At 43.8% G+C, this 72089-nt stretch overlaps 2 protein-coding genes across 4 annotated transcripts; one reads left to right on the forward strand and one right to left on the reverse strand.

The window, feature by feature from the left end:
• The first annotated feature begins 4783 nt into the window (after positions 1 to 4783).
• Positions 4784 to 49748, forward strand: LOC134338482 (basic phospholipase A2-like). Of its 3 annotated transcripts, none has more exons than XM_063034325.1 (5): positions 4784 to 4832; positions 43176 to 43334; positions 43431 to 43584; positions 45863 to 45987; positions 48858 to 49748. In XM_063034325.1, exons 2-5 carry the CDS (start codon positions 43301 to 43303, stop codon positions 48974 to 48976), a joined length of 432 nt encoding a protein of 143 aa, XP_062890395.1. In that variant the 5' UTR covers positions 4784 to 4832; positions 43176 to 43300; the 3' UTR covers positions 48977 to 49748. The 3 variants fall into 3 exon arrangements, with proteins under 3 accessions (XP_062890395.1, XP_062890393.1, XP_062890394.1); XM_063034323.1 differs by lacking the exon at positions 4784 to 4832 and adding an exon at positions 6462 to 6532; XM_063034324.1 differs by lacking the exon at positions 4784 to 4832 and adding an exon at positions 11317 to 11348.
• Positions 49749 to 61027: 11279 nt separating this feature from the next.
• Positions 61028 to 69322, reverse strand: LOC134338365 (phospholipase A2-like). The gene is made up of 4 exons (XM_063034157.1): positions 69289 to 69322; positions 69033 to 69192; positions 62316 to 62443; positions 61028 to 61146 (listed from the first exon to the last, which is right to left on the reverse strand). Exons 1-4 carry the CDS (start codon positions 69320 to 69322, stop codon positions 61028 to 61030), a joined length of 441 nt encoding a protein of 146 aa, XP_062890227.1.
• Positions 69323 to 72089: the final 2767 nt, after the last annotated feature.

The raw sequence follows: 72089 nt of genomic DNA on the forward strand, positions 1-72089 counted from the left end.
TATTCTTGACCAACCTCTCATGCGAGACCTTGTCAAATGCTTTGATAAAGTCCATGTAGGCAACATCCGCTTTCTTGGTAACTTCCTCAAAAATCTCTATAAGATTGGTTAGACATGACCCAGCACAACAAAACCATGCTGACTCTCCTTAATCAGTCCATGTCCATCCAAATATTTATATATCTGGTCCTTAGAATACTTTCCAATAACTTTCCCACAACAGATGTCAGGCTCACTGGCCTATAATTTCCTAGTTTATGTTTAGACCCTTTCTTCAGCAGTGGAACAACATTAGCTATTCTCTAATCCTCTGGTACTTCTCCTGTTGCTAAGGATGATTTAAATATCTCTGCTAGGGCCCCAGCAATTTCTGCATTTGCCTCACATAGGGTCTGAGGGAACAGCTTGTCAGACCCTGGGGATTTATCCACCCTGATTTGCCTCAGGACAGCAAACACCCCACCCTCTGTAATCTGCATCGGGTCCATGTAGTTGATGCCACTTTGCCTCGACAGACTCGGTGTTGTCTCCTGAGTAAATATGGATGCAACTAATTTATTTAAGATCTCCCCCATCTGTTTTGCCTCCACACATGGATTACTGTTCAGATCTTACAGAAGACCAATTTTGTCCCTTACAATCCTTTTACTCTTAACATATGTGGAGAATCCCTTAGCAATCTGCTTCACCTTGTCTGCCAGGGCAATTTCATGCCGTCTTTTAGTCCTCTTGATTGATTTTTTAAGTTTTCTCTTGCATTTCTTATACTCCATAAGCACCTCATTTGTTCCTATCTGCCTACACCTGCTCAGCACCTCCTTTTTTTCTCCTAACTAGGGCCTCAATATCTTTTGAAAACGAAGGTTCCCAACACATGATCCTTATCTTTTATTTTTATAATTGCAGACAAGCTTTGTACTCTCAAAATTTCACGTTTGAAGGCCTCCCACTTGCCAAGTACATCTATGCCAGAAATCAGCCCGTCCCAATCCACACTTGCCAAATCATTTCTGACACTCTCAAAATTGGCCTTTCTCCGATTTATAATCTCAACCCATGGACCAGACCCATCTCTTTGGATACTTACTTTGAAACTAATGGCATTGTGTTTACTAGATGCAAAGTGTTCCCCTACACAAACTTCTGTCACCTGCTCTGTCTCATTCCCTAACAGTAGATCAAGTATCTCTCACTGGGACTTAAACGTACCAATTAACGAAACATTCCTGGACTCATTTGACAAACTTGATCCCATCTAGTGCTTTTACAGTATGGGAAAAAGCCAGGAGGGGCATGAAAAGGCCTTGGCAAGTAGAATTAAAGAGAATCCAAAGGCATTTTATACATACATCAAAAGCACAAGGATAACTGGGGAGAGGGTAGGACCATTCAACAATAAATGCTTAGATGTGGAGGATGTGGGTGAGGTCATTAATGAGTACTTTATATCAATATTTACCAAGGAGAAGGACGTGGAGGATGGGGTGATCAATGCTGAGTGTATTGATATGCTAGGGCACTTTGACGTAAAGGAAGAGGTAGTGCTAGGGCTCTTAAAGAGTATTAAGGTGGATAAGTCCTCAGGACCTGATGGGATGTACCCCAGGTTATTGAGAAAGGCAAGTGAAGAGATTGCTGGGGCTTGACCAATATCTTCATTTCCTCTCTCGCCTGAGGCAAAGGTCACGGAAGGCTGGCAAGTAGCTATTATTGTTCCATTTTTCAAGAAGCAATCCAGGGATGATCCTGGAAACTGTAACAAGTGAGTCTCACATCAGTGGTAGGGAAGTTATGAGAGAGAATTATTAGGGATAGAATTTATGAGCATTTGGAGAACCATGGCCCAATGAGGGAGAGCCAGCAAGGCTTTATGTAGGAAAGATGTGTCTTCCTAACTTGATTGAGTTCTTTGACACGGGTGATTGATGAAGGTAGAGCTGTGGATGTCTATATGGATTTTAGTAAGGCATTTAATAAAGCTATTCATGGGAGGCTCATCCAGAAGATTAAGATGCATGGGATCCATGGTGAATTTGCCATTTGGACTTGGAATTTGTTTACCCAAAGAAGACAGAGGGTAGTGGTTGAAGGAACCTATTCTAGCTGGAGGACTGTGAAACTGGCTGATTAGTGATAGCCAGCATGGTTTCATTTATGGGAGATCATGTCTCAAAAATTTAATATAATTTCTTGAGGAGATATGATGAGAACAGGGCAGTGAATATAGGACTTCAGTAAGGCTTTAGACAGGGTCGTGCTTGGTAGGCTGATCCATATGTGATTTGGGGTGAGGTAGAAAATTGGAAACAATTAGCTTTAGTTGACTAAAGTCTGTAACAGATTGTAAACTGCAGGGATTGGTGGTGGGTCTCCTGTTGTTCACCATGAGGTGGAAGAGAATGAAGGCAGCATGATGAGTTAGTTTGCAGGTGATACCAAGACTGGTGATGTAGTGAACGGCGAAGGAGGTAGTCAGAGTTTGTAGTTGGATTTAGATTGACTGGGAAGGTGAACAAGGAAATGAATTTCAGACTTTATCTCAAGCAGGATGCATTTTGGATGGATGAATCACCTCAGGTTATTAGGGAGCAGCAAGGCTCTGGGGAGAGTTAATGAATAACGAAACTATAAAGTACAAAGTCTACATCACGGGTTCCAATCACACGCAGCTTCGTAGCAGAATCATATTTGAAAGAAGTAAAGAAGTAGAGTTGTGAACAGTCTGAAGGACATCGTCTTTGATCGCGTTGGTTGCTGACGCCATCTTCTTCTCTAGATTAATGTGACAGAGCAAGTAATACCATGATGGAACCAGGACCAGTAAAATGAGCTGGGATTACCAAGCCACCTTAGTTAGCTCCATCGCTGATTTAGTTATCACTCCCAAAATAATGGATCATTTTAATGAAACAGTTTGGGAAATGTTTGATACAACATTCAGTGTGACTGCATGGAGATTTGTGAAACACTTCACCGTGCAGTTTTTTTCTTTGCTCTTCACAGTGACTGTATGATCATTTATTTGAGTAGAGGAGCATCTAAAACCCTCAAAATGAGTTATATATGAGAGTATGGCCCCTGAGAGCTGTGAAACCAAAGTACCTGGCCAAGAAAATTTGGACGAAGGGAGTTGCCAGTGTTCCTGAAATTGACCTTTCAATGGCCCACCCCCAAGAGTTAGGAGACCACGTCCCTTCCTGTGATGAATATTTTTGTGTTGAGAATGGAAGCTGTAATAGGCTCCTGACTGCGGTGTGTGAATGAGACCCAAAATGTCTGCCCAGTAGGGATCAGCATGGTTGCATTGTGGTTAGTACAACACTTTGCAGTACAGGTGTCACAGGTTCAATTCCTGCCACTGACTGTAAGGAGTTTGTACGTTCTCCCTGTGGCCGTGTGGGTTTCCTCAGGGTGCTCTGGTTTCCTCCCACAGTCTAAAGGCATACCAGTTGGTAGGTTAATTGGTCATTTGGGCTAATATTTGTATTCAGCCCTGTCCTCTCTAATCCCACCACCAGAATACCACTTTATATTCAGTCCCATCCTCTCTAATCCCTCCACTGGAATACCACTTTATATTCGGCCCCATTGTCTCTAATCCCACCACCGGAATTCCACTTTATATTCAGTCCAGTCCTCTCTATTCCCTCCACTGGAATACCACTTTGTATTCTGCATGGTCGTCTCTAATCGCTCCACTGGAATACCATGTTGTATTCAGTCCCATCCTCTCTAATCCCACCACCGGAATTCCACTTTGTATTCAGCCCCGTCCTCTCTATTTTCACCACCGGAATACCACTTTCTATGGTTGTATCTATTTAAAGCATTTCTACTTCTGCTTAACAGTTTTAGTAGACGGAGTTAGTTGGGTGACTTCCAATGTTATCATGGAAACCATTGCTTTTTCCATATCTACACAAAATAAAAACAAAGTAATTTCCAGTGGAAAGCCTATTTTTGTCCTGTCTGTAATGATGAGAATAGGTGGGAAGGATGGAGCACGTGGAAGTGGCAGACCTTTGATCTATTTGTTCATGAGTTGTGAACATCTCTGGCAGTATTGGCATCTAATGTCCTGGAAGGGTAAATTGAATTAAAATAGCTGCCAAGTTTTTGACTAAACTTTTAATTTCTAAAGAGGACGGATGACTATTTCCCGTATGACGGAGCTTCTGATGTGATAGATAAAGTGGGGCTGGAGCTTCTGATGTGATAGGTAAAGTGGGACTGGAGCTTCTGATGTGAGAGATAAAGTGGGGCTGGAACTTCCGGTTGTAACAAGAGCAGCACCGAGATGACTCAGGTTCACGTTCACGTTCACATTTATTTATCACACGCACTTGGAAACGTATGGCAAAATCTGTCACTTACGTTAACAATCGATGCACCCAAGGGTGTGCAGGGGTGTTGCCACACATTCTAGCTCGAATCTATTTTCTGATGCAAATATCTCAGTTCATTCCTGCTTAATACAAGAATACTGGCTTGTCCCATTAAGCAAGGATTTGTGGCACCAAGTTTTCGTTTTCTGTTGTTGTTTGTCATCTGCTGTCTACCAGCCAGTCTGGATGGTAATGTGGTAAACTGGATGAGCACATTAGCAAATGACACTACGTTTGGGGGCATAGTGGACAGCGAGGAAGGCTAGCAAAGCTTGCAGTGGGATGTGGACCAGCTGTAAAAATGGTGGGTGGAATTTAATGCAGACAAGTGTGCGATGTAACAACTTTGGGAGGAAGGACAAACCTGGGTAGGACTTACACAGTGAGTGGCAGGACATCCTTCACCAGCTTGAAAGGTTGCAGCAGCATCTCTGGGTCCAAAAAATGGTGCGTATGTTTGTCTTAAATGTTTTTCTTGTTGGACATTAGTAATACAAAATACTGCAAGTCTGATTCATTAGTTCATTTGCAACAGATGGTGGGGTAGCTGCCTGGCCTCGGTTGTTATGTAGACCAGGCCCTGATGCCGCGGAGTTGCCTGTTACAGTCACCCAGGGGAGGAAACACCAGTTATATGGGTTATCATATGAGGAGCAGCTGATGGCTCTGGCCCATACCCACTGGAATTCAGAAGAATGGTGGGGAATCTCATTGGAACCCATTGAATGTTGAAAGGCCTAGACAGAGGGGATGTGAATGTTTCCTATGGCAGGGAGCCTTGGACCAGAGGGCACTGCCTCAGAGTAGAGGAATATCGCTCTAGAACAGAGATGAGGAGGAATTTCTTTAGCCAGAGGGCGGTGAATCTGTGGAATTTATTGCCACAGGCGGCTGTGGAGGCCAGGTCATTGGGTGTATTTAAGGCAGAGATTGATAGGTTTTTGATTAGACAGGGCATGAAATGTGACGGGGGGAAGGTGGGAGAATGTGGTTGAGAAGGAAACTGGATCAGATGTGATAAATAGCGGAATCAGAAACGAGAGAATCTGCAGATGCTGGAAATCCGAGCAACCCACACAAAATGCTGAAGGAACTCAGCAGGCCAGACAGCATCTATGGAAAAGAGTACGGTCGACGTTTCAGGCCAAGACCCTTTTCCATCGATGCTCCATGGCCTGCTGAGTTCCTCCAGCATTCAGTGTGCGTCGCATGAAATAGCAGAGCAGACCTGATGGGCCGAATCTGCTCCTATCTCTTATGATCTTAAGAGATAAATGATAATTCGGCAGGGTCTAGATGGGCCAAAAGGCCTATTGCTGTGCTGTAATGGTCTATAACTTTGTAACAATTTGAATTTTGATATCAGCCTTAATTTCATAATTTCTTCCTTTTAATGGCATCTGTGGTCCTTCTGCCCAGTTGTAATCCTGACCCCCCGAGGGCAGTCAGAATGCTCTGGTTCTAATAGTTAGAAACAGTGAGAGCACCAGCTCCCAGAGAGTTTGCACTGTGGAGCAGCTTGTCCAAGGCATCAGGAACATGCTTTTCCTCCCACTGGTGCATCTTCCGTCAGTGCAAGGAGGCAGAATGCTCTTCACTAGGGAGAGGTGGAGTACTGAGTATGAATCACATGACATATGTATGGTGATAGTCAGAGGACTTTTCTTTGTCAATGTTATGTTTCTGCTTTGCCAAGACATCATTTTGATGTGAGAATAACTAGTCCAACCTTTTCAGTACTTGGCCATGAAGTCAGAGTTGATGCCGACTACGAAATGAAGGCTATCTTTTCTCTTTGCGTGGTTTCTATTTTAAACAACTTCGAGACAGTGTCACAATTCAGCTTGAAAACAGTTATGAGGCCTGGCTGAGTCATGTATACTTTCTAAAAAAAGAATCTCAGATTGCTGCAAGCAAGTTGGAAGCTATTTGCCCGGCCCTGGAGTGCTACTATTGATTTAAAAATAAAGCCATTTAAACAGGATTAGCATGTTTCTATTTGTAGGAGAGCAGGAGATCTTATAACTACCTAGAGTTATGACACATAAAAAGGTCATTTGACTCAAATGGTCAGAGCCGGGATCAGAGGGCACAGCCGCAGAATAAAGGAGCCTAAATGAGGAGGGATTTCTTCAGCCCAGAGGATAGTGAGTCAATGGAACTCTTTTCCATGGATGGCAGTGGAGTGTCATTGATGGCGATTGATAGGTTCTTGATTGGTAAGGGGGTTATGTGTTAGAGAGTGAAGGCAGGAGAATGTTGAGAAAATAAACAAACCGTGAGTGAATGATGGATTAGGCTCGATGGGCTGAATGGCCTAATTTGCTCCTATACCTTGTGGTCTTACGATCACAGTGTTACTACAGGTCATTCAGCCCGACTGATCTAAACCAGAGTGTGGGCTCCCTATGGATCTCCCACGTTCCAAAAGCGTGCCATTAGGATTAGTGATTAGTGAGTTGTGAGCTTGCTATGTTGTTGCTGTAAGCACTGTGGCCCTTGTGGGCTGCCTGTAGCACAATGCTTACTGATTTGATTTGATGCATTCTGCAGTACTTTATACTTTATACTTTATTGTCGCCAAACAATTGATACTAGAGCGTATAATCACCGCAGCAATATATGATCCTGCGCTTCCCACTCCCTGGAGTACAAATCGATAGTAAATATTAAAAATTTAAATTATAAATCATAAATAGAAAATAGAAAAATGGAAAGTAAGGTAGTGCAAAAAAAACCGAGGCAGGTCCGGATATTTGGAGGGTACGGCCCGGATCCAGGTCAGGATCCGTTCAGCAGTCTTATCACAGTTGGAAAGAAGCTGTTCCCAAATCTGGCCGTATAAGTCTTCAAGCTCCTGAGCCTTGTCCCGGAGGGAAGTATGTTTCCATAGACATGTGACAGATAAAATTACTCATCCCAGCACTGCAGGACTTTCTACAGCATTGCAGAAAGTAATTTAACCCCTTGACCTGAGCTGGTTACTTCCTGTGCAATCCTGTCAGTAACATCTCCAGTGCCTAGCGATTGTTCTTCACTTCATACAATTCCTTTCTGAAAGCCAAAATTAAATCTGCTTCCTCAACACAGTGAATTCCAGATCATAATCACTAAGCGTGAGAATACTCGGTTCACACAGTCATAGAAACGTGGAGCAGGGAAACAGGCTGTCGAGAGGGCTGAGTCTACATTGATCATCCTGCTCCCATCCTCACCCATCGCCCACTGTCACTGACACACTCCCATCAGCCCCTCCACGGCTCGTCTGCACACTTGCGGAAATTGGCAGCACACGGTTAACCCACTGACTGGCACACCTTTGGAACTCAGAGCACCCGGAGGAAACCCCGAGGGCGGCAGAGAGAACAGGCTGACTCCACACAGACAGCACTGGAGCTGTGAAACAGCAGAGCTAATACCTGTGCCATTCTACCGCCCAGCTCCAGCATTTCCTAATCTCTCTGAATTTGTTTCTTCCAGTTCTTAACCCCTCAGCTAGTAGGAGCAATTTCTCCTCATGCATCTTACCAAATACCGTCATGAATCTTCATTTCTCAACTCTGTCTGTTCCAGGGAAACTAACCAAAATTTTCTGGTCTAGTTTCATTACTAAAACCCCTGAACCATTCCGATCAATTTCCCCTCTTGTTAATAATAAGTACTTAATTGATCCCGAGTGGGCAGATATTTTGTTACAGCACCAATATTTAAAAACACACTTAGTAATAATAATGAATATAATGATATAAATGTAATAATAATAATATTAACTAATAATAAAGTACGGCTAAGTAATTCTTTATTCTTCTCCGCCTACCACAAACACTTACTGCCTAATTACTTCCTGGCATTGTGGTTGTTTCATTAAAACTGGTTCTGTCTCGTTAAAACTTAACACAGAAATGTATAACGTTAACGCACATTTATCAATTACGTTCTATCCTGCTGCTCATTCTAATTGAAGGAACTGCACTTTTTTTTAGTGCTATAAAAGATACATTTTGAAAGATTGAGATTAGTTTGAATTTTAGACTGCGACGATTGGAAAAATCTAGGCTTCCACCAGGTGTCTTGTCATGAAGCCATTGTCCTCCAGGCAGCTTCTGTGGGTTGTGGGAAACGCTGCCATTTGCTCAGGTTGAGTGGTTCCATGCTACTCCTTAAAGCAGCACAGTGGAGGTAACTTGTGACAGATGCCACGGAAGCTTTTACAACAGCGTGTTCCACGGTCAGCGGACTGTACGGTTCACGCCACAGTATCAAGGCCGCCTCTGTCTTAAAACCTGTGGACTTCAGAAACATCTGAGTGATCTGAAAAGTCATTGTGGTCATCGAACTGAATTGCGAGAAGCAATTTCAGATGATGAGTGCAGGATGTGTTTACAGAAGGCACACAGTGTCCGGCCTTCGAGCTGCCAGGTGTCCAGACATGCCAATGTCCATTTGGCACAGGGAGAACTTATATCTGAAGTGAAGTGATTTTTCAGTGAACCAACAATCTTAAAAACTGCTGAATGATTTTGTATTTTTGCAAAAGCAGTATTACAGATTTAAGTGCCTATGTAACAGGTCTGATAAGCTAAATAAACTCATACTGTAAATTGCAGGATAAATATGTTGTATAAACCCAATATTTATTACTTGCAAAACATATCCATTGTCTGTACAACACAGAGGTAAAGCAGAAGATGCTGGAAATAATTATTTGGCACGTTTGCAAAGCAAGAGGCCTAATCTGTACCTTGCTCTTGTATTTATAAACTGTTTGTTCTTTGGAATATAGAAGTCATGGTAGCAGCTACTGCGATAAAAGAAAGGCTGAAATCAGTCCAGGTTGAATTATGATTCATTACTTCATGAAGTAAATGTCATTGTTTTGCAAACTATGCTCAGGATAATTAAATGACAAAAAGGATCACAGGAAATAAAATAATTTATGGCTCTGATGAATGTTGTTTCCATGGTTGAGCAGGGGCTTTGATTAGGGCATGGGCCTGGAAGTCAACTCAATTGTGTTGTTCAATCTAGACAAAAGGAGTGATAGTTGAGTGGACAGATGGACTGTTAGACAGAATGGTGATTGTATTATAAACACAAGATAGCCTGCAGATGCTGGAAATGGTATGGAAATGGGTTGAAACATCTTCAAAGGAAAGAAAATTACTTAAGAAGACAGCATAAGAAATAGGAGTAGATATAGGCCATCAATCCCCTTAAAGCCTGTTCTGCCAAGCTGACTTTCTACCGCAGCTCGGCTTTCATATTTAATCCCTAAATCCATCAATGTCTTTAACATCTAGAAACTATCAATCTCTGTTTTGAGTAAGCTCAGTGGGCTTCCATAGCCCTTTGTGGCAGAGAGTTACGTGGATTCAGCCCCCTCTGGGTGTGGAAAATCCACCTCATCTCTGTACTAACTAGTCTGCTCCTTATTCAGAGAATATAACCTATAGTTCCAGACTCCTTCACCAGGGAAAACAGCTTCACTGAATCCTCATTGAGTGAACTTTGTAAATTTCAGTGGGTTCTTCTTCCAAACCTGAAAGAACATATGTCTCGTCTTCATCGTGACTTGGTATGGTATCAGCTCTTCCCATGTCCGGAGAGTTGTGGACAGAGTTCAGTACATCACAGAAACCAGCCTCCCCTCCACGGATCCTGTCCACATTTCTCATTGCCTCGGTAAAACAGCCGGCAGATTCTGTCATTGCCTCTTTTCACACTTCCCATCAGGCAGGAGATACAAAAGCATGAAAGCACATACCAGCAGTCTCAAGAGTAGCTTCTGTCCTGCTGTTATACGACTATCAAAGGATTCCCTAGTATGACAAGATGGACTCTTGGTCTCACAAACTACTTTGTTATGACTTTGTACCTTATAAGACCAGAAGACGTAGGAGCAAAAATTAGGCTATTCAGCCCATCGAGTCTACTTTGCCATTCAATCATGGCTGATTTATTATCCCTCTCAACCCCATTCTCCTGCCTTCTTCCTGTAAACCGTGACAACCTTATTAATCAAGAAACTATCGACCTCTACTTTAGATATACCCAATGACTTGGCCTCCATAGCCATCTGCGGCAATGAATTCACACTCTGCCTAAAAATATTCCTTCTCATCTTTGCCCTTGCATTCTGAGGCTGTGTCTTGTGGTCCTGGACTTTGAAACTATTAAAAACATCCTCTCCATGTCCACCCTGTCTAGGCCTTTCAATGAGATCTCCCTCATTCTTCTAAACTCCAGTAATTACAGGCTAAGAGCCATCAAATGCTCCCCATGTGTTAACTCTTTCATTCCCAGGATTATTCTCGTGAATGTCCTCTGGATTCTCTCCAATGCCAGCACATCTTTTGGGGCCCGAAATTACTCACAATACTCTAAGAGCCCTTTAAAGCCTCAACATTACATCCTTGCTTTTATATTCAGCTCCCCTTGAAATAAATGCTAATATTGCATTTGCCTTCCTTGCTACTGACACAACTAGCAGGCAGGTTAACCTTTAGAGAATCCTGCATTAGGACTCCCTAATTAAGACCCGACTACACCAGTATTTCTTCTACCAAAGTGCATGACCACACACTTCCCTACACCGTATTCCATCTGCCACTTCTTCCCCATTCTCCCAATCTGTCTAAGTCCTTCTGCAGACTCCCTGTTCCCTGAACACTGACTGCCCCTCTGCCTAACCTTGTATTGTCCACAACCTTGGCAGCTTTAAAGCTTCACCGTGCTCGGCGCATGAACACATTACACATTTGGACCCAATTGCAGACAACTCTTCTGACAATCACTGACATTCTGACAATGGCAGTGCTGATAATAAAAAGCAGGATAAAGGCTGTAGAGAACAGAACAGGACTCAGAAAATCAAGAAGCAAAGTCGATTTAAGCGGAGCAAAGAAACAATGAGGGTCAGCAAACATCAGGCTCTTTGCTTCTGAGCGGTTTTCGTAACGTAAGGTAGAGAATAAATCTAGACCCTACAGTATACACATTTAATGTCTTGTTATTCTATTACCTACCATAGAATATGATAAAATTAGGTCTTTCATTTACATCTAATCTGGGCAAATCAGATTAACAGTAATAATGTGGAAGATAAATTTATTGAGTACTTTAGAGATGGTTTCCTAAATTAATATATTAAGGAATGAACCAGGGTTATATTAGATCTCGAAACTGTGAGAAAGGGTAATCAGTAATCTTTTTGCTAATTGGCCCTTGGAGGTCAGTAATCATTAAATGCTAGTTTTATTGAAAGTGATTTAGTTTAATCAGAAATCAAAGTTTTACAAGAGGAATAGATAGAGTGGATAGCCAGTGCCTCTTCCCAAGGGCACCACTGCTCAATACAAGAGGACATGGCTTTAAGGTAAGGTGTGGGAAGTTTAAGGGGGATATTAGAGGAAGGTTTTTTACTCAGAGAGTGGTTGGTGCGTGGAATGCACTGCCTGAGTCAGTGGTGGAGGCAGATACACTAGTGAAGTTTAAGAGACTTCTGGACAGGTATATGGAGGAATTTAAGGTGGGGGTTTATATGGGAGGCAGGGTTTGAGGGTCGGCACAACATTGTGGGCTGAAGGGCCTGTACTGTGCTGTACTATTCTATGTTCTATGTACATCTAAGTTCAGGTATCCATGAAGTATGAGTTGTACATGATAGCATAGGAAACCGATTAAAAGCCTTAATAGGAGTTGGTACAGAAAACTCCCAAAGAATTAATATGTAGTTTATCAGAAACACATAAAAAACAGCAGGATATGTGGTCCATCTGTGATGAAGAAGAGAAATCAAAGGAAAAACCTAAAAGGAACCCGTGCATGTAAGGCATAGGAAAATTTCAGTGAAGTTAGACCAAGCAATGGATAAGAAAATGGGAAAGCAGAATGTGAGGGATATCTACTGATTAAAGATAATGCAGTTAGTATGGATATACTGTATGAAAGGGAACTAATGTTTGACAAACTGATTAGAGTTTTATGTAAATAGCGGTAAAGATAATGACAACCAGCGAACATGGTGTATTTGCTTTATCTAAAGGTCTTTAACAAGATATCACACGGGGTTAATAAATACCATTGAAGCAGATAGAATTAGCTGGTGTGGATCTGGGCTTGTTAGTGGATAGAAAACAGAGAGCAGAAATAAGTAAGATAGCTTTGGGTTGGGAGGCTGTGACCAGTGAGGTTCACAAGTGAGATACTGAGATTGTGGATGAAATCGTTAATTGTGATCATTTACAGTGGTGAAACATGCTGCTTCCTTCTGTTTCTTATGCTGATTGTGGTCTCCAGTAGTTTTCCAGTGATACTATGTCAGACATCCCACCCTGCAAAAACTCATTTCAGGGAGGTAGCACCCCAGCCCCCCCCCCACAACCCCATATCCCCCCACCCCACCCTGTCGACCTCCAAAGGTGTATGTAATACTTTGTTTAGTGATTTTGTCTAATCTGTAAACCAAGTTGGGTATATGCAGAAACTGTGACATTAAAATATGTAATTATATTATCATGTTTATTCTATTACAACTTTAAGCAAGTCTACAGGGAGTTTGGCCTCATCAAGCAGGACATCAATAGAGTAGCTCCTTAGCAGCTAGCCAGCTAGTTTAAATAACCTTAGCTACACTAATAAACAAATGACACCTGTTAAACTCACCTCAACCTGTCTCTTACATTTTAACCCACCATGGGCAATAGAAAAGTCACTGTTGCAAACAGTGCAGTGAGCAACCCTGTCATAATGTTTCAGGTCGACTGTAAAGCCCGCCCACAGAGAGAACTGATAGGTCTACTTAGCAGGGGTCCGCAATCGTTTTTGCACCGCAGACCAGTTTAATATTGACAATATTCTTGTGGACCGGCCGACCAGGGGCGGGGGTGTTAATCACAACCGGAATATAGGTGATAAGTCAATCGCATCATAACATTTTAAGTAACATTTGGATGTTAAACACACAGCGCATATTTTCCCCGTATGAACATATAAAATCATTGCAACACACCAATATCGCTGAATCAGTGGGAGCCCTGGGCTTGTTTTCCTGCAACAACACGGTCCTATCGAGGGGTGATGGGAGACAGCGATACTCGAAGGGGGTTCCTTGTGTCCAGTCTATTCCGCAATTTAGTTTTCGTTGCATTCATTACAGAAAACTCCGCTTCACAGAGATATGTTGGAAATGGAAGCAACGTTTTCAGTGCTTTTGTGGCTATGTCAGGATATTCAGCCTTGACTTTGATCCAGAATGCTAGCAGAGATGTTATGTGAAACATACTTTTCAGCCCACCATCATTTGCAAGCTCGAGGAGTTGATCTTTTTCCCGCGCTGACATGGATGATTCACCAGCGACATTCACAAATGGGTCATGGACCCATTCCTTTGCTCGTCTCAGGTCACTGATGACCTCACGTGCGTTAAAATTCAACAGTGCGTGACAGGGAATAAGGAAAGGTGCAGCCGACTCATACCGTTTCATATCGCCGAATCATATCATTTCCTCGTGGCCCGGTGGTTGGGAACCACTCTTAACACGAAGAGAGACCAATCAGGATGCTCTCTCTCCCGCTCAAAAAAATCTATTTCCGGGATATTGTATATAATTTCCGGGCGTCAGGGAGCCACTATCGATATGCGGGAGACTCCCGGAACTTCCGGGAGAGGTGGGATGTCTGTCAAATGATGGTGGGCTGAAAAGTATGTTTGATATAACATCTCTGCTGGCATTCTGGATCAAAGTCAAGGCTGAATATCCTGAGATAGCCATGAAAGCACTGAAAACGTTGCTTCCATTTCCAACATATCTCTGTGAAGCGGAGTTTTCTGCAATAAATGCAACGAAAACTAAATTGCGGAATAGACTGGACATAAGGAACCCCCTTCGAGTATCACTGTCTCCCATCACCCCTCGATAGGACCGTGTTGTTGCAGGAAAACAAGCCCAGGGCTCTCACTGATTCAGCGATATTGGTGTGTTGCAATGATTTTATATGTTCATACGGGGAAAATATGTGCTGTGTGTTTAATATCCAAATGTTACTTAAAATGTTGTGATGCGATTGACTTATCACCTATATTTCGGTTGTGATTAACACCCTCGCCCCTGGTCGGCCGGTCCGCAAGAATATTGTCAATATTAAACCGGTCTGCGGTGCAAAAACGATTGCGGACCCCTGCTAAGTAGACCCATCAGTTCTCTCTGTGGACGGGCTTTACAGTCGACCTCAAAAATGATGACAGTGTTGCTCGCTGCACTGTTTGCAACAGTGACTTTTCTATTGCCCATGGTGGGTTAAAATGTAAGAGACAGGTTGAGGTGAGTTTAACAGGTGTCATTCGATCATTAGCGTAGCTAATGTTATTTAAACTAGCTGGCTGGCTGCCAAGGAGCTACTCTATTGATGTCCTATGTGATGAGGCCAAACCCCCTGTAGACTTGCTTAAAGTTGTAATAGAATAAACATGATAATATAATGTAAGTATATATTTTAATGTCACATTTTCTGCATATACCCAACTTGGTTTACAGATTGTTTAGTGATTTTGTCCAAAGTATTACATACACCCTTGGATGTCAACACCCTTGGAGGTCAACCTTGGGGTTGCGGGGGGCAGGGGCTGCTACCTCCCTGAAATGAGTTTTTGCAGGGTGGGATGGCTGCATTTGCAAGCTCGAGGAGTTGATCTTTTTCCCGCGCTGATATGAATGATTCACCAGAGACATTCACAAATGGGTCATGGACCCATTCCTTTGCTCGTCTCGGGTCACTGATGACCTCACGTGCGTTAAAATTCAACAGTGCGTGACAGGGAATGAGGAAAGGTGCCGCTGACTCTTACTATTTCATATCGCCAAATCATATCATTTCCTCGTGGCCCGGTGGTTGGGAACCACTCTTAGCACAAAGAGAGACCAATCAAGATGCTCGCTCTCCCTCTCAAAAAAAATCTATTTCTGGGATATTGTATATAATTTCCTGGCATCAGGGAGCCACTATCCATATGTGGGAGACATCCGGAACTTCCGGGAGAGGTGGGATGTCTGCTATGTTAACCCAGACTGATGGGCAGCATGCAATATAGTACTACTAGTATAGATATCATCTTGTTTATTTTAATACCCTAACTCTAGGAATTCCAAGGAGGTTAGTTCAGTAGGTGTTTAGTGGAGAAGTGATGCTCGACCTTCACTCAGTTGAACCAGATGCAGATTTTGAATTAGAACACAGAACATGGTACCTAGAAAATCTACCACAAATTACAGGCCCTTCGTCCCACAATGTTGTGCCGACCATGTAACCTACTCTAGAAGCTGTCTAGAATTTCCCTACTGCATAGCTTCTATTTTTCTAAGCTCCATGTACCTATCTAAGAGTTTCTTAAAAGATCCTATTGTATCTGCCTTTACCACCTTCACTGGCAGCACATTCCACACACCCATGACTCGCTGTGTGAAAAACTTACCTCTAACATCCTTCTTGTATCTACTTCCAAGCACCTTAAAACTGTGCCCTCTCGTGTTAGCCATTTCAGCCCCAGGAAAAAGCCTCTGACTATCCACATGATCAATGCCTCTCATCATCTTATACACCTCTATTAGGTCACCTCTCATCCTCTGTCGCTCCAAGGAGAAAAGGCCAAGTTCACTCAACCTACTCTCATAAGGCATGCTCCCCAATCCAGGCAGCGTCCTTGTAAATCTCCTCTGCAATCTCTCTATAGCATCCATAAACACAGTACTCCAAGTGGGGTCTAACTGTCTTCTATAGCGGTAACATAACCTCATGGTTCTTGAACTCAATCCCAAGGTTGATGAAGGCCATCACACCATACGCCTTCTTGACAACACTGAGTTGGAGAAAGCCCAACTTTGATGGTATCAGAAATGATCTGCCAAATATGAACTGGGACAGGCTGTTCTCCAGCAAATGTGTACTTGGAAAGTGGGAGGCCTTCAAAGACAAAATTTGAATACAAACCTTGTATGTGTGTGTCAGAATAAAAGATAAAGATAACCTGCGTTTTCAGGAGGTATTGAGGCCCTGGTTAAGAGGAAAAAAAAGAGGTGCATAGCAGGTATACAAGAGAAATGAGGAAAGCTAAAAGAAGGCATGGAGTTGCTCTAGCAGACAGAGTGATGGAGAATCCTAAGGATATGTTAAGACCAAAAGGTTGGCGAGGGGCAAAATTGGACCTCTGGAAGATCAGAATGGTAACCTATGTGTGGAACCAAAACAGGTGGGGGAGATCTTAAATGCATCTGTATTTACTCAGGAGGTCAATGCGGAGTCTATAGAAGTGGGGCAAAGTGGACCCTGTACAGAATACAGAGGAGCAGGTATTTGCTATCCTGAGGCAAATCAGGGTGGATAAATCCCCAGGGTCTGACAAGGTGTTCACCCGACCCTACGGGAGGCAAGTGCAGAAATTGCAGTAGAGATGTATAGAACATCCTTAGCAACAGGAGAGGTATCGGGATTGGTGGATAGCCAATGTTGTTCTTCTGTTTAAAAGAAGTCTCTAAACAGAATCCAGGAAATTATAGGCCAGTGAGTCTGACATCAGTTATGGGAAAGTTATTGGAAAGTAGTCTAAGGGACCAGATATGTAAGCATTTGGTTAGACATGGACTGATTTAAGGTAGTCAGTATGGCTTCATGCATGGTAGGTCATATCTAACTAATCTTAGAGTTTTTTTGAGGAAGTCACCAGGAAAGTGGATGAAGTCAAGGCTGTGAATGTTATCTGCATGGACTTTAGCAAGACCTTTGATAAGGTCCTGCATAGGAGGCTGGTCAAGAGGGTTCAGTTGCTCGGCATTCAGGATCAGGAAGTAAATTGGATTAGACATTGGTTTTGTGGGAGAAGTCAGAGAGTGGTAGTAGATGGTTGCCTCTCTGACTGGAGACCTGTGGCTAGCGGTCTGCCACAGGGTCGGTGCTGGGTCCATTGTTATTTGTCATCTCTATCAACAACATGGATGATAATATGGTTCACTGGATCAGTAAATTTGCAGATGACACCAAGACTGGGGGTGTAGTGGACAGTGAGGAAGGCTATCATAGTTTGCAGAGGAATATCCATTAGCTGGAAATCTGGGCTGAAAAATGGTGGATGGTATTTAATGCAGACAAGAGCCAGATTTTGGACTTTAGTAGGAGCAACTAGAGTAGCCTTACACAGTGAACGGTAGGGCACTGAGGAGTGTGGTAGAACAAAGGGGTTTGGGGATAATAATTCATTGAAAGTGCCACATTCCCTAGTAACAGATCCAGTATCACACGCTCTCTTGTTGGGACTTCCATGTACTGACGAAGGTAACCTTCCTGAACACATTTGACAAACTCTGTCCCACCTAGTCCTTTTACAGTATGGGATTCCCAGCCAATAGGTGAAAAATTAAAATCAACTACTATAAACAAGAGAAAATCTGCAGATGCTGGATATCCAAGCAAAACATACACAATGCTGGAGGAACTCAGCAGGCCAGGCAGCATCTGTGGAAGAAAATACAGTCGGTGCTTCAAGTCGAGACCCTTCGGCAGAACTGGAGGAAAAAAAGCTGAGGAGTAGATTTAAAAGGTGGGGGAGGGGAGAGAGAAATGCCAGGTGATAGGTGAAACTTGGAGGGGGAGGAATGAAGCAAAGAGCGAGGAAATTGATTGGTGAAAGAGACAGAAGACCATGGAAGAAAGAAGAGGGGTGGGGTGGGGGAAGGAGCACCAGGGGGAGGGGATGGGTGGGCTAGAGGACAACATGAGGGACAAGGGGATGGGAAATGGTGAAGAGGGGCATGTAGGGCATTACCAGAAGGTTGAGAAATTGATGTTCATGCCATCGGGTTGGAGGCTACCCAAACAGAATATAAGGTGTTGTTCCTCCAACCTAAGTGTGACCTTATCCCAACAGTGGAGGAGGCCATGGATGGACATATGGGAATGGGAAGTGGAATTAAAATTGGCGGCCACTAGGAGATCCAGCTTGTTCTGGTGGGCGGGGTGTAGATGCTCAGCGAAATGGTCTCCCAGTCTAGGTCGGGTCTCACCAATATATAAGAGGCCACACCAGAAGCACCGAACATAGTATATGACCCCAGCGGACTCACAGGTGAAGTGTCGGCTCACCTAGGGTCCTGAATGGTAGTGAGGGAGGAGGTGTAGGGGCAGGTATAGCACTTGTCCCGCTTGCAAGGATAAGTGCCAGGAGGGAGATCAGTGGGGAGGAACAAATGGACAAGGGAGTTGTGTAGGGAGCAATCCCTGTGGAAAGCAGAAAGTGGGGGGGAGGGAAAGATGTGTTTGGTGGTGGGATCCAGTTGGAAATAGAGAAAGTTTCAGAGAATTATGTGCTGAACGCAGAGGCTGGTGGGTGAGTAGCAGGGTGGGATGAAGCACAGTCCAGATATTTTTATAAGGACTTGAGGACCAAAGTTACTGGGAAAGGTTAAATGTGTTGTGTCTTTATTCCTTGGGGCATAGGAGATTGAGGGGAGATTAGATCGAGGTATACAAAATTATGAGGGACACTTCCATGGAGGTTGGGTGAGACTCGAACGAGAGCTCATGGGTTAAAGGTTAAAGGTGAAATGTTTATTTAAGGGGGACCTGAATGGGAACTTGCTCACTGAGGGGATGGTGAGAGTGCGGAATGAGCTGCCAGCAGAAATGGTGGATGTGGGTTTGGTTTCAACATTTAAAAGAAGTTTGGGTAACTTTAAAAGGGCTAAAATGAGGGAACACTCACCATTTCTCAGGGGGATCAGAAGTGGAAAGAGTAAGCAATTTTAAGCTCCTGGGTGTCAGAATCTCTGCGGATCTATCCTGAGCCCAACACGTCGATGCAGCTACAAAGAAGGCACGACAGCAGCTATATTTCAATAGAAGGTTGAGGAAATTTGGTATGTCACCAAAGACATGTTTTTGTATTGCAATGTACTGCTGCCACATAACAACAAATCACATGACATATGCCAGTGATATTAACCTGATTCTGATTCTGACGCGTGAATGGGAGATATGTGGATGTCTACGGTCTAAATGCAGGTCAGTGAGACTAGGCAGAATAAGAATAGTTCAGCACAGATTATTTCAGCTGAAAGGGCGGTTTCTGTGCTGTACTGCTCTCTATAACTATCCCTTGATGTAGATTCTTCTGGCCTTTATGAAGACATTCCAAAAACCTTTCTATTCAGATGGAGTATGTGCAAACTAACAAGCTGGCTGATGGAGAATAAATCATGAATGAAAATGGTACAACTTCTTCCATAATTCAGTGTGAGTACATGCAGTGGACCTCATTGGGATGGTTGGGTGCATGGAGATTTGCAGGAGTTTGACAGTGACATTTTGTGTGCTGGCTACTGAGATGTGTAGCAGCCCCACTTTGATGCCTTCCATGGCAGTTCTGTGGGTGCGGATGAGAGGCTTCTGTTTAAATGTTCTGAAGTTGCGTCCCTTGCCCACAGATTGAAGCGTCATGAACAGTCTCTGCCCGAAATGTTGACTGTTCGTATCCCTCTATAAATGCTGCCTGACCTGCTGAGTTCCTTCGGCACTTTGTGTGTGTTGCTCAAGAATTACAGCATCTTCGGAATCTCTCGTGCCTTCATTTATACATGACCGTACTGCATAAGATCACCTGCGACGTTGCAGTACTTTCTGAGCACAATGCTGGATATGGTGATCAAATCTGAACAACTGCCTCTCTCAGACGTGAGGGCATTTTGATCCATAGCGGACACATTTTACGTCCATCTTCCCTCTACTTTACACTCTAAAGCCAAGGCTAGGGACTCATCGTCTGGGGGAATTTAGATCAGTGCGTTGACTTTGTGGCTGTGGATAGGACTTGCTGCAGTGCCGTGTCACTCTGCTGCCTCTGATACCGAGTCCGTGTGTGGGGCCAAAAATGGAACTTGAAGGCACTGGTTGTACTTGTAGAGTACTTGGATCGATTGTGACATCACACTCACCTGCGCAATGGAAGAGTCTGGTTCTTCTAAAGGTTAATGGGTATTCTTATCGCAATATGAAGAAAGTGCAACTTAGGTATTTTTAAGATAATTAACAGAGCATGAAAAGAGATTCTAGAACAATCTGCTCATGCACAGACTATATATAAGACCCATGTTGGAACTTAACGCTGGCCATCCGATCCTTCTTTTTCCCTTTGGTGCTTTCATTTAAACTTGCAGCTTTTGTAACTTTTTCCTTACCTGCAGAAATTGGGAGTGGCTTAGGATCAAAGATCTAATGGAAAATATCCTGAAGGAGCTGGTATGAACCATATTATTTTAATCATGCGTGTGTACAGATTGGGTGTTATTATTGACAATCTGTTTTGTGATTGGATGATGTTGTTTCTTCAGCAATGCTTTGATTCATGAAAATGGAGTTGCAGGGCAAACACTGGGACAATTCACCAAGCAATGCTTCTCCTGGGACTCCAGAGGTCCTCATCCAGGAGCAGGGTCCCCAGGAGGCCTGCTTTGCAAGCAGAGGGGCAACACTTTGGCAGCACAGACTCATGGACTGAATCCTTCAATATGCACTGAAAGATAAAGCTTTCACCTTCTTCTCAACTTCTTGTCGTGTTTGACTTGCTCAGTAAAGTACATGGGTACAGAAAGTCTTGGTCTCCATTGGTAATGGGCACAGACCTTCAAACACCGTCAACCATTTACGCTTAGGGAGAGATTGAAACTGTTTAACAGCAGAAGCACAACCAGGAAACCTTCTTGCTATGATGCTTAAATAGAATTATAGTTAGCTACTTTCCATTTTCTGAATACTATTTTCTTAAATCTGTATTTTTAACACACAAGATTTAGTGGAATAGAAATGGTCTTATTACAAGTTAACAGTGCAGGGAGCTGAAATTAAACTAGCTGTTGACCAGTATATTTCAGTGCAGAGAGTTTGTAATGGAGAAGTTATCAGCATGTGAACTCTAATATTTCAACTTCCTGATTGTAAGCACTTTTCTGACTTCTTTAAGATTTTATATTTTTGGATTTTGTGGTTTATTTTGTTAACTACGTCGGAGGAGATCGGGGAGAATGGAGTTATATTGCACTAGGATGCATGCAGTTCAAGAAATTGCTTACACTGTGTTGGGAAATTCTTTTTGAACAATGCAAGAGAGGAGAATAGAATGAAAGAGAGCATGTAGGATGGAGCTTACAACAAATAACGAGAAGGAGAGTGCAGGGAGAACAGAGGAACGTAGACAAAAGGAAATGCAGGGAGGAAGACAGTTGTTGGAAGTGTAGGAACAGGGACAAAGAACAAGTGAAACAATGGACTATTTGTCAGGCAAGTGGGTATATCTCTCCATTAATGTACAGACATTTTCAAGGGCTGGTTTTCAAAAGGAAAAGTGCATTGAGTAATGAAAATGAAAAAGGAATGTACAAAGACTGAGGAACTTAAAGTCAATGAAGAGAAAAATAAAACATAATAAAAAGATACATATAGCAGAAAAAAGCATACTATTCTAATGGTGAGAGATTAGGATGTCTTAACGTACGATTTTCCAAAGACTAGTAAGCAAAGGGGAAAGCTAACAGGATGTAATTGCTTATTTACTGACTTACTGCCTGTTACACCGCTGGTGTTTAGGGCAGCAGTGAAGGTCCCCCATCTCTGGTGGTGTTCAGGGCTTCTCTCATTGTGTCAGCAGCTTCCCCTCAGTTTCCACTACTGTCAATCATGCAGATCCTGGGTGCATACTGTCACACTCAGTTGCAGAAGGATTCTTCATTGTTTCTGTACCAATTTTGTTTGACCAGTCAAGGTTGTAGCCCTGATCTGACCCCCCAAACCTGGAGGACCAGTGGACCACTCTTAGTCTGACTCTAGCCTTTGACCTGTTTGGCATGGGTGATCCTACCAACAGCCAAAGCATGAAGTCCTGACATAGCTCTGCAGATCATTAAGGCAAGCAAACCTCCAAACCATCGCAAGGTTATGGTCCTCTATAGGAGCTGCTTATCGTGGGAGGAATGATTACAAAGATAAAGAAGTTATTCTTCAGTTGTATAGGCCTTGATGAGACCCTGTCCTCAGTTCTGTGTAAGGCATTGATGTCACGACTTAAGAAAGGATGTAAATGCATTGGAAGCAATTCAGAAATTCACTAGTCTAATTCAAGTCATGGACAGGAATCTTGTGAGGCATGGTTGGATGGGCAGAACTTGTATCCTCTGGATTTCAGTAGAGAGAGAGAGAAGTGAATTAGATATTGAGTAATTTTGACAGGATGAATATAGAGAGGATGCTTCCTTTCATGGGAGAATCGAGAACTTGGGGTGGAGGTCATCTTATTTTAACAAGGGGTTGCCAAACTCAGAGAGATGAGGAGAAATTGTTTTCTCTCAGCTTTGTCAATGTTTGAAATTCTCTTCCTTGAAGAGACAGAGTTCTGAATTTTTTTAGAAGTTGGAGGGGTCAGCAGCTTGGTAATGAAGGGAAAGAAAAGGCATCAGTGGATAGATGTAAATGTCTAGTTGAGATTCAGATCAGATTAGCTATGAATTTATTAAATGGTGCGGCAAGCCTGGGGCCGAATGATTGGATTTCAAAGCACATTGTGTAAATGTCAATAAAGTACTTACGAATTTTCAGTGCACAGAGTGCAAGTAGAGTATGGTGGCAAAATTACATAAACTTCAGGGAAGAAAATTATATCGAGATGCAAGGGAATGTCATCAAAACTATTAAGTCATTTTGTACAAAGTCAGAATGTACTCGAAATACTGGAAATACTCAGCAGGTTAGTGGAGAGGAAAAGAGTTTTAGTGTTACTTACCAATAACCGCTCATCAGCACTAGATAACAAATAAGCAAAAATAAATCAAAGCTGAAATTTAAAAAATATGTAATAAGCAATATTCATTTCTACTGGAAAAGTAGTCCTATCTTGTGGCTTTTTCACGCAGACTCGAATGCGGGCATGTAACTTCATGCGGACAGCTTCGATTGTTCAGAGATGTTTTGGAGGGATATAGAGAAGAGTTAAATTGGAACATGGGAGGACTTAATTGGAAAGCCTTTAACAATAGGTTGGCGACTAAATGTATGATTGACCCGTCCTTGTGGTTTCCAACACAGGAGAGACACTGACTTGTGCTGCTTGCTTATTTACATTATTACTGCTAGCAGCTTGTACAAATTCATTGTTTCATTAGTTACACACTTCTGCCACGGACACAAAACTATAGCTGGTTATCACCACTTGTTACTTGTTAGAAGAGGCTGGGCCATTATAGACCTGGACCTGCTTGAGTTTGTTCCTCCAAGGCTACCTCCGATGAGTCAACAGCCTTCCACCAGAGATACTGCAGCCATTACAATCATGTTACATAAGACACTGGAGCAGGAAGATACATGCGAAAGACATTCAAAAAGGTCAGTAGTTGACCTGTCATAGGAAGGTGCTAACTTTGTGTTGTCTTTTATTTTGGCATTATGGCCCAAATCGTCACTGTGATCAGAAAGTGAGGCAAGGAAGTTGCCCGTATGGTGAATTGTGGTTGAATCTACTGGCATTGCTATTGGAATTGTAGTTTGTAGATAATCTGATCAAAAGAGCTTGTCAAGGTTACCTCTTGCTTTGGCTCCTGCTGCAACTCCCCCTTCTGCTCCTGCACCTCGTCTACCCTCTACAAATCTGCTAGCTGGGGGTAAGACCTGTTGACAGAGCTTTCCCAGAGTCTATTAACAAGTTATAAAGAACCGTGTTTGCAGATTAGAGTAAGTTTCTCAACATGTCAGGGATCAGTTTATTTGACTGTCTCTTTTCTGATTATGGGGCTTACAGTGGATACTGAGGCAACGGGAAACCATTTCCAGAACTATTCAGCACATCGCAGAAACCAGCCTTCCTTCTACACTTCCAGTTGCCTTGGCAAAGCAGCCAGCATAATCAAAGATCCTGTCCATCCCGGACTTTCTCTCTTCTCCTTCCTCACAATGGGTAAATCTACTGACTCTCGCTGCTACTTTGACTATACCTCTTCCCACCCTGTCACTTGTAAAAATGCTATTCCCTTTTTCATTCCTCCACCTCCACCCTATCTGTTCTCAGGATGAAGCTTTCCATTGCAGGACATCTGAGATATCCTCCTTCTTCAAAGAACGGGGTTTTCCTTTCTCTACCATTGATACTGTCCTCACCTGTATCTCCTCCATTTCCTGGACACCATCCTCATCCCATCTTCCCACTGCCAGAACGGGGATAGAGTTCCTCTTGTCCTTAACTACCACCCCACGAGCCTCCATATCCAGCACATCATTCCCTGCAACTGCTGCTATCTTCAATGGGATCCTACCACCAAGCACAACTTTCCCTTTCCCCCATTCTCAGTTTTCCACAGGGATCGCTTTCTCCATTCACCCCTTCCTACTGATCTCCCACTTCTCCTCGCAAGCAGAAGTGTTACACCTGTGCCTTCACCTCCTCCCTGACCACCATTCAGGGCCCCAAGCCCTCCTTCTTGGAGAGGCAACACTTCCCCTGCAAGTCTGTTGGGGTCATCTACCGTTTCTGGTGCAGCTGGTGTGGTGAGACCCGATGCTTTGTTGAGCTCCTTTGCTCTGTCTGCATCAGGCAGGATTTCCCAGTGGCCATGCATTTTAATTCCACTCCCTATTCCCATTTTGACATGTCAGTCTGCGGCCTCCTTTAGTGGCATGATGAGGCCACTCTCAGGTTGGAGGAGCAACAATTCATATTTCATCTGGGTACCGTCCAACCTGGTGACATGATCTTCAATTTCTCTGACTGGTAATTTCTCCCCTGCCCCTTTTCTCTTTTTCCATTCCGGCTCCCCTCTTACCCGTTCTCTTCTTACTTGCTTATTACCTTCCTCTGGTGCCCCTCCTCCTTCCCCTTCATGGTTCACTCTCCCCTCCTTTCAGATTCCTTTTTCTTCATCCCGTTACCTTTTTCACCTCTCACCTTCCTTTCCAGTCCTGATAAATGGTCTCGACCTGAAATGTCGACTGTTTATTTCTCTCCATAGATACTAGGCTCCTCCAGCATTGTGTGTGCGTGTTACTCTAGATTTCCAGCATCTGCAGAATCTCTGTTTATCAGTTTCTGTCCTGGTGTTCTAAACTTACTGAAAGGCACTATTGTATGATAGAAACATGGAAATCTACAGCACATGACAGGCCCTCTGGCCCACAATGTTGTATCGACCATGTAACCTATTCTAGAAACTGCCCAGAATTTCCCTACCACATAGCCCTTGTGTTTCTAAGCTCCATGTACTTATCTAGGAGTCTCTTAAAAGACCCTATTGTGCCTGCCCCGATCACCATCACTGGCAGTGCATTCCACGCACCCACCACTCTCTGTGTGAAAACTTACCCCTGACATCCCCTCTATACCTACTTCCAAGCACCTTAAAACTATGCCCCCAGCCATTTCAGCCCTGGGAAAAAGCCTCTGTCTATCCACACGATCAATGCCTCTCATCATCTTATACACTTCTATCAGGTCACCCCTCATCCTCCATCGCTCCAAGGAGAAAAGGCCAAGTTCACTCAACCTACTCTCATAAGGCATGCTCCCCAATCCAGGCAACGTCCTTGTAAATCTCCTCTGCACCCTTTCTATAATTTCCACATCCTTCCTGTAGTGAGGTAACCAAGACTGAGCACAGTACTCCAAGTGGGGTCTATCTAAGATCTTGTACAGCTGTAACAGTACCTCACGGCTCTGGAGCCCAGTCCCCATCACATACGTCTTCCTAACAACACTGTCAACCCTGTCAATGGACTCGTGACCTCATAATCTACCTCATTATGGCCTGAGGGGAAAGTATATCAGGCTGGGAGGGGAAGTGGGATGGATAGTGCTGGAGTGGGAATCAGATGAAAGACAATGCACGATTGCATGCATGCACAGGTGCAATGAAAAGCCTGCATACAGCAGCGTCGCAGGCAACGGCATGAGATAAGCAGCATTCACAGAAACATGAATTATACGCATTTTTACAAGCAAGAACGCCATTACAGCAAAAAAAAAAGGGGAAGTCCATCTTAGTGCGAGGTGACCAAAGTGGACATAGCGTTGCTAAAGTGTAGTGATTAGGGCTGTGCCAGCTGGTTCAAACACCTCCTACAGATACTAATGATGGTGGGGAGGGATGTGTTCCTGAGGTACTGGGCTGAGTTTTCTGCTCTCTCCAGCTTCTTATGTTCCTGCACATTTGAACTGACATATCAGACCATGATGTAGCTAGTCAGGATAGTTTCAAAGGTACATCTGTTTCTCAGGGTATTCAACGCTTACTTAACCTCCTTTGAAGGTAGAAATGCGGACACACCTTTCATGTGATTGCATCTATGTGTTGGACTTTGGGCAGATCATTGCCCGGGAATCTGAAGCTGCTGATTGAAGGGTGCACGGTATGAGTGTCAGGCACTTCCTTAGCTCAACGTGTCCTTAAAGAGAGGAACTAGAGAAAGATGTGACAATCTAGAGAAAGATGTGACTATGTGTGGATAGTCAGAGTCAGACACCTTTTCCCAGGGCTGAAATGGCTATCACGAGAGGGCGCAGTTTTAAGGTGCTTGGAAGTAGGTACAGAGGAGATGTCAGGGGTAGGTTTTTTATACAGAGAGTGGTGAGTGTGTGGAATGGGCTGCCAGCAACGACAGTGGAGGCAGATACAATGGGGTCTTTTAAGAGACTCCTGGATAGGTACATGGAACTTAGAAAAATAGAGGATATGGGTAACCCGAAGTAATTTCTAAAGTAAGGACATGCTGGGCACAGCATTGTGGGCTGAAAGGCCTGTATTGTGCTGTAGGTTTTCTATGTTTCTATCTTTCCGGAGTGGAAACGTCAAACACTAGACAACGTAGAGTAGCTTAGGGTGAGAGAGTGAAAGTTTAACGGAGGTGTGTGAGATAAGTTTGTTTTACACAGACAGCGATAGGTAGCTGGAATGTGTTGCCAAGGGAGGGAACAGAAACAGCTAAAACTATAAATTTCAAGAGGCGTTGAGACAGATGTATGAACAGAGAATGGAAGGATATAGACCATATGCAGAAAGAAGGGGTTAGCTTCATTCGGTGTCATGGAGAGCACAGACATGTTGGGCCGAAAGGCCTGCTCCTGTTCTGTATGTCTAGGTTTCCATGTAATGCTATGACAGGGGCAATATGACCTGGGGCTTGGGTAGTGTTCCTCAAACCAGGGGCTGCAATATTTTGCTCATGGTTGGTGGGGGGAGTTTTATCCTGGAGGCATCACACTCCTCAACTGGTTAGCAATGACTTTGACTCATTCTCATCACTTCCCATACCAGGCCAACTGGTGATAATGCCGGGAGAGGCAGGAAATCCAACTCAACTTGCAACACTTAAACCAGCAAGTAACACACACACAATGCTGGAGGAACTCAGCAGGCCAGACAGCATCCGTGGAGAGGAATAAAGAGGCTGAAACATCTACTCTTTATTCCTCTCCATGGGTGCTGCCTGATCTCCGAGTTCTTTTGTGTGTGTTGCTCTGAATTTCCAGCATCTGCAGAATCTTTTGTGTTTAAATGAGCACCTCCTTGCAATACTTGGCAATCAAGCTCACACCATCCCACGAGGAAAACTTGGATCAGAGCTTCACTGTAGAACATAGAACATAGTATGGTACAGAAAATTGAGATAGTAAATTGGATTAGACATTGAAGAACCCAGAAAGTGGTAGTAGATGGTTGCCTCTCTTACTGCAGGCCTGTGACTAGTGTTGTGCCACAGGGATCGACACTGAGTCTTGTTGTTTGTCATCTATATCAATGATCTGGATGACAGTGTGATTAACTCGATTAGAAAATTTACAGATAACTCCAAGATTTGGGGTGTAGTGGACAACGAGGAAGGCTAACAAAGCTTACAGTGGGATGAAGGCCAGTTGGAAAAAACGGCAGATGGAATTTAATGCATTGGATAGTTTACAATGACCAGTTAACCTACCCACTACGTCTTTGGTCTCCGGAAGAAACTGGAGGACCCGGAGAAAACCCACACATTCCACGGGGAGGACATAAAGAAACTTCTTACAGAGGACGCCAGAATTGAGTTCCTAACTCCGACACCCCAAGCTGTAATAATGTCATTCTAACTGTACGCTACAGTGGCGTAAGATGTTAGTGAGGCCTAATTGTAGTGCTGTGTGCAGTTCTGGTTACCTACCTACAGGAAAGATATCAATAAGATAGAATGAGTGCAGGGAAAATTTACAAGGATGTTGCCAGGACTTGAGTTACAGGGAAAGGTTGAAAAGGATAAAACTTTATTCCCTGGCGCATAGGAGACTGAGGGGAGATTTGGTAGAAGTATACAAAAATATGAGGGGTAAATGCAAACAGGCTTTTTTTTCACTGAGGTTGGGTGAGACTAGAAATTGAGGTCATGGGTTAAGGGTGAAATGTGAAATATATAATGGAACCTGAGGGGGGACTTCTTCACTGAGAATGCGCTGTGGGTGTAGAATGAGCCTCCAGCAGAAGCGATGGATGTGGGTTTGATTTTAACATTTGGGAAATTCCGATAAGTACATGGGTGCGAGGGCTCTGGAGGTCTAAGTGAAAGTCAATTGGAGCAGGCAGCATAATAGTTCACCATGGGCTAGATGGGCCGAAGGGCCTGTTTCTGTGCTGTAGTGCCCTATGACTATACAACAGGCCCTCTGCCCACAATTTTATGCTGAGCTCAAGGTGGTAGTTAAACTCCTAGCTAAATTAATCCCTTCTGCTTAAACAATGTCTGTATCCCTCCATTCTCTGCACAATCATGTGCCTACTTCAGAACCTCTTAGACATAATGATCAGATTTGCCTCCTGTGTCACCCCGGCAACACATTCCCAGGCACCCACCATTGTCTGTGTGAAAATACTTGCTCACACACCTCTTCTGAAATTTCTTCCTCCTCCCTTATCCACATGCCCTCTAGTATCCAGACATTTCAACCCTGGGAGAAGTACTAGCTGTGTATCTATTATTTTTTTGGATTAGAAGTGTTTTTATATCTTAATATCTCTCTCACTGTAAACCATCCACTTCAAGGTTGATAATTATCACCTCAATACCTCAAACCATGTCCTCAACTTTGTTTGTGACTGTGACAATGAAAAGGCCCTGTTGAAACCAGCAACAATATTGGTGCTTCTGTCTATTAGTCAGTTCACCATGTTGAGAATATACATAAAAATAAATTATTTGAAGCAGTCGCCTAGGATATCGGAATAAAAATCTACCTGTGAAGGCCTGTCGGTGTGTGGGAGATTATCTCTCTCTCCATTCTAGTCATCCCAGCACACAAGGTTACTGGGTATCATACTTTTGTTGCTGGAAATGCTTTGACAAAATGTCTCTTGTGATTTTTCATTTCATTTTTGAATTTTTTTATTAATATCTTCTGCAGCTATAAAATAGAGAGATTCAGCAAATTAGTATATATATAATTAATAAAGGTAATGAAAAAACCCATGTATATGCTAATGAAAAAAAATTATAAAAGAAAAAGAAGGAAAAAAGAAAACCCCAGCTAACTAAAATTATATTATATAAATGTGATTTGGTGGTTGTTGATTTCTTTATATATATATATATATATATATATAAATAAATGATTGTAAGATGTATCGCTCTGGGAGTTGGTTCCTAATGGGTTTTTTTCCCTTTTTTGTTTCATAAAACTATGAAACAAAAAAAAGGGAGAAAAACCCATTGGTCGCGAGTTTTGAAAATGGTTAATTCTTCTTCAATATGTGCCAATCATTTGTCAGTTTAAAATTGTTCACCGCTATTATTTAACAAAGGAAAGGCTATCCAAAATATTTCCTAGTAAAGATAATTACTGTGATAGGTGCAAAAATGAAGTAGATACTTTGTCACATATGTTCTGGTCATGTCCCTCGTTGAAATCTTTTTGGAAATCTTTATTTTCTACAATTTCTAAAGCTTTGAAAATTAATTTACAAATGGGGAATACAGCCTGAAGGATCAGGCAGACCAGGCCAGGAGGAGACCAGGTAAGTGATGACATTATGTTGACCAAGGTGGCACAAGGAACAACAGGAGAAATATTCTCATGTGAGACACATCTCTGCTGATAAGGAGAGGTAAAACACCTCCAAACTTTAGCTCATCACGAGCAAAGCAACTTTGTGTAAGATTAAAAAAACTGTAATTTTCCTTAGGTCACGGTCTATTTCATCAAACATGGAGTGAATTCAAAATCCCTATCTTGCTCTTCATCTCTGTTATTATCTGGTCTCTATCCAACCTTCATTCTCACTCCCTCTGAATCACAGGATCTCAAAAGCTGCCAAGCCTCATGCAACATTTTTGAAACTCAGCCTCATCTGCTCTCTGACTCTCTCTCTTTACTCGCACCAAATCACAGGATCTCAGAATTTGGCAAATCTCTTTTGAAACTCGTGGATCACTCACCCACTTTCTATCAATTCAGAACATGAAAAAGGTGGTCAAGATGGTGCCAGCGTACAACGCTCCCACATCATGAAGACCCTGGAGAGACTTGTTCTGGAGCTGCTCCGGCCTATGGTCAGGCCACACTTAGATCCCCTCCAGTTTGCCTACCAGCCCCGACTAGGAGTTGAGGATGCCATCATCTACCTGCTGAACCGTGTCTACGCCCACCTGGACAAGCCAGCGAGCACTGTGAAGGTCATGTTTTTTGACTTCTCCAGTGCGTTCAACACCATCCGCCCTGCTCTACTGGGGGAGAAGCTGACAGCGATGCAGGTGGATGCTTCCCTGGTATCATGGATTCTTGATTACCTGACTGGCAGACCACAGTACATGTGCTTGCAACACTGTGTGTCTGACAGAGTGATCAGCAGCACTGGGGCTCCACAGGGGACTGCCTTGTCTCCCTTTCTCTTCACCATTTAGACCTCGGACTTAAACTACCGCACAGAGTCTTGTCATTTTCAGAACTTTTCCGATGACTCTGCCATAGTTGGATGCATCAGCAGGGGAGATGAGGCTGAGTACAGGGCTATGGTAGGAAACTTTGTCACATGGTGTGAGCAGAATTATCTGCAGCTTAATGTGAAGAAGACTAAGGAGCTGGTGGTAGACCTGAGGAGAGCTAAGGTACCGGTGACTCCTGTTTCCATCCAGGGGGTCAGTGTGGACATGGTGGAGGATTACAAATACTTAGGGATACGAGTTGACAATAAACTGGACTGGTCAAAGAACACTGAGGCTGTCTACAAGAAAGGACAGAGCCGTCTCTATTTCCTGAGGAGACTGAGGTCCTTTAACATCTGCCGGATGATGCTGAGGATGTTCTACAAGTCTGTGGTGGCCAGTGCTATCATGTTTGCTGTTGTGTGCTGGGGCAGCAGGCTGAGGGTAGCAGACACCAACAGAATCAACAAACTCATTCGTAAGGCCAGTGATGTTGTGGGGATGGAACTGGACTCTGACAGTGGTGTCTGAAAAGAGGATGCTGTCTAAGTTGCATGCCATCTTGGACAATGTTTCCCATCCACTACATAATGTACTGGTTGGGCACAGGAGTACATTCAGCCAGAGACTCATTCCACCGAGATGCAACACAGAGCATCATAGGAAGTCATTCCTGCCTGTGGCCATCAAACTTTACAACTCCTCCCTTGGAGGGTCAGACAACCTGAGCCAATAAGCTGGTCCTGGACTAATTTCCTGGCATAATTTACATATTACTATTTAATTATTTATGGTTTTATTACTACTTAATTATTTATGGCGCAACTGTAACGAAAACCAATTTCCCCAGGATCAATAAAGTATGACTATGACTATGACTACAGAAAAGAACGACATCCTGACCATTAACACCAGCCCAATCCCTCTCCCCCGTACAAAATGGAACAAGAACATTGACCCCCAAAATAACAACCCTTCCCCCCCCACAAAAAACTAACAGAGCACAACAGAACATCAGCCTCCAAACCCACTCCCCTAGCACAACCAGAAGGAAAAGGGACGGGCAATAAAACAACACAGAATATAAAAACCATCATTCTGAGGAAGTCTACAGTCGATAAACACAATACTCCAATCCAGAAACACAGAACCACAATACCATCCTCCGATATCAGCAACATTCATCGAAAGAGAGGGACACCACGCGAGTGCAGAGGCCTACCCGCCTGCCACAGCAAGCCACACAGATAGGCCGCTCACAGAACCCTCCTCCGGCAGTGACCAAACGGCAGGCAGTCATCGCCCAAACTCTCGCTCGCCTTCTGCATTTGCCTCAATGTCTCAGTCTTCCTCTACGCATTAAACAGCGATTAATTCACACTTTAAATGTTGAAATGGAGTCAAACATCAGCTCACGTCTGGTCTCAGTTTCTTCACATCGAGGCCGTCAGAGCACCAGCTCACTTCCTGAAATCTTCTCGGGGATTCCAAACTGTAAATTGCAGGCTCTATCCATCCAGAAACACTTTTATGCTGAAAAAAGACATAAAAGTAGTAAAAAAGCACTTTGTTTGCCATCTGGAAGATGTCGACTATGGGAACGTTGTACGCTGGTGCCATCTTGACCACTTTTTTCATGTTCTGAATTGATAGAAAGTGGGTGAGTGATCCATGAGTTTCAAAAGGGATTTGCCAAATTTTGAGATCCTGTGATTTGGTGAGAGTAAAGAGAGAGTGAAAGAGAGACAGACAGAGAGAGAGAGAGAGTGAGTGAGTGGAGGGAAAAGAGTGCAGATGAGGCTGAGTTTCAAAAATGTTCCTTGAAGCTTGGCAGCTTTTCAGATCCTGTGATTTAGAGCAGCGGTCCCCAACCACCGGGCCGCGAGGAAACGATATGATTTGGCGATACGAGTCAGCTGCACCTTTCCTCATTCCCTGTCACGCCCACTGTTGAGCTTGAATGCGCGCGAGGTTATTACGCGGATCATCCATGTCAGCACGAGAAGGAGATCAACTCCTCGAGCTTGCAAATGACAGCGGGCTGAAAAGTATGTTTGACATAACATCTCTGCTGGCATTCTGGATCAAAGTCAAGGCTGAATATCCTGAGATAGCCACGAAAGCACTGAAAACGTTGCTTCCATTTCCAACATATCTCTGCGAAGCAGAGTTTTCTGCAATGAATGCAACGAAAACTAAATTGAGAAATAGACTGGACGTAAGGAACCCCCTTCGAGTATCTTCCTTCACTCCTGACGAAGGGTCTCGGCCTGAAACGTCGACTGCGCCTCTTCCTATAGATGCTGCTTGGCCTGCTGTGTTCACCAGCAACTTTGATGTATGTTGCTTGAATTTCCAGCATCTGCAGAATTCCTGTTGTTTGCCCTTCGAGTATCGCTGTCTCCCATCACCCCTCGATGGGACCGTCTTGTTGCAGGAAAACAAGCCCAGGGCTCCCACTGATTCAGCGATATTGGTGTGTTGCAATTATTTTATATGTTCATACGGGGAAAATACGTGCTGTGTGTTTAATATCCAAACGTCACTTAAAATGTTATGATGCTATTGACTTATAAGTGACTTATATAACCATATAACAATTGCAGCACGGAAACAGGCGATCTTGGCCCTTCCAGTCCGTGCCAAACGCAACTGTCACCTAGTCCCACCGACCTGCACTCAGCCCATAACCCTCCATTCCTTTCCTGTCCATATACCTATCCAATTTTTCTTTAAATGATAATATCAAACCTGCCTCTACCACTTCTACTGGAAGTTCGTTCAACACTTACTTCAAGCTCCCCTGTCCTCCCCTGATAATTGACTTAACACTATATTCATGCGAGGAAAATATGTGCTGTGTGTTTAATATTAAATTCGTTAGGTAAACCCTTTTAGAAATGAAATTGAGTGTATTAGCCACTTATCACCTATATTCCAGTCATGAATAACACTCCCCCCCCCCACCCCGAACAGAATCGGCAAAAACAATTTGTGGAGAAAAAAGAATCCGCAGGTACACATGCGCACTGGTGCCCGCGCAAGGTTTCATGGTCATGGTCGTCCTTCTCGGTAAACACAACATATTTGACGCTACTCTTGTCCGTTGGCAACCCTATCCCACCCCACCCCCCCCGGGTCGGCCGGTCCGCGGTGCGAACAAGGTTGGGGACCCCTGATTTAGAGAGAGTGAGAATGAAGGTCGGATAGATAACAGAGATGAAGAGCAAGATAGGGATTTTGAATTCACTCCATGTTTGATGAAATAGACTGTGACCTAAGGAAAATCGCAGTTTTTTTAATCTTACACAAAGTTGCTTTGCTCGTGATGAGCTAAAGTTTGGAGGTGTTTTACCTCTAACTATGTCATCTCCTTTATCTCTATTAAGATGGCGCCAGTAACTGGTGAGCAAACTACCCTCTCCGCTATCCTATTCCCGAGAAACCCTTCTAAACCTTCAGTCTGATACATCTAGTAAGGTCAACAACACCCTGGCGAAGCTACTGACCCAGCTGGAGACCACCGCGCCAGAATAAACTCCGGACCGCACCTGGACCCAACCAGCGAGGCCCACCACGTTCCCGGAGACCCGCGATCTGCTACCGTGCGGGAGCGCTTGGTGACACGGCCCATTCCGACCAGCACCTCTCCGGAGCTGATGACCACACAGAAGTGACGGCAGAGACCTCAAGGTGCCCCAGACACTTCCCCAAAGCGACCACCGTAAAGCCCCGTTGGTGGCCATCCACAGCTGCCGGAAGTGAGGCCTCCGCCGCCGACCTCGGAAATCGAGCCCGAGGCTCGGCTGGGGCGGAGGCCTCCGCAACCGTGACTCAGCTCACAGACTTGTTTCAGCCAGGAGCCCGGCCCTCCGGGATTAAGTGTCGGCTTCGGGGCCCGACCCAATCGACAGCCCGGGCACCCGGCAGCTGGAAGTAGTGGAGCCTCCCCTGTCACTCGGCCCGACCCGGAGCGCCCGATGACACGACTCGCCAATCGATCCCTGCGGGACGCGTCCACCAACCTCAAAGAGCTGACAACAACACACTGCATCGATAAAAACCTGGAAAGATGCACCATTTACCGAGGAAGCGTGGGAAAAGAGGTGGGCTGCTGGTCAGATTGAAGCTGAGGGGCTTCGAGGTCTCTATGCCCACCATCCTACTAGCTAGTTTGCGAGCCATAGAGAACAAGGTGGATGATCTCAAAGGGAGACTCACCTGCTGCAAGGGAGATGCAGAACTGCTGTGTATTCTGTTTCACCGAGACCTGGCTCTCCCCTGCCACCCCTAACTTTGCCATCTGACCAGAGGGATTTTCAATCCATCGGATGGACCGCACGGCATCTTCAGGCAAGACGAGGGGAGGTGGTGTCTGCTTACTGATCAACACTGCGTGGTGCTCGGACACAGTGGCACTGACAAGCTCCTGCAGCCCGGACCTGGATCACCTGTCGGTGAAGTGTCGCCCCTACTATTTGCCACGGGAATTCACCTCGGACATACTGACAGCAGTCTACATTTCCCCCCAGGCGGATGTGGAGTGTGCTCTGAACATACTGTATGCCAACATCAGTGAACTTGAGACCAGGTATCCGGAGGCTTTGCCGGGGACTTTAACCAGGCCAAACTCAGAAAGGCGCTGCTAAAGTTATACCAACATGTCTCCTGCCCCACTAGAGGCCCGAATATACTTGACCACTGCTACACAGCAGTCAAGGATGCCTACCGTTCCGTCCCACGACCTCACTTCAGAAAATCGGACCATCAGGCCATACTCCTCCTCCCGGCTTACAAACAGAAACTGAAGCGGGAGGTCATAGTGTGAAAAGTAGTGTCAAGTTGGATGAGGACTTGGTAGCTAACCTCAGTGAGTATGCCTCAGCTGTCACGGACTTTATTTGGAAATGCACGGAGGGCTGTGTGTCTTGTAAGATGATCCCTAACTGGAAACCTTGGATGAATTATGAGGTCAAGTCCCTTTTAAAGGCTAGTGCTGCAGCTTTTAGGTCCGGGGATACCAGTCGCTACACGGAATCCAGGCGTGAACTCCGGAAAGCCATTAAGGGCACCAAGAGGCAATATCGAGCCAAGTTGGAAGCACAGGCTAACCAGAGGGATGCCAGTAGACTATGGGAGGGTCTAAATGAGATCACTGGGCGCAAAGAAAAGGCTGGGAATATCAATAACTGTGGCGCTTCTCTTCCTGAAGAACTTAACGTATTCTACACAAGATTTGAACAGAAGAGGAGCGTCCCGCTCCCTCCGGATGTACCGGACCTGGTGGCATCAAGATTCATTGTCACCAAGGAGGACGTTAGAAGGGCCTTCCTGAAGATAAATCCAAGGAAGGCGACAGGCCCAGATGATGTCCCAGGACGAGTTCTCCGGGCCTGTGCAAGCAAGCTAGCTGGAGTGTTTGCTGACATCTTCAACTGCTCCTTGCTTCAGTCTACGATCCCCTCGTGTTTTAAGAAGGCAACGATAATCCCAGTGCCGAAGAAGAGGAAGGTGGCATGCCTGAATGACTATCGACCTGTGGCTCTGACATCAATTGCTATGAAGTGCTTCGAGAGATTGGTTATGGCACACATCAACCACAGCCTACCGGTCAACCTCGACGCTTTGCAATTCGCCTACCAGAGCAACAGGTCAACGACACGTGCCATCTCTCTGGCCCTACATTCCTCCTTAGAACACCTGGAGAATAAAGACGCATACGTAAGGCTCCTTTTCATTGACTACAGCTCTGCCTTTAATACCATCATTCCAAATAAACTGATTCCTAAGCTCTGGAACCTGGGCCTTAGCACTCAGATCTGCAGCTGGATCTTCAACTTCCTCACAGACAGGACCCAGGCTTAAAAATAGGGGACAAGCTCTCCTCTACAATCGCCTCTCATGCTGTCTTCGAGAAGCCGGATAAACCAGGTAAGGGTAGCCAACGGGTCTCAAACCCTCGGTGAGATAGGGAGTTGTCTATCCCAGCATGTGAAGACAGACTCCGGCGGACTGAGCGGACGAGACCACTGGAAGGTTCAACGGTCAAGAAGGTGATCTCTGCAAACGTTGTGGAACGTGTAGAGCAGGACAAGACACAGAAGATGTCCTGGTCATTCACCGCACCTAGTCCCATCTCCAGCCGTCCAGACTCTGTCTTGCCACTGGATCCAGATGGGAATTGGGAAGAGAGAGTGAGGCTGACGCTGCGCAACTCTCCCTCACTTAAATCCAAACCACACGCTAGTCTCGACACCATCATCATCATAATGGTGTCAAGGTCTTCATCAACGACGATGATGGACGAACAACAATCTCATCAGTAACTATCAATTCCCTGGACCTTACCACCACATTTTCATCTTGGATGCCCAGTCCCTATACACTTCTATCTGCCATCAAGGAACGCCTTAAACTCTCAGCTTCTTTCTCAATATAAGAATCAACCAGTTCCCCTCCACCGCCACCCTCCTTCGTCTGGCAGATTTGGTCCTCTCCCTCAACAATTTCTCCTTTGGCTCCTCTCACTTTCTCCAGACTTGAGGGGTAGTCATGGGTAGCCCCAGCTATACCTGCCTTTTCATTGGCTGTGTGAACAGTCCATGTTCCAAGCCTTATCCAGTAATGCTCCCCAACTCTTCCTCTGCTTCATGGACAACTGCATTGGTGCTGCTTCATGCACCAATGATGAGCTCATCAATCTCATCAACTTTGAAAAAGAATCAAATGTTTTCTGGAGTTTATGACAAATAAAATCTTCTCAAGCTTCCAGCCGGGTACAGGTATCAATTTCAATCAATGTTTTAATGGCACACTTTACCATCTTCATCAGGGATGATGCCTTGACACATCTAGTCTGGTGGTATATATACCCCTGTTATCCGTCCCTCCTGATTGGCTAATCCTCATCCAATCAGGTTTTCGCTGTCCCACCTTGTTTACAATCAAATTCCAGTTCTTACTTAGAACGAGACCTTCATCTTTGTCAAAATTCCCTGTATGTGGCTTTCCTTCCCAGGACATCAGAGATGTCCTCCTTCTTCAAAGATTTTGGTTTCCCTTTCTCCTCCATTAGTGCTGCCCACACCCGTATTTCCTTTGTTTCCCAGACATCCGCACCTACCCCATCTTCCCGCCACTTTAGCACTGATAGAGTTCCTCTTGTCCTTACCTATCACCCATGAACCTCCTCATCCAAAACATCATTCTGCTCAACTTCCACCATCTCCAAATCTCCATGATTCTGTTGTCCATTCATCCTTCCCTTCTAATCTCCCTCTCAGCACTTAACCCTGCAAGCAGCAAAGTGCTACACCTGCCCATTCACCTCCTCCCTCACCTCCATTCGGGGCCCCAAACAGTCCTTCCATGTGAGACAACACTTCATCTATGAATCTGCTGGAGTCTGCTATTGTGTCTAGTGCTCCTAATGCAGACTCCTCTACAGTGCTGAGATCCAACGTAAACTGGGAGACAGCTTCATCAAGCACCTCTGCTCCATCTGCCAAAAGCAGAACTTCCCAGCGGCCAAGCATTTCAATTCCAATTCCCATTCCCATTCCGACATGTCGGTCCATGGCCTCCTCTTGTGCTATGGTGAGGTTACTCTCTGGGCGGAGGAACAATGACTTATATTCTGTATGGGTGCCCTCTGACCCAGTGGCATGAATATCAATTTCTCCTTCCGGTAAAATAAAATTTCCCTCCCCTTCCATTCTTCTTTTCCCCACGCTGGCCTCTTACTTCTTCTCAGCTGCCTATCACCTCCCACCAGGTCCCCTCCTCCTTCTCTTTCTCCCATGGTCCACTCTCCTTGTTCAGGAACCTGATGATTGAAGAGTAATAACTGTTCCTGATCCTGGTGGTGTGGGTCCTGAGGCTCCTGTACCTCCTGCCTGATGGTTGAGGGGTGATAACTGTTCCTGATCCTGGTGGTGTGGGTCCTGAGGCTCCTGTACCTCCTGCCTGATGGTTGAGGGGTGATAACTGTTCCTGAACCTGGTGGTGTGGGTCCTGAGGCTCCTGTCCCTCCTGCCTGATGGTTGAGGGGTGATAACTGTTCCTGAACCTGGTGGTGTGGGTCCTGAGGCTCCTGTACCTCCTTCCTGATGGTTGAGGGGTGATAACTGTTCCTGATCCTGGTGGTGTGGGTCCTGAGGCTCCTGTCCCTCCTGCCTGATGGTCATAGTGAGAAGAGAGCATGGCCTGGATGGTGTGGGTCCTGAGGCTCCTGTACCTCCTTCCTGATGGTTGAGGGGTGATAACTGTTCCTGATCCTGGTGGTGTGGGTCCTGAGGCTCCTGTCCCTCCTGCCTGCTGGTCGTAGTGAGAAGAGAGCATGCCCAGAAGAGTAGTGGCCCTTGATAATGGATGCTGCTTTCTTTAGATTTCCAGCATCTGCAGGATTTTGTGTGATTATGATTACTAATGATAAGCTGTTTTGTCTTCCCTAAAAGTCAAGATCACAAACTTATTTACAAACTGCTACTATGGTGAGAGATAATCTTAGACATTTAATCTCAGCTTCAGAGTTACGAACCCAGTAACTTAACCATTACATCATCACGAGGTCCCCCTCATTCACCCCTGCATGACCCCTGACATCCAAGGGGTGCTGGAATTGGGACTTCCCATTTATGTTTAGTCTTGTTGTGATGAAGTGCTGTATTTTGGGTTTGACTGACCTCCGTGAGTGCTATATAATGTGTTGCAAATCTAAATGCAAAGTAAGACTTTAATTCCACTGTACTTAAGCAGAACTAGGAATTTGCATTTCATGAGACAGATCATTAAACAGTAGGCTAATTATCAGAAAGTGCACAAGATCTTTTGAAATTCAGGTCCATTCGATTTTAGTGGGTTCATATAGATAACCGACAAATTAAAAGAAACAGAATGGGTCAAAAATCAAAAGCCATACCTGGGCTTTACACCAGGATGATTGGTCTTCCAGACGACAGAAGGACATAAAAAAATTTAATTTTTTTCAGTGAAGTTGAACAACAACTTTTTGTGTGTGTTGCTTGAATTTCCGGCATCTGCAGATTTTCTTGTCAGTAACTTAACCATTGCAGGTTCACCAAGCCCACTTCATTCTCCCTTGAATGATCTAAGGTTAATAATATGGACTATGTGGTAAAAACACCAGATCGATGAAGGCCAGTGCAGCTTTGTCATGTAAACATGATTAAATCATATTATGGAGAACAGTCCGCAGCTGGGACTGTTGTTGTCAGTGACAATGAGTCTGGCCTCTGTGGGAACTTGGTAGCTGATCCATCTGAGGCTTATTTTAAACCAAACATTATTTCCACCAGGCTAACAAATTCGACAATTTTGGCAAATATTGATGAGAAATTGGCTTATCTACATCCACAGCAGTGGCAGCAAATGAAGCAGTTAATTATGAAATTTGGGGATTTATTTCCAGACGTTCCCAAAAGAACCACAGTAGCCTCACATGATGTAGATGTTAGAAACACCAAACCCATAAAGCAACATCCATATCGAATGAATGTGGAAAATTGTACACTTGCTGAACAAGAAATTAAGTATATGTTAGACAATGGTATTATTAGACCTTCTACTTCAGAGTAGAGTTCACCTTGTGTCATGGTGCCTAAACCAGATGGTAGTATTGGGTTTTGTACTGATTACAGAGAGGTGAATGCTGTAACAAAAACCAATACATATCCATCCCCTAGGGTAGATGATTGTGTGGACAAGGTTGGAAAAGCTAAGTTTCTTACAAAGATTGATCTGTTAAAAGGGTACTAGTGTGTTCCATTGATGGATAAAGGTAGAGAAATTTCTGCATCTGTAACGCCATCTGGGTTATATGAATACAATGTTCTGCCATTTGGAATGAAGAATGCTCCAGGAACCTTCCAGAGAATGATTAATTCTGTAATTCAAGGGTTAGAGCACACAGATGCCTATATTGATAATTTAGTCACGGGGAATGACAATTAGGAAGCACATATCTCTGCAGTGGAAAAGCTGTTTGAAAGGCTCTCAAAAGCCAACCTTACCGTTAACTTAGCAGAAAGTGAATATGGCCATACCACTGTGACCTATCTTGGTTACGTTGTGGGTCAAGGCAGGGTGGCTCCTGTTCAGGCAATTTTGGAGGTTCCCACTCCAACCGGTAAAAAGGCTCTCAGAAGATTCTTGGGACTGGTAGGATATTACCACAAGATCTATAAGAACTTTGCCGAGATTGCCTTTCCATTAACTAACCTCCTGAAGAAAGGTGAGAAGTTTGTTTGGAAAGAGGCTTGTCAGGAGGCATTTGATAAATTGAAAGCTATCCTATGTCACCAACCTGTACTCAGGTCACCTGACTTTGCAAAGCCCTTTTCCCTAGTTGTGAATGCCAGTGACAAGGCTGCAGGAGCAGTGTTACTACAAAGGGATAATTTTGATGATGTTGACCATCCTGTGGCTTATTTTTCCAAGAAATTTAATGGGCATCAATGAAATTATTCAACCATAGAAAAGGAATTATTATCCCTTATTTTGGCTCTGCAACATTTTGACGTGTATGTTAGCGCATCTCAGAAACCACTTGTGGTTTACACCGATCATAACCCACTGGTATTTTTCAGTACACTGGAAAACAAAAATAGAAAGTTGTTAAATTGGAGTTTGATTTTACAAGAATATGATCTGTTAATAACTCACATTAAAGGCAAAGATAATGTAATTGCCGACTGTCTGTCTGGATGTTGAACTTGCAATGTAATTTTTTTTATTAATGGAGTGGAATTTTGATATTTGTATACACTCCTGTCATATGTTATATTAGTTTGTAGGGTGCTATATGATAACTGTATGTGTATTAGGCATTTTGTAGATTTTATACATTTGTATATTTTGTAAATTGTAGTTAAAATTTTGCTCTTGATAGATCAAATTTTTCTTTTCTTGGGGGGAGGTGTTACCTGTCCACAGTATCAATTCCCGTGAGTGTCTCGTGATTCCCGTGAGTGTCCCATGACTTTGTTACCTGTGAGTGTCACATGATGGCATATTCCATTGGTATAAAAGGAGGGACTGCTGATTGTTGGCAGTTGCTTTGTTGGGGAGTTGCAGTCAGTGGTTACGTAATCGTAGAAGGAGAGAGAGAGAGAGAGAGAGAGAAGGTTGCAGGCTTCGAACAAACCCCAAAGGATTGGGGTTAATGAGTGGCATTCGGTGCATTTCGGGTGTGACTGACACTGGGTTTAACTTATACATGTCACGCACTTTTGTTAACCCTTACGTGGTTTGGGTGTTGTGTGGTGACCACTCCGGCGAAAGGTCAGTTACTTTGAGAAAACTCACTGTTCGTAGTCTCTTCGGAAAAGGTACTTCTTGGCTGGGATCGGCATCAACGGTTTCTTTGTTTCTTCAAGAATCACCTCTTCGCTGTTTCCTGAAGTCTCTCCTCTCTCTTATTTCAAGAATCACTTGGACTTCTTAGACTACCACTTTAAGACTGTGCTTGAGTAAGATCTGTTAAGAATTGTCTCTAAGTTCGACTGTTTGATAGCTATAGATGCATAACACTGTTAACTTCTGTTTAAGTTAGTTGTTTGTATACTTTTCTATGTTTTTGAGTAGAGGTTAATAAATTTCATTGTTTATCTATAAACCCAACTTAATTTCATATCTATTGCTGCTGGTACGTAACAGGGCCAAGATGGTGTTTGTCCTGACCTGTGCTGTTCAGCAGGAAGACCCTGAAGCTGTCAGGATTGGTTCTGTCTCTCCAGCCTAGTCAAAAAGAGACCAGTTGTATCAACAAGATTGTTTGTCTTTATATTATCCATGTTATCTTATCCACGTTATCAGTTATCACGTTAGCCATGATGTGAACCAGGGACTGAACCTCACCCTTTACCAAGGCTGATTATAAAAAGGGATGGAGTGAGCTTTGGGACAAGTGTGACTTCCAGGACAGGGAAGAGCAAACGACAATGTTGGGGTTGCTTGTCCTGCTTCTGCTCTCAGGTAAGGAGTCTCTCCTCGAGTGAGCCTTGTTTTCATGTTGGTTGCTTCATGTTCTAACCTGTTTGTGCCTGTCTGTCCCTCTCTCTCCTCCTGTAGCTGAGAGTGATTTAATTGAGTCCAGCAACTTCATTCAACTCAGTAACATGATTTCATGCATCATGCCAGGCAGCAGTGCACTTCAGAGATTTCTTAACTACGGCTGTTACTGTGGACTTGGTGGATCTGGGACACCAGTGGATGACCTTGACCGGTAGGTGGACAGATGATCTCTACAGAGCCAGTTACCATCCATTGGAGTCCAGGGACAGAGAAATGTTCTCATTCATTGTCAGAGGCAGCAGGACTAAATCTTCACTGAAGCTTTAAAATACCCCATTAACTCTCCCAATGTGAAATACGTTTCTGATGGTGATAATGGGGTTTGCAGCCGGGTTATGTTGCCTGCTGTGGCCACACGAATACTGGCCGTGTGTCCTGGAAATAATCGGAGAGGACAATTTCTAGGGATGTATTTCACAGTCTGCATTTTCTTGTAGCTGTCAGACCACTGATTCCAGAATCAGAATCAGAATCAGCTTTATTACCACCAGCGTGTGCTGTGAAATTTGTGAACTTAGCAGCAGCATTTCAATGCCCTACATGATAATATAGGAAAAAAAACAAGTAACTAAATCAATTACAGTAAGTATATATATGTTTATTAAATAGTTAGATTAAAAATAGTGCAAAACTGAGATAATATATAAAAAGGTGAGGTGGTGTTCATGGGTGCAATGTCCATTTAGGAGTCGGGTGACAGAGGAGAAGCTGTTCCTCGGTCACTGAGTGTGTGCCTTCAGGCTTCTGTATCTCCTTCTTGATGGTAACAATGAGAAGAGGGCATGTCCTGGGTGATGGGGGTCCTTAAAATTGGACGCAACCTTTCTGAGGCATGGCTCCTTGACGATGTCTTGGATACTACAGAGGATAGTACCCAGGATGGAGCTGACTAATGTTACAACTTCCTGTAGCTTCTTTCGATCCTGTGCAGTAGCCACCCCCCCTCCCTCCTCCACAACCCACACCAGACAGTGATGCAGCCTGTCAGAATGCTCTCCACGGTACATCTATAGAAGTTTTCCAGTGTTTTGGGTGACAACCAAATCTCTTCAAACTCCTAATGAAGTATAGTCACTGTCTTGCCTTCTTTATAACTGCATCGATATGTTGGGACCAGATTAGATCCTCAGAGATCTTGTTTTGAGTTGTTGAAGAACATTGCAATGTATTCCTTTCCTGCTTGGTGTCCATGCAGTACAGAAATTTGTTCCTCTGGGTCTGTGATGTGGTCTTTGTTGGGGAATTAGTTGCATCATGTTCTGAACAAGTTACATCGCAGGAGCCTCTCCAGTGGTGGTTTCTGAGATGTGAGCCGTGATCAGGATATGCTTCTGTCCTGCAGTGATCACGATAGACAGATCACAGACTGGTGCAGCTGGGGCTGAAGGTTTTCCTGCTTGAGGGTGGGGGTGGTGGGGATGGTGGGGTAATGATATTTGCCAGTACTGGGTCGCAGTTGACTTCAGTGTAACCCAGTGATGGTACAGAGGGTAATGTTTGGTTTACTGTACAGGAAAAGTAAACATTCATCACCTTCCCCAGTGTGTTGTGCCCACATGATTTCAAGGAAATCTTCTCGACACTGCTGCCTGAGCCAAACACTTCCTGGTTCCAAGCAGCCACATCCCATAGTTAGGCTCCTAACCAGCTCCCCAGGTTCAATGTTGATACAAACCTGCTCAGGTTGGCTCAGTTCAGATCACCTCCTGACTCTTAACAGTGCATGGAAAGTGTGTGACACTGGAAGCTATTTGTAAGTGTCAACAACAGCTTTTTCCCCTCCCCACCAGATTTCTGAATGGACAATGAACCCATGAACACCACCACACTACCCTTGCTCTCTTTTGTACGATGTGAATGAAGTCATCAGACAAAATTACTGGTAGATACAAAGCAGCTTCTTTAGTCGACAAAACAATGTACAGCAGGCATCATATGGAGACACATTTGGTCAAAAGGTCTGCTGGCCCAACGTGGGGCTCAATATTTCATGTGCCAAGCATCAAAAGACAACTCCATATTTACAATGTATGGGCAATGCTTTCTTTGAAACTGCATACAACCTTCACACCTCCTGATTCACATCCACACCACAGACATCCAAATGAATTTTAATCAGCATTACCGGGTCTGGGATTCACAGCTTTTAGGAACGCATTGTTCAGAGCTGCACTCCAAATTAAATCTACAATACATATTCAGATGTGAAGAGTGACAGCCAAAGTCAATTGCTAAATGTATATGTCCTCAACCCAAAAATCACTCTAACACGGTGTATCACATTTTAATATACATTTTGTATTATAATTTATGTATTGCACTGCAACCACAAAACAAGAAATTGAATGCCATAATAAAGCTGACTCTGATTCCGATTGTCTTGAACATGGGCTGTGAGTTTTCTACTGACGTTATCTGTGATTTTACAGGTGCTGCCAGGCCCATGACTACTGTTATGATGACGCTGTGACAAAGCACAAGTGCACATATTTCAGATCACCCGCAATGATTATATACAGCTACATCTGCTCAACAGGGAAACTCGAATGTACAGGTGAGTATGATCGGAGAGTGCCTCATTGTCTTATTTTTATCTCTGCTTCCATGGTCAGCAACTTTGGTCCATCCCTCATCGTCTTTGTGAAGGTGCTGGTGAGCTGCCATCTTGAACCACTGGAGTTGCCCTGGTGATGGTTCTCCCACAATGCTCTTGTGCTGAAGCTCCAGCATTCAGACCCAGTGATGATGGAGGAACGGGTTATGTTCCATGTCTGTATGGTTGAGACTTGCAGGGACCTGTATGTGATGCTGATCTCTGTCCCTCTAGATAGTAAAGGTTATTGGTCTGAGAGATTTAGCTGAGATACACTGGCTGCTGAATTACACAATAGCACAGAATGCTGATGGTGGATACTAGTAGAGATTGGTTCGTTTGGTTTATTATTGTCACTTGAACTGGGGTATAGTTTAAAAAAAACTTTGCTTTGCTTGCCATTTGTACAGAAATCAGCTCCTTTGTCCCAAACGATGATGAGCTCTTCAGTGTTTGGAAGCTGCACTCATCCAGGCACTGGAGGGTATCGCACTCTTGGCTTGAGCCTTGTAGATAGTGAAAAGGCTTAGAGCATCAAGAAGTCAATCACTTCTCTCTAGATGCTTGTCTTCTGACCTGCTCTTGTAACAGCTGGTTAATGTATCTAAATTCAATTTTGGTCAATTATAGAACGTAGAACATAGAACACTACAGCACAGTGTGGGCCCTTCAACCCATGATGTTGTGGCAACCTGTAGAAACATATATATGATCAATTTAACCCTTCGCTCCTGCACAGTCCGTAACCCTCCATTTTGTTACACCCATATGCCTATATAAGAGTCTCTTTCTTTCTTTTTCAATCTTTTTATTAATTTCACAGAATGGAAACATAACAATATTACAAATAGTAGGAGACACATTGTTACAGTTAAAATAAATAATTATAAGACCAAATAGTATAAATTGACAAAACTCCCAATCGTGTAGAATAGGAATGAATAATACAAAGCAAAAAAAACTGAAAAAAAACACATGAAAAAGAAAAAAAAGGAAAAAAAAACCCTATCCCAAAAAAAAACTAAACTAAACAGAATTAGTCAACTAAACTAAAGACTTGGGCAGTACTAACAACTTGAAAATGGGAAAGAAGAAAACCTTAGTGTCGACGACTCCGCTCCTCTCAACCAGCAGTACAGAGAGATAAAACAAGTTTGGAAATGGTCAACTTACATCAAATGAAAATGCTGAATAAATGGCCTTCAAGTTTTTTCAAATTTATTGGAAGGGTCATAAACCACACTTCTAATTTTTTCCAAATTCAAACACACCATAGTTTGTGAAAATCAACTGAATACAGTAGGAGGGTTAATCTCTTTCCAATTCAGCAAAATAGATCTTCTAGCCATTAGAGTAAGAAATACAATCATCCTACGTGCTGAAGAGGTTAAATAACTTGAATCTATCATTGGTAATCCAAAGATAGCAGTAATTGGGTGAGGTTGTAAGTCTATATTCAAAACCTTTGAAATAATGGCAAAAATATCTTTCCAATATTTTCCAACAAAGGACATGACCAAAACATGTGGGTTAAAGAAGCTATCTCGCAATGACATCTGTCACATATTGGGTTAATGTAAGAGTAGTAACGAGATAGTTTATCTTTGGACATGTGAGCCCTGTGCACTGCTTTAAACTGTATCAACACGTTTGAGGATAAATTAACCAATTGAAGAATTTTTTCCCATTTTTTAGTCGGTATAACAATCTTAAGTTCTCTTTCCCAATCAGCTTTAATTTTATTGGAAACACCAGGGGATAAATTCGTAATTATGTATAATTGCTACAACACTTTTCTGAGAAAGATTTAAATCTAAAATTTTTTCCAAAGTGTCCATTGGGTATGGGTGTGGAAAATTAGGAGAAACAGTAATTAAGAAGTTTCTAATCTGTAAATATCTAAAAAAAAAAGTGAGATCTGGGTAAGTTATATTTATTAGGAAGTTGATCAAAAGACATGAAACAATTATCCAAAAGTAAATCACGAAAACATATTATACCTTTGGTTTTCCAATCAAAGTATAAGAGTCTCAACGGTTATTTTCAGATTGGAGTCCTGTGACCAGTGGTGTGTCTCAGGGAGTGGTGCTGGGTCCACTGTTAGTTGCTATCTGTATCAAGGAATTTCATGACATTATTGTTTGGGTGCTGACTTGAATTACACAGGTGGTGTCACAAGTATACTAGATAGGCTCGTAAGGAGAATTTATTGTACACCGTCCTTCATATTGAGTACAGTCGTTGAGATGTTATATTGAAGTTATTTAAAATCATCTTATCTGCATGTACTTTAAAGTTTCTTCAGGTACGTTAAGTGTAAAAGAGAGGAGAGGGTGGATATCAGATTGCTGGAAAATGATGCCGGAGAGGTAGAAACGGGGGACAAGGGAATGGCAGATGAATTGGATAAATATTTTGCACCAGTTTTCACTGTGGAAATCACTAGGAGTATGCCGGAAATTCTGAACTGAGCATCAGTAGATAGGTTGTTGAGGAATTGGTGCCCCCGGTAGCACTGCAGCTAACACGTTCCATCAGAAAATATATTAAATGTCAGAAGGAGTAAATGTTTGGCTCTAAGAGCTTGCTCCACTGTGTCTCAAGCTCTGGGTTTATCTACTTCAGCACGTCCCTCTCCAATATATTAAAGAAATAAAAAACATAAATTACAATTAATATTTTAAACAGCTTAGAGAGTATTGATATAAAGTTTAGGAAAAATCACACACAAATGAGATGGATGCTAAAATATCAAAAGATAGATTTTCATTCTTCTATTCCTTCACAATTCACGAGCTGTATATTGATTATTCCCCTGTCTTTCATTCCAGGTGGAAGTGGTTCTTATGATAAGATTATCTGCGAATGTGATCGCCAGGCAGCCATGTGCTTCAGTAAAGTAAAGTACAATCCTGAGAATCGCTACATGGACCAGTCCCGCTGCAAGTAGGAGCTCCAATGTGTTCATGTGCCCATAAATTCCTTTGACTTCAGATGACAAGTACTGTCCTTCCAAATTGTGTCAAACACGTTATTTCCAGGATCTCTAAACATCCTTGAACTCCATATTTACTACGTTAATATAATCAGTAATCTCATTTACATTTCCTGTTCTCACTGTCTAACATTATCTGTGACATTCGGGAAGCTAAAGGCCTTCATCATTTCAACCTTCCTCCCAGTGAAAACACATTCTTCTGTGAATTTCTTCCCATCACTTTAGAAAATAAAAAAATGGGATTACCCATGTCAATTTTCCTCAGATCCTCTTCAAAGTATTAAAGCCGCAGCACTTGGGAATCTTATTAAAGAGCCAGGTGTAAATCCTGTCGGGGTGTTGTTCATCTCCCCAGCCCATCCTTTCTTTAAAACCTTCCCTCAGCTCATCCCTTCATTCAATCCTTCCCTCAGCCCATCAGTTCTTTAATCCTTTCCCTCCGTCCGTCCTTTCTTTAAATCCTATTGGGCCGTTGTTCATTCCCTCTGCCCACACCTTCCTCCTCTGAGGAATCTGAGCTAAAATCCATTCAGTCCCAAGTGATTCAAACCATTGGATAGCCTACAGCATGAAATATGTTTAGCTAGTTCCTCACAGTTCTGTTTCTAATTACTGCTGCACTTCTAAACCTAAATTTGATTGTACTCAAAGTTTGTTTTCAAGGATGTTGGTAACGCTAAGGTGGCGAATGTCTTTCTTCTATAAACCATTAAACCTGATTTGAAAGCATCAAAACATGCTTGGTGTCATGTTTCTTGTGTCTCACTTGTGTCACACCACAATCACCATAAAACTTTGGAGCAGAATTAGGCCAGAAGCCCAAAGGGTCTTCCCCACCATTCGATCATGGCAGATTCATTTTCCCTCTCGACCCCATTCTGTGAATCATTCAAAAATCTATGGGTACCCATGAGTACAGCCAAATCATACCGCGCACCTCCAGGGCCAGGGTGCAAACACATTATCAACCGTCATAAACAGCACAGGGCACATATAGAACATATCTGTATATGATAGCAGTAAGCATAGAGTCAGACAAAAAAAACAGATATAGGCTAAGTCCCTGAGATTTATGTCACGTAAGTTGATAGTGCATGGGTGCTGTCCATCAGAAAGAACAAGCAATTCTGAGCAGTCCGCAGATGAATGCATGCATGCAATCTAGCTTGTCTTCCACTGAGCGAACACTAGAGAGTAGCACCGACAGGAGGAGGAATCAGCCCCCCAATCCATCTTGAATGCTGCCACCCCACCTCCGGCATCTTCCCTCCTGGACTGCTGTAACAGGCAAGCCCGTGGCATGAGGCCTAGTCCTTACTACTATGGAGGCCATGCAGAACCCTGTTATCAGCCTCTCCAATAAGCCAGTGAACTGGACGACATATTTTACGTTACCAATGTCCAACAGGGTCTCGCAATGAAGACAGGTGAAAGGGCTGGTAATGTTCAATTCAATTCAAGTTTAATTGTCAGTCAACCATACATGAATACCATGAATACAGCCAAATGAGACAGCGATACCCTGGGGTCAAGGTGCAAAACACAGTACCAACACACAGTATCACATACAAAACAGCAAACACATATAAGAGATTAGTAAAATGTAGCCACACAAAAAAATAGTCCAGACCCTAAGTCCATGAATGTCACAAGAATCTGCAGTCGATCACAATACAGCTTGTCTTCTGTTGAGCGAACTCTAGGGGGCAGCATTGACTCCACCTGGACCCGCTCCACAGCGCCCCCGGTGGAGCGCACTGGCTCCGACACCTCTCTCCTGGCAACTGTCAACAGGAGACACCACAGCCTGAGGCCTAGTCTTAGCGACCAATGAGGCCACACAGCTCCCCTGCTATCTGCCCCTGCTGTCCACCAATATATCAGTGATTCGGACTTGAGGCATTCCACGTTAACAATGTCTAAAGGGGTCTTGCAATCACAAGCAAAGTGACTAAGGCAGTCACTCACTATTAGACTGCAAGGCTCCTTCGCACACCAAGTCATCCGAAGCCTCTCTGATGCAAGCTGCATTTGATCTGCACAAGTCCAGCTCCATCAGTATCTCCGCCAACGAGCAACTCGCTGATGAGGTGGACCTGAAGTACTCTAAGTTCCTAATGTCTAGCAGGGTCTTGCAATCATAAAAGTATGTTTAAAAAGGACAGTAGCACCCTTTGTTGACCCCATAGAAGCCCCTGTGATCAAACACACTGCCAGCTTACTGGAATATTGAGCAAGGAGTCTATCGAAGGCTGGGTACAAAGAAGTGGAAGATAGAATATTGTGCATGGTCATTCAGTTTGGTAGAAGGAATAAAGGCAGAAACCATTTTCTAAAAGGGAAGAGAATAAAGAAATTGGAGGAGCAATGGGACTTGGGAATCCTAGTGCAGAATTCCCTAAAGGTTAGCTTGCAGGTTGTCTCAGTGGTAAGGAAGGCAAATGCAACGTTCGCATCCCTTTTGAGAACATCAGAATATAAAGCCAAGAATGTGATGCTGAGGCTTTATAAGGCATTGGCTAGACCACATTTGGAGTATTGTCAGCAGTTTTAGGTCTCATATCAAAAAAAGGGTGTACTGGCATTGGAGAGGGTCTAGGGGAGGTTTCTGAGAAAGATCCCAGGAATAAAAGGGTTAAAGAGTGAGGAGCATTTGATGGTTCTGGGCCTGTGCTTGCTTGAATTTAGGAGGGGGGATCTCACTGAAACCTATTGAATATTGAAAAGCCGAGTTAGAGTCGAAGTGGAGAGGATGTTTCCTATAGTGCAGGAGTCCAGGACCAGAGGGCAAGGCCTCAGAGTGGAACGACATACCTTTTGAACAGAGATGAGGAATTTCTCATGGGTGGTGAATCTGAGAAATTCAGGCAGCTGTGGAGGCTAAGTTATCAGGTATATTTAAAGCAGAGGTTGATACGTTCTTGATTACCAAGAATGTCAAAGGTTACAGGGAGAAGGCAGAAGAATGGGGTTAAGGGTGAAATTAAATCAGCGAAGATCGAATAGTGGAGCAGACTCAATGGGATGAAGATCCTAGTTCTGTGCCTATAGCTAACAGTCTTATAGTCTAAATATCTCATCTTCTGGTTTCTGGTGTGCTTAGTCATGGTGCATCTTCTGGTTACTGGTAAAACGGTGGTGTGCTTAGTCATGGCGCATCATCGATCTTCAGCCTGTGCCGGTCAGGGACTGGTACGAACATGATCTAGGAACAGAATGTGGTATTGTAACTATACGTGCTATGTGCTGTGTGTGACTGTGTTTTGCACTTTGGACCCAGAGGAACGCTGTTTCATTCAGTGGTATACTGTATATGTGTATTGTCGATTGGCAATTCAGCCTGAGCTTTAACCAGGGCAGCCCCTACACAGTAAATGTAAGGGACCTGGAGAGTGTTACAGAAAAGAGAAACCTCAGAGTACAAGTAGGGCTTTCCCTGCAAGTGGTGACACGGGTACACAGGGTAGTGAAATGGGCCTTTGGAAAGCTTCCATTCGTTGATCGAGTAATTGAGTATAGGTGTGGGATGTCATGCTACCTGTAGAAGCCATTGATGAAGCTACATTTGGAGCATCAGTCCAGTCCTGGTCTCCCGGCTACGATAAAAAGGTGACTTTCAGCTGCGAAAGGTGCAGGAAAGATTCACAAGGATGTTACCAGAGTTAGAGGGATTGGGTTGTGAGGAGAGTCTGAAAAGGCTGGTACTTCTAAGGGGTAGCCATTTTGAGGTCAATAAAATCATGAGTGGCATAGATAAGATCAGTGTTTTCCCTCAGACTGGGGAGCATAGCATCAAGCTGAGAGGAGAAAGTGTTAAAAGAGACCTAACAGGCAATATTTCCACAAAGTGGGTTGTGGGCATGTGGAATGAGTGCCTGAGGTGGTTACAATTACAATATTTGAAATGAAATGAAAAATCCTATGTGGGAATGTTCATTATGGTTAGGCTCCTTGATAGGAACTCACTGGAACATCCCAGTGTCGTGTGCACAATCCTGAGACCAGCATACAATATTGCAAACAAATAACCCAGGACCTCCAGTCACAGAGCATTGCAGTAACTCTGTGGCTCTGAGATCTCAGATTAAAGGTAAAACTTCACTGCATAAACTATCCAACATGCAGCTCTTCCCTTTGATATAATAGTATTTGTAAATATCTCCCCTCCTGTCCTGAACAAACTGCAGTCCCACTCACTTCCCCTCCCCTCTCCGCCAACCGTGTTCAAACATCTTCTTCATCTTGACTAATGAGGAGGTGTTGGCGGTTCAGACTAGATCCTGAATTTCTCAACTACAGTCCAGATGATTAAATACAATGTCAGTGTTTACAGTGAGTGACCTTATTAATATCTTGGGTGTGATGAGAATTTTATAACTTTACACATTCTTGGTCTTCTTGATAGAAAGACCACAGTCAGTCCGAGTTGGCAGAAACACCTCACGCTCCATCACACTGAGCACTGGTGACCCCCCTCCCCACCTCCCTGACCTCCCTGGGCTGTGTGCTCAGACCTCTGCTACTCACGACTGCACCTCCAGGTCCACCTCAAGATACATCATCAAGTTCGCTGCTGATACAACAGGGGATGGGCTCAACAGCAACAACGATAAGCCAGCACACAGAGAGACAGCAGAGAAACCTGTCAGATGGTGTGAGAACAGCAAACTGAGTCTCAGTGTGGATAATTCAAAAGAGATGATTGCGGGCTTCAGGAAGGCACAGGTCGACCACTCTCCATTGCAATTCAACGGCTCTGCCACAGAGTGCATTAAGTTCCTTAGTAACAGATAATCTAACCTGAACCCCCAGCACCTCCTCGTTAGCATCTACACTTTCTGAGGAGAATGAGACATGCATGGCTCCCCACCCCTATTCCAACAAGTTTCTACAGGACCACCATCGAGGGTCCAGCCTGGCTGCATCCTTGTGTGGCATGGAATCTGCAAGACCCTACAGAGGACAGTAAAAACTGCCAAGGAGATCACCAGGAATTCCCTCCCTCTTCTGTGACATTTTCCAGGAGCATTGTAGATAAAGGACTGAAGCATTTTCTTTCACCCACGACCATCAGGAAGGAGGTACAGGAGCATCAGGACCAAGACTGCCAGACTGGGCAACAGTTTTGTTGTATGTTTAATATGTCAGCAATATTTGAGTAATATTGTAAATATATTGTTTGATTAAGCATTCTTTGTTTATTAAAATAATTCATGCCGGGTTATATGTGAAACTACGTCAAATTAATTTCTAGGACGATGGTGGTGTGGTTGATCACAGTGGCTTCTACAGGGTCAAGAAAGAGTGCCACTGTCCTTTCCAAGCATATTTTTAGGATGCAAGATCCTACTAGGCATCAAGAACTTAAAGTACAGCAGGTCTACCTCATCAACAAGTTTCTTGTTGGCTGACAAACTGAAGGAGCTGGACTTTGTGCAGATCGTGCTGCAGTTTGCATCAGAGAGGCTTCAGGGCAGTCGGTGTGTGAAGGAGACGTGCAGTCTAATAGCCAGTGACCGTCTTAGTCACTTTTCTTGTGATTGCAGGACCCTTTTTGGACATTGTTAATGTGGGGTGCTACAAGTCCTATTCACTGATTTATTGGTGGACACTGGGGGCAGACGGCAGGGGAGATACGAGGCCTGGGCCATAGTGAGAACAAGGCTTCATGCCACGAAGCCTCCTGTTTACAACCACCAACAGAAGGACACCAAAGCCAGTGTGCGCCACCAGGACCAGTGAGACGCGGCGTCCAGGCTGGAATTGGTGCTGCCCCCTAGTGTTCACTCAGCAGAACACAGGCTGTATTGTGGTCGGCTGCAGATTTCGTCAGCATCGATGGACTCAGGGCCTCAAGCCGCGGTGTCGTCTGTTTACAGCCACCAGGAGGGAGGCATCGGAGGCAGTACGCTCCACTGGGGACAGTGTGGCACATTGTCCAGGCTGGAAGCGGTATTGCCTCCCACTTGGTAGAAGTCAAGCTGTGTTGTGGTCTACTGCAGATTTCTGTGGCATTCATGAACTCAGACTTTTTTTTTTGCTTCGCTGTATTTTACTGACATCTTACATGTGCTGGCTATCTTACATGTGCTATGTGTGCTTTGTGCTGTGTGTGACTGTTGGTACTGTGTTTTGCACCTTTGCACCTGTCTCGTTTGTCTGTATCATGGATATTAATGTATGGTTGAATGACAATTAAACTTAATTGGAATTGAAATGGTATGTCATCCTACAACCACATTTTACATGTGCGCCTCGCTTAAAGTAAAAACAAAACTAATGCCTAGGTAAAACACAAAGATTGCTGGAGGAACTTGGCAGACCATTTCATTTTTACTGTGAGGCTCCCATCTTTTTCTTGCAGCAAATTTTTATGTTTTTGAGTTACAAAGCACAACAGTGGCAGTGAGGAAGTTTTATGAGGAGATAACCTGCTGAAGCACAGCGAGAGGCTCGAGTTTTAAGAAAAGTGCAGCAATGCATTCAAGTTTTTAAAAAAAGTAGGGCAGCACATGTCCTTTGGAAGGGAACACACGGCTGATTTTAAAAAAAGGCAGAAAACTGGTGAATTCACAGATTCATAAACATCGACTCCAGCGCATCCTGGGAATTACCTGGTGTGAGCAGGTGCCTCACACTGAAATACTTGTAAAGACCATCTGCAGAAGTATTGAGACCATGATCACCCAGCGTCAGCTGCAGTGGCTGGGGCACGTGATAAGGATGTCCCCATGTCGGCTACCCCGCAGAGTGTTATATGGCCTGTTACATCGTGGTCGACGCTCAGTTGGAGGACCAAAGAAGCGCTATAAGGATCAGATGAAGAATGCTTTAAGAAAGTGCAAGATCAGACCCGAGGACCTGGAGGAGGTTGCTGCTGTCCGTACCACTTGGCGACAGCTGTGTAGGGACGGGGTTCGTATTCTGGAGATGGAAAGAACAACCAGAAGACAGCAGAAGGGAGCCAGGAGAAATGCAGCCATGGTTGCCATCACTACCACATATACATGTCCCACCTGCAATAGAGCTTGTGGGTCCAGGATAGGACTGCATAGTCATCAAAGATCTCACCGTTAAAGGAGTTCGATGGACAACTGAAGAAGAAGAAACATTGAGTACTGGGAGATAATAATCGTAACTAAATAAAAAGAGCAGAACCAGCTGGTTACATCAGGAATATTGACACATTCAATTGCACCAGAGATAAATAGATAATGTATACTGAGTAGTTTAAACAGTATCTTAAAGCAAATGGAATAGCCGATGAGAAGTGAGTGCCAAGTGCAATGCCCTCTTGCCGAGTACATTGGGTGGAAAGGCAAAGATTTTGCCTAGAGGTTTGACTGCTCCAACCAAACCAACCAAAATGAGCTTTGTTGATAGCATGAAAGTAATGCAGGAACATCTAGAACCAAAGTAACTGTTGATTGCAAAACGCTTTAGGTTTCATAAATGGAAACAAAAGGAAGGAGAGTCCATTTCAATGTACGTAGCTCTATTGAAGAGATTGTTTGAGCATTATCAGTTCGGTAATGGGCTTAATGATACACTGAGAGGTCATTTAGTTTGTGGAATCTTACAAGAAAGCATTCAGAAACAACTCCTAATTGAAGAAGAGCTTACATTTAAAAGAACAGTTGGAATAGCTGTATCAAAGGAAAGAGCAGACAGAGACACAATTAAGCTGTAGTCAGGAATGAAAGTGAGTGTGAACCAAATTGTATTATCTAACCAGAAACCAGGTCAAACAAATTGTTACCATTGTGGCAGGGGCTCACATTCACCAGACTAATGCAGGTATAAAGGTGAAACTTGCAGAGAATGCAACACAGTAAAAGAGCATGCTGGGCAGATGAAAATAAATGGACTGCACAGGGAAGAGAAAAAGAGAAAAAGTCAAGTTGCAGTTTCAAAAAGAGCACTAATCTGCTTGCTGTTGATGAAAAATCTGATAATGAACTGACTTGAAAAGTCACTGCCCAGAAGAAGACAATGGCAAACCACTTCAGTAGAGAATATTGCCAAGAACAATCATGGTTGTGGACCATGATCGCCTAAGTCATACCACAGGGCACACAATGATGATGATGACATGGCAGTGTTTAAGAATGGCATTGGAAAACTCAAACATATCAAGGTTAAAATAGTGCTAAATGAAAATACCACACCCAAGTTTTACAAAGCCTGTCGAGCTCCTTATACAAACACGAGGAAACTCCTTATACTATCTGTGATAAAGTATGAGCTAGATTGAATGGAAGCTGAAGGATTTCTTTCCAAGGCTGAGTAGAGCCTATGGACAATGCCAGTGATCCTAGTAGCCAGGAAGAATGGATCTGTCAGGATCTGTGGTGATTTTAAGGTCACTATCAACCCAGTGCTGAAAGTAGATCAATACCCTCTGCCCAGAATAGAGGATATCTTTGTAACCCTTTCTGAATGAAAACAATCCAGCAAAGTGGACTTCGCTGAGGCCTACCTAAAGAGAGAGTTGGAAGAAGGATCCAAAGTGTCTCATCACAAAGGGCTTTATCGCTATAGTAGGCTTATTTTTGGAGTAGCATCTGCACCTGTACCACACTCTGACAGGAAGCTATGGACCAGGTGCTACAAAGCTGGCCAGGCCCTCAGTGTTACCTGGATGGATCATTGTCACCAGTCAGGACGACAAGGAACATCTCCAAAATCTCAATGCAGTTAAAAAGATTAGAAGACTATGAGCTCAGAGCTCGATGCAACACATGTGAATTCTTTAAACCAAGCATCACGTACTGTGGTCACACCATTGGCGCACAAGATTTACACAAGTAAGCTGAGAAAATTCAAGCACTGGTGGATGACTCAAGGCCAAAGAACATGTCATAATTGTGGTCCTTTTAAGGTTTTGTCAATTATTATAATATATTCCTGCTAAACCTGGCTACCATGCTTCTCCTCTTGAACTCGTTACTACAGATCGGGAAGAAATGGCAAGGACAAAGCAGTGTGAGGTGTCTTTCCAAAAGGTAAAAGAAATGGTGACATCATGATCCATATCGTCCAGTGAAGCTTGCCGTGAACTGTTTGGAATGCCAACAGGTCCAGAAAGAAGGTATCCAGTGCTGTGAGAGTCACTTCTTGCAGTCCAGAGTCACCTCCTACAACCATCATGGAGGAGGCCCCAGAACCTGAGTTGTTTCACAGCCACAAGTCTCACCTGCCAAGCGGAGAGACCGCAACCCCTTTGTGAGGAAAGACGTTACCCCACAAGAGTTGATGGCCACTGGGGATTTAAAATATGGAAGAAAATGCCATACTTGAGTGGGTCAAGGACAGTGGAAGCAGTCATACCAATTGTCTTTGTTCCTGCCAGGTGTTTGGAGAGGGAGGCTGCCATTTTGTGGAGCCGTTTTACATCCTTCATTTTGTGAGATGAAGTTGCTTTGCTTTCCATGTTTTAAAGTAGACACAAAGTTGCTTCAGGTATTGTGCTGGGCTGGAGATCATTTTAACTGGCCATAAATTACCGACTGTCGCTTGCTGGGAAGAGGGCAATAAATGGATACTGGCTTGGAGCAGAGCCAATAAAAAGGTGGTAAAGGTCAGTCAGATGACCTACAGCCAATGATACTGGAATGCAATGTTTGAATTGGTAATGAGTGAGTATAAAAGTGGACACTTCGAGTGTGCTGTCAGCAATAACTCTCTCAAGAGATCCACCATCACAAAGAAGAGCCCCCACACCAGGGACTGGGAGAAGAGAGGGTCGATCGTCTGGCCATTGGAGATCCCCTATTCCAGTTTTTTAAATTGGACAAGTTGTCCGAGTAAGCACTGGTACAGAGTGAACAGTAGAATTCATGTTCTAGGTTGTTGGCTGGGGTCTACATCAACATAGTTACGTCGCTGCTTGTGCAAAGACAGTAAAGTGTGAGCTTCGATTAATTACAAATTGCGTAGTGAATTTCCTGGCCTCGTTCCATTGACGAACATCAACAGAGTGAGAAATCCTCCACAGCGATAAATCTTTAGACCTGAATGGGACAATTTAAAATTGATAATGTTGTGGATGTCTTTATATAATAGTTGTATTATATAGTATACTGTGTATATAGTTGAGATATATTCTATAATGGACTTTACAGCTAAGTAGGGAACAGTATTGCATACTTAATAGTTCAGTATTACCTAAGTAATATTGTAAATAAATTGTTTGATTAAACATGTTTTGTTTGTTTAAGTATTCATTTTGGGTTATATGTAAAAGTGCGTAAATAGCATACAGTACGTCATCATGTCACCACATCAGATGTGCGTGCCCCCCTTAAAGTAAAAACAAAACTAAGACCCGTTCTCCTAGGCTCACATCTTTTTCTTGCAATTAGTTTTTCTTCTGTTTTTGAAGTTACAAAAACATAACAAGACTCTTCCCTCAAGCTGTGTGACTAATGAATAGCCTGCCACCACTGAGGCCAGTAAACTGCTACTGTTTACCTGTTCTGTGGACTACATGCATTTTGAATTACATTTTATTGACTTTTTTATAGTAATATTTTGTTTTATGTGCCGTGTGTGATGTATGTTTTGTGGGTGCACATAGTCTGGAAGAAAATTGTTTCCTTTGGTTGTATATATGTACAGTCAGATGGCTATAAACTTGATTCAGATGTATGAATCCTCTCTCTCCCCCCCCTTTGTCTCTTCTCTCCTTCCCCTCCCCTCCTCCCCCTCCCTTCCTTCCCCTCCCCTCCTTCCCCTCCCCTCCTACCCTCCCTCTCCCTTCTTCTCTCCCTCTCACTTTCTCCCTCCCTCTCTTCCTCTCTCTCTCTCCCATACTCCCTCACTCTCTCTATCCTCAACCTCCATCTCTCACTCTCACCACTACCCCAATTCCCTCTTCTTTCGTACCTCCTGCCTCACAGCTGTCAGCAGCCAAAACAGGAGCGATTTCCTGCGGGCTTGCTCCAAGTTCCTCCTCATGCAAAAACTGAAACAGGCTTAGCTTTAAAGAAAAATTGCAAATATATGTTGAACTACTTATGAGAGAATTTCCCCCAAAGTATGTCCTGAGTGAGGCGATAGTTTGAAATGCATGGAACAATCCATGAGGGATGAAGCTGTGGGTGGGGAAAAGCAGGTTCCGTCAGCCATCCTGCCCAAATTTTGTCTGTGGATTGGAAAGCTCCTCGAGGGCTCCAGTGTATGTTTGTAGTGAGGCAAAAGAAGTACGAGACCAGGCATGTTTAAATGCTCCAGGACTGTTTTTAATAGATGTACAAGATACACATCCAGTACTTTGTACCCTTGTGTCGCTGTGAATCGCTACTGAGAAGATTTATCATAAAACATTGCACAATGAAGTTCTGGGAAAAGAAATTTAAACATATGACATGGGCTAGGTCAGACTGGAATCACTTGGAAATCAATGGATTTTTACTTAAGTTCCACACATCAACCGCAAGATGATGCATTTCAGGATGTCGAATGAGAGCAGGACCTACTTAATGGTAGGACCTTGTGGCATTTTGAGGAATGAAAGGACCTTGGTGTACAACTCCAAGGATCCCTTAAGATGGCAGCCCAGGTGTTACAAGTGGTAAACAAGGCAACCATAAAGCTAGTAACCAGGGCATAACGTATAAGAGCAGGAAACTGTTCTATAAAACATTGGCTGCTACATGAATGCAGTTTTGGTTACTTCAGTCTAGAGAGGATTTGATTGCTCTGGAGAAGCTCCTGAGGAAATTCCTCGAGATGCTAAAGTTATGGGGAGAGGCACACAAACCAGAACTTGTTTTCATTTGGGAGGAAAATTGAAGGTCTTTAGCTTCCTGATTGGTACAAGTAACATTAGGATGTGAAAACAGGATAAGGATTGGTGGATGTAAATGAGATTATTGATTACATTAAGATAGTTAATATCGCAGATCAATGAAGTTGAGAATCCAGAGAAATAATAAGCACAATACAATCTGGATGGAAAATTCCAGTTTTATATTGTATAGACATGTCTACACTGAGCCATTATTTACAGCGGGACTGGTCTATGTTCACATTATGAGGATTGAATTCTACTTTGGACATGCAGATGGCCAAATGGCGATCACATTCACAGATGAACATTTCGCAGGCGTTATTTGTACCTGAAAAAGAAGATACGGAAAATGTCAAAGATGCACTAAACCAAAGTTTACTAAGCTCTTTTAAAGACAATTTTTAAATGTGTGACTCCCAGGCACCTCTTGCATTTAAGAGCTCTACCACTGGCCAGAAGGATAAAGGCTACTGGAACATGGGAACATAAGCACTGGCAGGTTCCCTCCAAATCATAGACCTTCCCAGCTTGAATATATGATCCCTCACTCAAACATCTCCAGGTCTAAATCCTGGACTCCAACCCAATCTTGGCAGAACTATCGCCAGAAGTAACTGCCTCTGTTCCAGAAGATGGTTCTCTACCATCTTCTCAGGGACCCAAGGGATGGACAATACACATCCAACACACCATCAAAGCCCTCTTCAAAAGGCAGCGTCTCGGGAAGGCAGCATCCATCACTAAGAACCTTCACCATCTGGGAATGCTCCCTCCCATTACTACCATCAGGGAGGAGCTAGGGGAGCCTGAAGACCCTCTCTTCAATGACTTAGGAACAGCTTCTTCTCAAATAACAGCTGGCGGCCGCAGAACACTGCATTCGCAATGGCCATAGCATTGACTCCGATGGCACAAAACTACTGCGCCGTGCCAATGGCTTTTGGGAACGCCTGGTGAAGGAAGCCATTGAAATAAAGCTACAGGAAAAGAATTTTAACAAAGGCGAAGGTCTCGCTCTAAGTAAGAACTGAAATTCAATTATAAACAAAGTAGGAGAGCAGAAACTTGGTTAGATGGGGACTAACCAATCAGGAGGGATGGATATTGGGAGTATAAATACTACCGGACTAGACATCATCCCTGATGAAGATGGCAGAGTTTGTTATCAAAGTTTTGGTTAAAATTGATACCTGCACCTGGCTGGATGCCTGAGAAAAATTTATTCATCGTATACATTGGGAAAGCACTAGATCCTTCTCCACTTAACTTGAGAGGGAAGAAGCTTCTTCTGCTCTGCCATTTGATTTCTGAATGGTCCATGAACCCATGAACAGTACCCAGATACTCCTTTTATCACACTATTTATTTATAATCACTTTATACCATCACACTGCACTGTTTCTCCAAAACAAATTTCACATTATATACACTGTCAATGGTAGTAAATCTGATTCTGAATAAAAATAACAGAAAGAGACCCCTCTAGACCATACTCACTGCTGCATGTGACAGTGTTCTTGGAACAGGTGTAACTGTAGATCTTAGTATAAGGATTGTCTAAGATAGGCGTGCAGGCCTTAATCTTTTCAGCTGCACCATAGCATCTGTCATGGGCCTGACAGCACCTGCAAAATGATAGGTCATGTCAGGAAAATGTGTGGCAGAACATGTCAAGTTATACTATACAACTCCACAAACATCCCTTGCAGTGTAAGGTCAAGGGGGGATCTGAGGTCAGCCAGTGTGTGTTGGACCAGGGGAGATGGTTAGAAGACTCACTGTCGGATGTAGCCGCTTGGATCTAGGAACTGCTGGGACTTGGGCAGGAATGAGGAGAGGAATTCCTACGAGTCCAACACTTTAGGTTGTTACGTACCCTGTAACTGGGTTGCCAAACCAGCAGAAATGGATCACTCAGTTGGAGTCTGGAGTACTAGAACTAAGAAAGTTTTATTAAAGAAACAAGCAACACAGTAATCGAAAGGATAATAAATGCAACAGTTCAGTGATGATAAACACACATGTGCACAGAATTAAGATAACAGCATCAATCAAGCTCTATCGTTGTCTAGGGGTAAATGACCAATTTCAAAATGACTCAAAGTTCAGTCCAGTTTAGTAGTTCAGTTCGCAGTAATCGTTGCCATGGCGGTGGACAACGTGGGGGAAGAGAGAGATAGAATAGGAACAACTCATCATTCAGAACGGCTTCACTCACAGACCAGCAAGATGGCTCACAGACCAGCGAGATGGCTCACAAACAGCTTTTGGGCAGGTCCTTGGTGATGTCACCTGAGGTCACCGACTGTGACCCCTCCTCCAGATGCGGTCGATCCTCTGCAGTGAACCCGGCACCCAGGCAAGGGCGGACACACACCGGGTTCCCGCTGATCGTACCTTTCCACCCTTGTCGTTGTCTGGGACTTCTCACCCACTCGTGAGAAGCGCACCGCTTCCAGGGTCTCGTTACCTCGGGTGGCGTGTGTGTCTGTCTTAGCGAACCTGTCCCTTTTTATCCCCCTGCTGGGGTATCGCCTGTCCATCACTTCAAACAGTTCAGGGCTCAAAGGGGGGAGCCGCTCCAGACAGCTCTTCCTCCCACATCCCTTCATTACACATCTCCAGACGCTGCTCCATTGTTCCTTATCTCTCCTTCCCCTGAGGGCAGGTGGCAGACCAACTGCTGATGCCACTGATGCTAGCCCAGGCCAGCAAACATCTTAATTTTATGTGTATTCTCGTAACAAGGTTGACCCATGTTAATGTAGTCAGCTTTTTATTTATCTGTTTCTGTGGATCGTGCAGTGTGTAGGATCACCATAGACCAATATGCAATAGCTCAGACAACCAGCTGCTTCGTCATGGTCTCCTCCAGAGCAGAAAATAAGAACTTAAGACAGGGGTCAAAGTTGACCTTCCTCTCCTTTGGGTCTGTGCCACCACTCATCAAGAACGTACCTGATCTTCTACATCAGCTCCTTTTGCCTGCATCCCTGATTTCTGTGTTATCCCGAAATCTATCAATCACTGCTTCCAAAGAACTCCATGACTGAGGCTCCACAGCCTCAGGGGTAGGGAATTTCGAAGATTCCTCATCCTCCTGAACAAAGAAACATTCCCTCACTTCAGACCTAGACAGAGTGGGCATGGAGGGGATATTTCCAATAGAGCAGGAGTCTCGGACTAGAGGGCAAAAGGATAAAAGGACAGAGATGAGTGATTTCTTTAGCCTGAAGATGGTGTGCCACAGTTGGCTGTGCAGGAAATCATCGGGTATATTTAAATCAGAGATTGACAGATACTTAATTGGTAAGGGTGTCAAAGGATATGGGAGAAGGCAGGAGAATGGTGTTGAGAGGTAAAACAAATCCAACATGACTGAATGACGGAGCAGACTTGATGGGCTGAAATCCTCTCCTATGTCTTTTGATTTATGGTGTCGGACCTAACTGGCGTATTCATAGTTCCAAGCCTGCAAAGCACATTCGAGACACCAGGGCAGATTGTAATGCTGAACAATTATTTGATTTACTGGCACCCCTATATACAGTATAAGCAAGTTCCCACATTACTACTACCACTACGTCGACTCAGGCCTAGGGGGCCGGCGTCGGGCACGATGACGGACTCTTTACTTCTCTCTCTCCCTCATCAGTGTGTTCAGTTCATCTACATTAGCCGTGCTGCTGTCTTCTAGGAGCGTGTTGACCATAGTCTTGCGAGGGCGCCCAGGGTTCATCCTCCCGTGCTTGGGCTCCCATATGATGACTAGGCTGACAGGTAGCTCGGGGTGGCGTAGACAGTGCCCCGCTAGTTGCAGTCTTCTCGCCTCGATTTTAGTGGAGAGCATCGGTAGGTTGTTATAGAGCTCAACGTTCGTCATGTATTGTTGCCAACTCACGTCAAGAGCCATCCGGAGCATTCGTGTATAGCAACCATCCAGAGACTTTCACATAGTCTTGGTGAGTGTCCACGTCTCGCATCCGTACGTGAGAATGGACTCTATGACTGCTATGAAGATCCTCTTTTTAAGCCCTCTGGTCAGGTTCGACTTCCAGATTTCCTTCATGTCGTTCATAGCCCTCCACGCCAGTGCCTTCCGTATCTCTATGTGCTTCTCCGAACTCATCATTCTTGACCCGAGGTACTTGTAATCAAAGACTTTCTCAATGGTATCATTCTCTACGGTCTTGAGAGTACCTTCGTCGCAGTTAAACGCCATGTACTCTGTCTTTTTAGCGTTTAGGTGAAGTCCAACTTTATTGCACTCAACTTCCACTTTTGTCAGTAGCTGCTGTGCTTCCTCCATCTGGTCAGGGAGCCACATTCATATTATTAAATTCAGAATTCCAACAAACTTACACATATTTCTTCCCACAAATAGTAGAACTAGTTTTTCCCCCTCACCCAACTTTTAGTAAATGCTGACACAAGAGGTTCTGCAGATGCTGGAGATCTAGAGCAACACACACTAAATAGCGGAGCAACTCAGCTGACCAGGCAGCATCTGTGGAGGGAAATGGACAGTTGATGTTTTGGGCCGAGCTCCTTCATCAAGACTGGAAAGGAAGGGGCAGAAGTCAGAATAAGAAGGTGGGGTGATGATGAGGAGTATAAGGTGGGAGTAATGAAGGGAAGGAGGTGAGTTTTTCTTATTAGTCTTATGTGTTACAATACTCTGGAAGCATGTTTACCACATCGAGTGATTTTGTGTATTTTCCAATTTATCATGGAACCAAGAAAGTAATAAAGAGAAGCAAGGGACAGCATTCAAAGTCAACTAAAGGACGTCTGCAAAACAAGAAGCTTTTTGTTACCCAGGAGCTAACTGGTCATGGCTTCCCTAGCTTCTCGCTCCCTCCTGTCCTACGAAGTGCAAGAAGTATTCGAGAATTTTAAAACGCAGCAACCAAAGCCTCTGTTTATCTCTGTTGCTGCTCTGGGACGTGAATTGTCAGGTTTCTACTGTATTAATTTTTATTAATATCCTCCTTTTCCATATTCCCCTTAAACACTGGCTGTCTGGTATTTTTGGCTTGTTTTTCGAGTCTTCTCTGAAGACATACACCAAGTATTTGTTCAGTTTGTTTGTTCCTTCGTTCCCACAAAAACTCCCCTCCTTTAAGGGAGCCATGTTGGCCTTGCAAATCCTCTCCTTTATCATCCACCGATTAGTTTTTACTGTCCATTATACATTTCTCACCAACCTGCTTGCATGTTTATTTTTATTTATTTAGAGATGCAGCTCAGTAACCCAACAAGCCCACTCTTCCCAATTACACCCATGTGACCAATTCACCTACAAACCCACCTGTATGTCTTTGGATTATGGGAGGAAACCAGGGCACCCAGGCAGTCATGGGGAGAACGTACAAATTCCTCACAGGCAGAGACGGGAATTGAACCTGGGTCACTGGCACTGTACTAGTGTTATGTTAACTAGTAGGCTACTGTGCCGTCCCCTGTGCTATCTTGTTTTTCCTTATTATGCTTTTGGTCCTATACTAGTTCCAAAATACTTCCAACATACAGGTTTACTACAGCTTTGGGGAACTCTCTAAGTTCCTTTCTTTGATTTAATATGAGTATATCTCATTTCTCCTTGCCAGCAATCGATGGATTTGTTACCTCGCCCCTCATGACTTTATGGGTATCTTTGGTGACATTTAACTCTCTCACCTTCAGACTCAATTAATCACGTTCTGGTTTCTCTGGCAAGAAGCTCCTTTCTTATTGCACAGCAAACGTATCGAAAATAGCCTTTTACTCAACTGATTTAGAAAACTATCTAGTATACGTGCCACAAATTTGCCTTCCATCTTATTCTGGCAAATTTAACTTGTCGAGTCAGTGTGGACTGAAGTGACCCAAGATTACTCTGTTACACCATTAGTTGCATGACTTCTTTCTTATGCCATGCCTAAAAGGAAAAGTTCTTCCCCAACTTCTAGCATTCTTCTGAAAGACGCTTCCACTTTATTGATGGCTTATAAATCAGAAAATACACAAAAGGTACTTACCTACCCATGATCTGCCTGACTTACACTAAGCCCCACTTTCATCACCAACTCTATGGAACCAGTACCCAGGGAATGGTCTAAGAACACTGAGGTTGTCTACAAGAAGGGTCAGAGCCATCTCTATTTCCTGAGGAGACTGAGGTCCTTTAACATCTGCCGGGCGATGCTAAGGATGTCCTACGAGTCTGTGGTGGCCAGTGCTAACATGTTTGCTGTTGTGTGCTGGGGCAGCAGGCTGAGGGTAGCAGACACCAACAGAATCAACAAACTCATTCGTAAGGCCAGTGATGTTGTGGGGATGGAACTGGACTCTCTCACGGTGCTGTCTGAAAAGAGGATGCTGTCTAAGTTGCATGCCATCTTGGACAATGTCTTCCATCCACTACATAATGTACTGGCTGGGCACAGGAGTACATTCAGCCAGAGACTCATTCCACCGAGATGCAGCACAGAGCATCACAGGAAGTCATTCCTGCCTGTGGCCATCAAACTTTACAACTCCTCCCTTGGAGGGTCAGACACCCTGAGCCAATAGGCTGGTCCTGGACTTATTTCATAATTTACTGGCATAATTTACATTTTACTATTTAACTATTTATGGTTCTATTACTATTTATTATTTATGGTGCAACTGTAACGAAAACCAATTTCCCCTGGATCAATAAAGTATGACTATGACTATGAATGGACCTCTAGGCGATATCAAGGATCAACTATATTGGGCATACAATATACACTTACATTTACTAGGAATTTGCTGTGGTGGGTTTGCAGCAAAAAACAACAGCATTCAACATTCATAAAGAATAAAGAATTGTATAAAAATAAAGTTAGAGGTTAAAGGACAGATATGGAATAAAATATGCATAAATACATAAATACAAGCATGTATTTACAACATAAACAGCAGTATAAAAAATATTTAAAGAGGTTACAGAGCAGTACAGTTACTGATGATAATGCTGAACCAGATAGCAACCTGAAAAGGAAGATGTGACCCCATTCTACATTAATGGAAACTTTACTCTCAAGTCCATGTTGAGGTACGGTAACCACAACAAAAAGCAAACTCAGTGAAAACTTCTCAAACAAATGTCCCAACTAACTTTTACCAGCAGGGATGACAGGTATTCATGTGAGCACAGCAAGCAGTGCAACCTGACTCCCAAACTCAAGAATGCCAAGATATGGGTCGGTCGGTGGCTTAAAAAGACTCCCAAAATATTCTCAGTGCTTGGGATACATATTGGGATATTAAATGTGAAAAATGCTCAGTGAAGGTCCAGTCCTACAGCTTCTCACGTGAGGGGTGGGGTTGGGGGGGGAGGGTAAAAGGCCCTTCAGCCCATCAAATCTGTGCCAGCCATTGAGAACCCATTCACACTAATCCCATTCTATTCTCTCCACAATGGCATCAGCTTCTCTCAGTTTCTACCACTCAGTGAGAAGTTTATGGTGGACAATGAACCTACCAACAGGGGCCACCTAGAGGTCACAGAGAAAATGCGCAACCACCATACAATTAACGCTGGAGGCCAGGACTGAACTGGGGTCGCTGAAGCTGAGTGGCAGCAGTTTTAATAGCTGCAGCACTACACCAGCCATACCTTCTGTAGGTGAACGGGAATAGTGTTCTGACCATGGCCTTCAATGAGGTACACACTTAGTGGCCTCTTTATGAGGTGTGCCTGTATACCTGCACATTAACACAATATCTAATCAGCCAGTCAACTGGTAGCAACTCAGTGGCATAAAAGCACGCAGACCTGGTCAAGAGGTTCACTTGTTGTTCAGACCACGTATCAGAAATATGATCTAAGTGATTTTGACCATACACCATTTGTTGGTGCCAGATGGGGTGGTTTGAGTATCTCAGACACTGCTGATCTCCTGGGACTTTCACACACAACGGTCAATGATGTGAAAAACCACAAAAGAAAATGGAGTGAGAGGCAGTTCTGTTAATGAGAGAGGTCAGAGAATGGTCAGACTGGTTCAAGCTGACAGGAGGCGACAGTAACTCAAGTAGGGACATATGACAACAGTGGTGAGCAGAGCAGCATCTATGAACGCACAACATGTCAAACCTCGCAGTGGGAGTGCTGCAGTTGTAGAAGACGACAAACATAGACTCAGTGGCCACTTTATTAGGTACAGGATGTATGGCTCTGTAGAGTCCTTTCTGTTAACATACCTGTCTAGATCATCCACTGGTGTCCCAGACCCACCTAACCCACAGTAGCATCCATAGTCAATGAATTGATGTAATGGTCTGCTTTTTGGAATAATGCACTTGATCATCCCACGTAACTGCACAATATTCAAGTTTATTGGTTGTAAGCCCTCAGCAATAGCTATATCAGGAGACAGAGGAACAGACAGACACAAACAGGTTAGAACATGAAGTGACCAACATCAAAACAATGCTCGCTCGAGGAGAGTCTCCTTACCTGAGAGCAGAAGCAGGACAAACAGCCTCAACATTGTCGTTTGCTCTTCCCTGTCCTGGAAATCACACGTCCCAAAGCTCACTTCATCCCTTTTTATAATCAGTCATGGTAAAGGGTGAGGTTCAGTTCCTGGAATGTTTCAGGGGAACTGATAGCGTCGATAAGATAAGACAAACAGTCCAGTTGATACAACTGGTCTCTATTTGACTGGGCTGGAGAAATGGAGCCAATCCTGACTGCTTCCAGCTCTTCCAGGAACAGCACAAGAGAGAACAACATCACCTTGGCCTTGACACCAGCCACTCTCAAACAGCTACAACTCGGGGTGGATTGGAGGGAGTAGATATAGCACAGCCCTCAGACAGAGGAGAACACTGCATGAGAGCTTACGGTTAGATATGGCAAAGTAAATCTCAACAAGCATCTTTTACCAAGGAGCAACACTAATTTTAGACACGAGTGTCTGAAGTTATCTGCTAGATCAGGGGTGCACAACCTGGGGCCCACGCCATGTCCATGGGAACCCCTGTGCTACACCTTCGGCAGCAGTAGGTGTAACACCAACACAATTTGTTACACAGGAATTCAATTTAGCATCCATGAAAATATATGTTTACGTTCACACGGGAACTATAATTGTTCACATGCAGTGAGGGATTAAAGTCTTACTTAGCATTTACATTCTGAATGGCAAAGTAAGCTTTAACAAGGAGCTTTCATCAAGGAACTACAATACTACTTTTATCTTTCAGTGTTTGAAATTCTCTACTACACATCTCAGAAAGCAACACCATACTCCCACAAGAAAATATCAGAATTTTTCACTTGTTTTGCATTCAAATATTTGATTTTGCAAGACTGCTTTTTGAACCACTTTTTGGTCCAACATATATTTCATTGTTTAAAAAAAAACATTGAACATAGAACAGCACAGCACAGTACAGGCCCTTCGGCCCACAATGTTGTGCTAATCTTCTAGCCTGCTCCAAGATCAATCTAACGCTTCCCTCCCACACAACAGTTTTATTTCATCCATGTGTCTATCTAATAATTTCTTAAATGTCCCTAAGGTATCTGTCTCTACCACAACCCCTGGCAGCGCGTTCCACACACCCACCACTGTGCAAAATAAAACTTAACCTGACATTCCCCCTATACTTTCCTCAAATCACCCACTCATGTTAGCCACTGCCTCCCATGGAAAAAGGCACTCGTTGCCATTCTATCAATGCTTCTTATCATCTTACACACTTCTATAAAGACTCCTCTCATCCTCCTTTGTGCAAGGAGGAAAGTTTTAGCTCGCACAACCTTTCCTCATAAGACGTGCACTCTAACCCAGGCAAATCTCCCCTGCACCCTCTTTAAAGTGAAACTGTTTTGCTTTTTCCCTCCCTCCCTTACCTAACTCAACCTTGCTTTGCCTTTCAGTGTCTTACAGTCTACAGAAAGGTGTCCTACTGTGTTACATATTAATTCAATCCGGGCTTTTTTTGGACTCAACAAACATAAAAACATGGGTTTATGTTCACACAACAATGAGGAGGAATTAAATAATTCCTTTCCATTTCAGTTCTCAATGACCCCGCAGAATACTCTTAATAACAAAGGACTGCCCATGCGCTGGTGTGGTGATTAAATTAAATCATTATTCAGATCAACTGATGATCCCACTGGTGATAGCACAGGACAGGTAACATCTTAGTCCACGAGTATTTTCAATTCTTTTGTTCTGGACACCAGTGACTACCAGGAATAGTCTGGTTGGCAACCGGGAATAGTCCGGTGACAGTGTGGAGAGACAGCAGACAGCCAGGAAAGACTGGTACTGGGGGTGTCGGGATTGGCAGTCCGGGCACCAGCTCAGAAGAGCACCCACCTCTTGAAGCTTCTACTTTACACGGAGAAACATACCCTCGGGGTCCTCCGAGAGGGAGGGAGAATGATGGACCCAATCGGACGGATACAGTTAATTACAGAGGATGAGAGGCTCTGAGTGTCCAGTGTGTTGGTGTGGGAGAGCGTTTTCCAGCATTAAAGGTTTACGAGTCCGCCAAGCAAAGTTGAAGTGCTATTCCATCCCAGTGGATGAAGATGAGATTACTTCACCAAGCACAGATGATGTGGTCTTTTCAACCACTGATTCACGAGCCACAGCGATTTGCTCTGGAGAGAGTCATCATACTCCAGGTCAGATGAGAGATAACCCAGGTCAAGTTTCAGACCATAGTACCCAGGTAGATCCTTCGTATGATGGCGGTGGTGAGGAGGTAGAGAAGAAGAGGAAGGTCAAGTGGCCAGCAATGGCAGATGAGAAGGCTTGGCATGTGTTTGATGAGGATATCAGTATGATGTTGGAGAACACTCTCAGGGGAACGTCAAAGAGAAAGTTGGAAGTGATGGGCGATATGATTTACGATGTTGGAAAGTACAGGTTTGGTTTGGTGGAGTTTAAGAAAACAAAGCCTACACAGCAACCAAGCAGGTGCCAGAAGGAGATTAGTAGGTTGAGGAGAGAGCTTAGATCGTTGAGACAGAGGTGGAAGGTAGCAAGTGAGGGTGACAAGTCAGGGCTTGCTGATCTCCGAGAGCATGTTCAAATAAAGTTAACGTCACTCCGTCGTGCAGAGTCACAATGTGAAAAGAGAAAGAAGAGAGTGAAGGCAAGAAAGTCGTTCTTTGAGAACCCTCATGAGATCACAAAGAAAATGTTTGAACAAAGTAAGAGCGGGCAGCTTACATCTCTCAACAAGAACTTGAGGATCACCTGTCAAGCACTTACTCTAACGAACAGCGGGAGG

Source organism: Mobula hypostoma, chromosome 27 (assembly GCF_963921235.1).
Source record: "Mobula hypostoma chromosome 27, sMobHyp1.1, whole genome shotgun sequence".
NCBI classification, from domain to species: Eukaryota; Metazoa; Chordata; class Chondrichthyes; order Myliobatiformes; family Myliobatidae; genus Mobula; species Mobula hypostoma.

What these genes read in the sequence shown, in the direction of transcription:
- LOC134338365 (XM_063034157.1), bottom strand. Translation starts at nt 69,322, where the DNA reads ATGTTGAGGCTGTTTGTCCTGCTTCTGCTCTCAG. An exon ending in TGTCCTGCTTCTGCTCTCAG is followed by an intron (nt 69,193 to 69,288) that starts GTAAGGAGACTC and finishes CTCCTGATATAG; the next exon opens with CTATTGCTGAGGGCTTACAA. An exon ending in GAACACTGTCACATGCAGCA is followed by an intron (nt 61,147 to 62,315) that starts GTGAGTATGGTC and finishes CTTCTTTTTCAG; the next exon opens with GTACAAATAACGCCTGCGAA.
- LOC134338482 (XM_063034325.1), top strand. Translation starts at nt 43,301, where the DNA reads ATGTTGGGGTTGCTTGTCCTGCTTCTGCTCTCAG. An exon ending in TGTCCTGCTTCTGCTCTCAG is followed by an intron (nt 43,335 to 43,430) that starts GTAAGGAGTCTC and finishes CTCCTCCTGTAG; the next exon opens with CTGAGAGTGATTTAATTGAG. An exon ending in AGGGAAACTCGAATGTACAG is followed by an intron (nt 45,988 to 48,857) that starts GTGAGTATGATC and finishes CTTTCATTCCAG; the next exon opens with GTGGAAGTGGTTCTTATGAT.